Source organism: Dreissena polymorpha, chromosome 16, assembly GCF_020536995.1.
Source record: "Dreissena polymorpha isolate Duluth1 chromosome 16, UMN_Dpol_1.0, whole genome shotgun sequence".
In the NCBI taxonomy this organism is placed as follows: domain Eukaryota; kingdom Metazoa; phylum Mollusca; class Bivalvia; order Myida; family Dreissenidae; genus Dreissena; species Dreissena polymorpha.
This window is the reverse complement of record NC_068370.1, coordinates 44,595,165-44,667,253: the sequence shown is the minus strand read 5'-3', so window position 1 is coordinate 44,667,253 and position 72,089 is coordinate 44,595,165. Positions and strand designations below refer to the sequence as shown.

At 34.6% G+C, this 72,089-nt stretch overlaps 3 protein-coding genes and 1 pseudogene across 4 annotated transcripts in view; 1 reads left to right on the top strand and 3 right to left on the bottom strand.

The window, feature by feature from the left end:
- Positions 1-22,394: 22,394 nt before the first annotated feature.
- Positions 22,395-24,729, top strand: LOC127862643 (uncharacterized). Its single transcript, XM_052401848.1, has 2 exons — positions 22,395-22,547; positions 22,873-24,729. Exons 1-2 carry the CDS (start codon positions 22,533-22,535, stop codon positions 24,604-24,606), a joined length of 1,749 nt encoding a protein of 582 aa, XP_052257808.1. The 5' UTR covers positions 22,395-22,532; the 3' UTR covers positions 24,607-24,729.
- Positions 24,730-30,651: 5,922 nt separating this feature from the next.
- Positions 30,652-40,339, bottom strand: LOC127862642 (uncharacterized). The gene is made up of 6 exons (XM_052401847.1): positions 40,223-40,339; positions 38,319-39,004; positions 37,903-38,061; positions 36,780-37,038; positions 31,153-33,281; positions 30,652-30,794 (listed from the first exon to the last, which is right to left on the bottom strand). The coding sequence occupies exons 2-6, from the start codon at positions 38,847-38,849 to the stop codon at positions 30,750-30,752; spliced, it is 3,123 nt and encodes a 1,040-aa protein (XP_052257807.1). The 5' UTR covers positions 38,850-39,004; positions 40,223-40,339; the 3' UTR covers positions 30,652-30,749.
- An 11,298-nt stretch (positions 40,340-51,637) lies between these two features.
- Positions 51,638-72,089, bottom strand: part of LOC127862646 (probable dimethyladenosine transferase) — a 229,114-nt gene continuing 208,662 nt past the window's right edge. Inside the window, exon 12 of one of the 2 annotated variants that reach the window (XM_052401851.1) lies at positions 51,638-51,765. The gene's annotated coding sequence lies outside the window, so the exon portion shown is untranslated. Of the gene's footprint in view, positions 51,796-72,089 lie in introns of both variants that reach the window. The other variant, XM_052401852.1, reaches the window with a different exon arrangement.
- On the bottom strand, positions 51,715-58,916 carry LOC127861795 (probable dimethyladenosine transferase; annotated as a pseudogene).

Below are 72,089 nucleotides of genomic sequence, written 5' to 3'. Positions count from 1 at the left end.
GTAAAACTTTATATTGATTTTTTAAATTATTTAGAACAATTGCTTATCCTGTAATAACTACTTAATTTAGAAAAGAGTGTTATCATGAGGTTAGCCAATGTATCATAAATAATTACATTTGTTGACATTAAATACTTTCACAAATAACATTGGTGGATTCGGCAAAAATACAAACAGGGGAGTTATAAGACCCAAACTGGATGGCATTTACCTTAAAATTCTCAGGGACATACTTTTAGGGTGTCCAAATTACACCCGAACCTTTGATAAATGTGGCAGGTGAGACAGTACCAAGCACCATTGTCTATTGCCAAAACATGATTATGCAAAAACACAGACATTTAAAAGCAGATCAGGCGCCATTGAGTCTATCAACGTTACCCATTACTGCAAAACAGAAATTGCAGTATAGTTTATGGTGTTTAATGTTTGAATCAAATAATATGTAGACGAAACTTAGATGGCGTTTAATAAAAGCATCAAATAGAACAGGTCTGATTGGAATGCACGCAAAGTCAACAGACTATACTTAAGAAAATCATACAATATGACAGAAAATATCGTTGTGTGATGTATGGAAGCAAATTTAAAAAAAAAAACAGAAAAAAAAAACGAAATAAAAAAAAAACATGCTTGATAATGCTTCTACACACCCTTTGGTAAAAAAACAACAACAACGAAATATCAATATAAAAAAGACTGACCTTCGTGTAATGCAATATGTTGCATTTATTCGTTATATCAATATAATTTACATACCAGTAACCAATCGATAACAGACAGGTCTAACAGATCCTCGCTAGGAGGCTATACATAATCCAATTATGCATCCGAATTACGGATCCTGAACACATATCTGTGTGAACCGCTGTAGAAGACGTACTGCTCAAAGACCTGGAGAATATTAACCGTTTACACTGCCGCTGCAGAGCAAGAAAAACAAACACATCAACATCAGACACCAACATGAATGGCAAGAAGCTGGAAAAAGTGATCAGCATTTAGTACTTTAGCGCAACCCTGTCAAAGCTCAAGACCAACGAGTACGCCCGGAACATGACGGTAACACGTGTGGTCCAAAAAGGCCCCCATTCGATGATCGTCTTACGACGAAAGTTGGCTTGCTTTGGACACGTCATCATGCTCGACTCTCTGTGCAGACTGTTCTCCAGCGTTCGCTAGAGGGAGTTTGACGTCGAGGCCGTCAAAAGAAATACTAGATGGAAAATGTAAAAGAGTGAACATCCCTTTCCGCGGATGAATTACTCTCAGCAGCACACAACAGACCTGCCTGGAGGAGGAGTTCTGTATCGTCGTCCCTCAATCCCACCCACGGCCAATCCGACGATGATGATGCTGATGATGCTGATGATGATGATGATGATAATGATGATGATGATGATGGTGGTGGTGGTGGTGGTGGTGGTGGTGGTGGTGGTGGTGGTGGTGGTGGTGGTGGTGGTGGTGGTGGTGGTGGTGGTGGTGGTGGTGGTGGTGGTGGTGGTGGTGGTGGTGGTGGTGGTGGTGGTGGTGGTGGTGGTGGTGGTGGTGGTGGTGGAGATGATGATGATGATGATGATGATGATGATGATGATGATGATGATGATGATGATGATGATGATGATGATGATGATGATGATGATGGTGATGATGATGATGATCATGATCATGATCATGATGATGATCATGATCATGATCATGATCATGATCATGATGTTTAACAGTATGTTAAAACATGTGCATTATTTAAGTGATAAAAAAATTAGTAAGTATATTATTCAGTCATATTTCTGGATCTTCATTTATATTGTGTATTGGCTATTTAATTGCTTCATTAAAGCAAAAGTAATATATTAAAAACCATTACATGTTGCTTTTTACTATACTAGCTACATATAACGAGAAAGATTGAGACAATGTGTATAATTTAGATTTAAAATAATCAACAAGCTGTGGTAGATTTTATTGTTGCTACTTTTTATCACTATTGAATCCCAAAGTATGCGCAAACTACTTTTAGGATGATTCCATTGATTTGATATTTTTAAGCAATCTATCAGACCATACATAATGAATGGTCTTTTAAATCGTGAGATTCTTGACACATTAATTAAAACAAGCCATGCGCAATTCTTATTGTTTGCTGGTTATATGTCTATACCGTGAACGTAATAACAATGCGATATGTGTTGTGTTTTTTTAAATCCATGTAGACGGTATTTATCCAATATCCAATGTATATACGCATTTCGTTCTACTATTGTTAAAGTGTCTTGTTTACTAAGCAATTCTAAGCAGGGTCAACAAATTGTTAACAATAAACAGACGATTCCTTTTGTTTGAGAGACGTAATGCAATATTGATTTAAATTCAGGCAATATGGACACGCATAAAAATACCACGAACATAGATTCAAACGAGGAACACGTTGGTTGAGGTGATACAAGTATACGAATTTTCATAACGGTAATGAATGAATGCTGTGATAATTTGTTTACAATGTATGCTTTTTTAATTGTGTAAAGAACAATAGTTTCCTATTCAAGTCACATTTCAACAGCCTAATTAAATAAAGATTCTTAATACATTTTGGATAAGTTAAAGGATTTTAATAAGAGAGAAGATAATTCAGTAGGTGCAATAGGAAGTGTCATCAAAACGTTAACGCGCAATATTATAGCAAACAACAACTGACTGAGATTATTGTCATAAATTTATAGAAAAACACATTATTGACAACACCATGCATATTGTATAAGATATGTTAAGTTTTAACAATCAAATGTTAGTAGGATATTACCACTCCCGGAAAATGTCTGTAGGCGTTTATTATCGCGTTTAGACGATTGTTGTATATGTGTCTTCAATGAGTTTTTATATAAAGGACACCATTTGTAACCGATAGTTTACCGTTGATAGCTTGTCATTCATACTGTAAATTATTGTGATTTAATGACACACTTCCGATGAGCGGCCTATGACATTGTAAGACTTCATCAAATATAGTTCAAGTAAGAACATTCCAGTATCTTGACCTGACCTAAGATGAAGTAAATGCTGTAATTTTCTAATTACGCATTTAAATTTGTGTTGCTTCCCATCATTTTAAATTGGGGCCTACCAGAAGGGGCTAGCGCTGCGGCATGTATATGAAGGATCGAATTTATAACGGTCAAACAGTGCTTAACAGCCGAAGAGTGAAACCATTGAACAAATTGGAAATCTTTCAAATATAAATTTACCTATCGTATAACGTAAAACGATTATCGCAACAAGATGTGAGATAATATAATTATTAATTGGGAAACATGAATATATGAATATTGGCTATAATTACAGACACATATTGTATATATTCGTCAACAGAACCAAATCCCAGATTTTGCGTACAATAAAATTGCTATTTACGAACAATACAATTTCGAAGTAACCGAAGTACGTTTCCCCGTAGCAAAAGGCCCTTCTTTTAGCTTTGTGTATGTAATATTATTATTACAAAATGATTTAGAGCTCCTTTTCATTCCGTCAGTGACAAACATGTTAACATCTCCTGTTTGTGTTGATTGAGTTTCATTTCTCCATTATTGCATGGTTTCTAGCACATCACAGCCCCTTAAGTACACTTAAGCCACTTTCACTTGGTCTTTGACTACAATGAATTTGATAACATGACTAACTGTAAAGTGTTTTACTTGTCTGGTACGGCGACATTTAATGCTGATAAGCACTTCCCGGACATCTGTTTTTATGAAGAAAAACAAAGATCAAAATGTCGATTATTCAAGTACTTTCATGTGTGGCGATTTTATTTCTTGCACAAGTATTAACGGCCGATGTCTAAATTAATTACGACAGCGTTGTTTAACAATTCTTTCTAAAATTAAATACATGGAAACAATGTGCATGTTATGGTATTGCAAGTATAAACCCCGTGTTTCTAGAGCTACATAATATTGTACGTACTTTCGTCACAATGAAGGTGTGAAAACCTTTTTTTTTCGTTAACAGAAAGTGTCGTGTGTCGTTTTGTAAAGCATTTTGTTTGATGATCTCTCGCTAGTTTCATAACGAACGACTTGATAAAGCAATAAACATTTTCTTTAAGTTGTGTTCGCTAGTTTCTCCATGTATCAAGTATATTTTTTATGCGGACGTCTTTTATATCGGCTCTTCGAAGTTCACGCTGCTGTCACAAAGTGGTTTCTCCTTAAACTCGTGTGCCGTTTTCAGTCTTGAGCACCGTGATAACGAGGGCATAACCATTGCGCGTATGATTAGTGCATATATGTCTTAATGAAACATGAAATAAGATATTGATAAAAGCTGTTGCAAGACAACGCGCTCGTATAATCCCCACTTAAATAATATACGGTACATTTTATGAAAACGAAGTGACGTTATCGATACAAAAACATATTTACAAGATGTATGCTGAGTTAACATTTGAAAGTGCAAAGATGGCTCTATTCAATTTGCATAACGGTAACAGATCTGAGAATACACCAGTTAACTTATAGCATGACACGTTATATCTGTTTGAAATATTATTTTAACATTATTATAAGGTTCATGCCAACATTCACGTACTTCTATAAAATGGACATCCAGATACCGAGCGCAATGTAGTTTTGAGAACACCTTATATCAAAACATCAGCAGATTGTGATAACGTCATATTTATGCTTGATTGTTGTATTGGTTTATAATAATAAATATTATAATTAAAATTACACGTATTATGATCATTTTGATATATTATTATTATTATTATTATTTGATTTTATATTATAATTGTTTTTATTTATTTTATTTTATTTGTATTATTATTGTTATTTTTATTATTATCATCATCATCATAAAGGGCTTTGACGATCGCACTTAGTTATTTCAAACACAAAAATGAAGGAACAAATGTCTCCTACTATTTCGTCATGTGTGTTTGATGGTTTGTATTTGAAGTAACATGCATTTATCCTTTCTGACTGTCTGCCCGCCTTCATATCTGCATTTCCATACACAATCATTCAAGTGATTGTAATGTGCTTTGACTCCTCATACAAGTATGTGGCGTGTATTTTACAGTTAGTACGCTTAATGGGAATGGACTGCACTTACTTAATTAACCACGGTGGCACATATAGCTGTATCGTATGTTCATAAACTATATGATCAATAATAACTTACCCGTCAGTCATTATTTTTATGTATTTCATCGAGCTTCATGAGTTTGCATTTTGGTCGCTAAGACGACCTCAAGAAGCGTGTCTCCAAGTCTGTGTTTTAAACTATTTGGAGGGAAGTTCTATTTCACGAAGTTTTCCATTCCTATGACACTGTAGAGTTTCTAAAACGTGTCATGTTTGTTTCAGTAGTACTTTGTTTAAATTGTGTAAGAATAAACTGTTTCGATTTTACTATGTGTTGTTTAAGCTTTAGTCAGGCCCGGACTGTGATGAAATTTCGGGTGAAACAAAGATGTTTCATTTTGTATTATGTTTTAGTTCCGTACGTAACAGTGTATCTGCCAAACTATTAATATAATTATTGCGTGCTTGTATAGAACAAATATAAATATTTCACACACAGTGTCTATTTATTGTGTTTGGTATGTGTTTCCTTTAACTTGTTACTAACTTGACAAGACAATCTAAAAGTGTAACCAACAATCGATCCCTCGACAAAACCAGAATGAAGCAATATCGATTAACATCCTCATTATAAATAATTGTCCTAAAACTCTATCACGCAAAAAGTGTTCCCCATAGGAAGTTTATTTCAAAACAATGAAAATTTGTTTCCATAAGACTTAATATTACAAATATTGTGTCATAATTACATTATCAGCTTTATCGAGAGAACGTTTTTGCAATGCCTTACCATGACAAATGTTAGTTCGGTTACATTTCCTCTGTGTTACCTTCACGCTTCCTCCCGGCTCCACTGTGTTACATTCACGCTTCCTCCCGGCTCCTCTGTGTTATTTTCACGCTTACTCCCGGCGACAGGTCTTCAGAGACTGATAAGCCGTTATTGTTGCAACGAAATGCTCTCTCTCGATAGTCTCTCAATATTCAGTGTTTTTCATTCATGGTGTAACAATTAATACATACGCATGGGATGGTATCGCGATATTTTGAAGTCGTGGTCCTTACAGTTTACCTTTCTGCACCGCTGTAATCAAATTATTTCAACACATTGATAAATCCAGACGACAAAAAAGTTCAACTTGTTTTCTCAACTGTTATTAAACATGTATTTTATTCAAGCGCTTTATATTCACAAATCGTTATACAAATTTGTTTGTTCTCTGCAAATATGATCTTTTATCCATCAAATATTTGTATCTGGATCATTTACGCATAAAAATAGTATAGATGTTTTCTTTATCATTTGATATGAACTTATTTATCAAATATGTGTTCATATGAACAAAATCATGGTCATTTTAAAGTTCAACTTGATATTTCCCGGCCACTGTATAGATCAAAGAAAACTATAATACTATGTTCATTGATTACCAAGATTCACATTCGGGATTATTATTTCTGCCATCTTAAGCCACAGTTGCTGGTCAGATTTCCTTTAAACTGATTATTGCGACACTAAAGTATGTATGTATGTTGTTGTTCAACAGTTTTAGTTATCAGATACTGTACAATAAACACTAAAGTTTATACAACTAACATATTAAATGTAATATTAAATGTAATATAAACGTGTATTTAATAAAACAATAGTTTTTAAAAACTTAACTTTTGGAATTCACATTTTCGGCATTTTTTACGTTTCTTTTAGAGAATTATTCAATAGTGTCGTGATGCAGCAGAGGATTCTCACTGGAACAATGATTTAAACGTATAGTAACTAAAACAGTACTATGGTTTATAACAACTTAACTTGTTAAACTGTTATACACATTTCGACATTTGTGTTCCGTTTCTTTTACAGTATAATTGAATAGTGTCGCGATGCAGCAGAAAATTCTCACTGGAACAATGATCCAAAGAAAGTTAGTTCGTGTATATGAATCACAAAGTCAGCAATATTCATTTTCAAGACCGTCAATCCGTTTCATTGAAAGGTTTGTGTTTTACATATTGCTTACCGAGATCAAATTTATATCATTTGATATTGAAACATAATATGATAAGATTATAATAAGATAAGTGAACAGTTACATTAAGTTAAATAACTGCAGTAATTTATGCAATATGCGTGACAAACATGCATTAGCAGTTTGTACACATATTACGGTAAATGTTTAAATGTTATGCTTTTCTACAGGCATTAGGATATTGATTTTTTTTCTACACAAAAAGTCTGCAATGTCTCATCTGAACTGAAACAACCTTTAGTACTTAACAAACTTCTTGTGCAAGCATAAAAAATACGGTACGTACCTTCATACGTACAAAACTCGTGTATGTAAACTCATGTATCGCATAAACAGTTTGAGCGTGAGCTATTTTTATAAATAGTATGTATTTGCAATAATAGGTTTTCGCTTCATGGCGATGGATCAAAGACGCAACATGCTTATTGACGAATAAAAAGTTTTTAATGAAGTTATTTTTACAAAATGCTTTCGACACATCTAAAAAACAAATGAACACAGTGTTTTAAAAAGTAGCAAACTTTATCAACGATTTTTATAACTATGAACAAGAACGATAAACAAATCGGCATTGACCAATTGAACCATAATCGAATTAAAATTTGTATCGTATTGGTCACAGCGCCACCAACATACATGTAAGCTATAAAATAGTGTGTGTTTTTAAGACGATAAGGACGAATAACTGAATGTTAATACGCGATCATTCCGCCCACCTTTCAAATTTACATACAACAAAGATATTATTAAACAAAAACGTGAAATGATTGTATTTGAGCGTAATCATAGGGGTTTATAACGTGATGTTTTAAAGGAAGTCAAGATGACGACGTCCATGCCGAAATAGGTATTTTAGCCGTTGTAAAATTTTTATTAATTGTTTAAATTTCACTCACTGTCCAGCAATATCAATAAGAAATTGCTTAGCGTTTATGTTGAATAACAATTCGTGCTTTATGTCGACTTTGAATTTGACATGTATATACGTTATTGCAATTCTAAAAAATGTCTTATGTCATGAGGTCAATTTGAATTTACACTTAATTGTTTTATCAATAGATCTCAGCCAAGTGTGACGTTTGGAGCTCAAGAAAACCGGTTAAAACGCAAAATTGCATTTGCCGTTTCAATGTAGTGACCCTTGTTGTATAATTGTTTGTGTGTTTGTCGTTTATACTACATTTGGTGTGTTCCTTCCTCGTTGTTTGGCAACGGTAAATAAAAAACGGTTTGTATAATAAGGTTTATCTCCTGTTGATGCAGCTGAATGTACTTTTGTGTATATTTTATCCTATTCATCTTGCTTCTCTCTGAGTTCTATTTCACGGTCATTCACTTCAGAATAGATCATTGAAGAAGTACCTTCCACAAATATGTTGTGTGTGTTTTGTCTTTGTTTTGCATAAATTTGTATTAACTTTAATAATGCTTTTAGTAGATTTGTGTTTAATTCATTCAAAGATAGATAGTAATAATCAATAAATTAATGTATTACGAAATTTCGTATCTAAACCAAGCGCTGTATTAATCGTCAGATGTTTTAATTTCAATATAACAGTGAAGTCTTGCTGCGAAAGTTTAGTTTAAGCCGTTCCGTCGCAGTCTTATCGAGGCGTTGTAATTTTGCATTAAAATTGCAGGTATAGCAAAACAATATTATCGGACTATTTAGTCCTACAGTATTTTTAGATATAGCCGTGACATTGTTATGACATTAACAATATAATTTTACTGTTACAGTGCAGTTTTTTCGCAATATTAATATAAATTTTAAATTGTATTGTTACTGTGATTTAATAATACACGTACTTTACAATTGTCACCACACTGAAGCATATTCAACAGATCAACATATTGTTCTAACATTGGCTTGAAATTGGATGATGAAATATGTTTTGATAAGGAAAAGGTATCAGAGAATTTTAATATTTTTTATACATTAGTTGCATTTAAAGGGGCCTTTTCACAGATTTTGGCATTTTTTTAACTTATTCATTAAGTGCTTTATATTGATAAATGTAAACATTGGATCATAAAAGCTCCAGTAAAAAATCACGAAAAAAATTAAAAAAAGGAAAAGAACATTGCCCGGAGCAGATTTCGAACCAGTGACCCCTGGAGTCCTGCCAGAGTCCTGAAGTAAAAACGCTTTAACCTACTGAGCTATTCCGCCGAGTATACATTCTTGACGTATTTTATACTTTATATAAGCAATCTTCGTAGTTTCACAAAATTTAACGACAAAAACAGAACTCTCCAAATTATTCAATCGTTTCGCGTTGCAACGCTTTATAATTTTTAGGTTTTAAAATCGTCAAAAGATGCATATAATGGCTATATTAGAGCATGGTTAATGTTCAGTATTACTGTTTCCTCACAAATATCATAACTAAAACGAAAACTTACGAATCTGAAACAACTTTTTTCAATATTGTCAATTTACCAAAGCGTGAAAAGATCCCTTTAAACTGGTTGAGAAGTTGCCAAAGGCTATATATAGGCATGGAAGAAATTTTGTGTTTAGTTTTAACTCACAGAAAAGTATAAGTCACAACAATTTCTCTGTTTCAGTTATGTCTGAGAATCAAATGTTGACGTATTTAAATAATTTGAGTGTTAATAAATCTACTGAGTTGGACGGTATTCCCTGTAAGTTTGTTAGAGATAGTGCTACTATTATAACATGTCCACTTACTCATATCATTAATTTGTCTTTAATCCAAGGGGTAGTTCCTGATGACTTGAAATCAGCAAGCGTTGTCCCCTTTTTTAAGAAAAATGATAAATGTGACGTTGGCAATTATCGCCCTGTGTCCATACTAAGTATCATATCTAAGGTTTTTGAAAGGGTTGTTTATGACCAAATTGAATCCTATCTAAATGAAAAAGAAATATTATACAAGTTTCAGTCTGGTTTCAGAAAAAAGATTTTCAACTGACACTTGTCTCATTCACTTGTCTGATTATATTAAATTTGAAATGGATAAAGGTCACTTTATAGGAATGGTATTACTGGACCTACAGAAAGCGTTCGATACTGTTGATCATTCTACCCTTATTATGAAACTTGAAGCCTTAGGCCTCAGTCAAGGTATTCTGCGTTGGTTCAGGTCATATTTATATGATAGGCAACAACTTGTTGATGTGTCTGGTACCTTCTCACAGCCTTGCATGATTGCATGTAGTGTCCCACAGGGGTCCATACTCGGTCCCCTTTTGTTTTAAATTTATATCAATGACATGCCCGCAGTGGTAAAAATAAATTGTTACTATATGTGGATGATTCTGCTACTTTGGTTTCTGGGAAAAATAGGTCAACTATTGAACAAGAATTGACAGAAGATTTTGAAACTGTTAGCCATTGGTTAGTTGATAATAAATTGTCCCTGCATCTTGGTAAAACTGAATCTATCATATTTGGGTCTAAGCAAAAACTTAAGCAAAATAAGGATCTTAATATTACGTGTAATGGCCAGGTTATTAATTCAACTTTATCAGTAAAATATTTAGGTACCACCCTTGATCAACATTTAACAGGCGAGTCCATGCTTTCTTCAATCATCAAAAAGGCAAATGCCAGGGTAAAATTTGTGTACAGGAAACAAGCATTTCTTACAGACCACACTAAAAGACGTTTGGTTGCTTCACTAATCCAGTGCCACTTTGACTATGCGTGTTCCTTCTGGTTTCATGGTTTAAATAAATATTGGAAGGATAAGCTCCAGGTCACGCAAAACTAATTGGTCAGATATGTTCTCAATTTAGAACCAAGGTCTCATATCAGCAACCATCATTAGCCGGATTTTTTTCGAAAAAATCTCGGCTTATAGATTGATGTTGTCGGGCGGGCGGGCGGGCGGGGGGGCGGGCGGGCGGGCGGGGTGGCGGCGTGCTCGAAAATGTTAAAGTTCTTATTTCATGGTATAACTTTGGTATGCTTGGACCTAGAGTCTTCAAACTTGACATGAAGGTTGGCCAGGATTAACAGATGACCACTGGTCATTTCAAGGTCATTCATTTGAAGGTCAAGGTCACTGTGACCTTCAATATAAAAAATGTTAAAGTTGTTATAACTTTGGTATGCTTGGACCTAGAGTCTTGAAACTTGACATGAAGGTTGGCCATAACTAGTTAGTAACCACTGGTCATTTCAAGGTCATTCATTTGAAGGTCAAGGTCACTGTGACCTTGAATGTAAAAATGTTAAAGTTCTTATTTCATGGTATAACTTTGGTATGCTTGGACCTAGAGTCTTCAAACTTGACATGAAGGTTGGCCAGGATTAACAGATGACCACTGGTCATTTCAAGGTCATTCATTTGAAGGTGAAGGTCACTGTGACCTTCAATATAAAAATGTTAAAGTTGTTATAACTTTGGTATGCTTGGACCTAGAGTCTTGAAACTTGACATGAAGGTTGGCCAGAACTAGTAAGTAACCACTGGACATTTCAAGGTCATTCATTTGAAGGTCAAGGTCACTGTGACCTTGAATGTAAAAATGTTAAAGTTGTTATAACTTTGGTATGCTTGGACCTAGAGTCTTGAAACTTGACATGAAGGTTGGCCAGAACTAGTAAGTAACCACTGGACATTTCAAGGTCATTCATTTGAAGGTCAAGGTCACTGTGACCTTGAATGTAAAAATGTTAAAGTTCTTATTTCATGTTATAACTTTGGTATGCTTGTACCGAGAGTCTTCAAACTTGAAATAAAGATTGGCCAGTACTAGAAGATGACCACTGGTCATTTCAAGGTCATTCATTTGAAGGTCAAGGTCACTGTGACCTTGAATGTAAAAATGTTAAAGTTCTTATTTCATGGTATAACTTTGGTATGCTTGGACCTAGAGTCTTCAAACTTGACATGAAGGTTGGCCAGGATTAACAGATGACCACTGGTCATTTCAAGGTCATTCATTTGAAGGTGAAGGTCACTGTGACCTTCAATATAAAAATGTTAAAGTTGTTATAACTTTGGTATGCTTGGACCTAGAGTCTTGAAACTTGACATGAAGGTTGGCCAGAACTAGTAAGTAACCTTTGGACATTTCAAGGTCATTCATTTGAAGGTCAAGGTCACTGTGACCTTGAATGTAAAAATGTTAAAGTTGTTATAACTTTGGTATGCTTGGACCTAGAGTCTTGAAACTTGACATGAAGGTTGGCCAGAACTAGTAAGTAACCACTGGACATTTCAAGGTCATTCATTTGAAGGTCAAGGTCACTGTGACCTTGAATGTAAAAATGTTAAAGTTCTTATTTCATGTTATAACTTTGGTATGCTTGTACCGAGAGTCTTCAAACTTGAAATAAAGATTGGCCAGTACTAGAAGATGACCACTGGTCATTTCAAGGTCATTCATTTGAAGGTCAAGGTCACTGTGACCTTGAATGTAAAAATGTTAAAGTTCTTATTTCATGGTATAACTTTGGTATGCTTGGACCTAGAGTCTTCAAACTTGACATGAAGGTTGGCCAGGATTAACAGATGACCACTGGTCATTTCAAGGTCATTCATTTGAAGGTGAAGGTCACTGTGACCTTCAATATAAAAATGTTAAAGTTGTTATAACTTTGGTATGCTTGGACCTAGAGTCTTGAAACTTGACATGAAGGTTGGCCAGAACTAGTAAGTAACCTTTGGACATTTCAAGGTCATTCATTTGAAGGTCAAGGTCACTGTGACCTTGAATGTAAAAATGTTAAAGTTGTTATAACTTTGGTATGCTTGGACCTAGAGTCTTGAAACTTGACATGAAGGTTGGCCAGAACTAGTAAGTAACCACTGGACATTTCAAGGTCATTCATTTGAAGGTCAAGGTCACTGTGACCTTGAATGTAAAAATGTTAAAGTTCTTATTTCATGTTATAACTTTGGTATGCTTGTACCTAGAGTCTTCAAACTTGAAATAAAGATTGGCCAGTACTAGAAGATGACCACTGGTCATTTCAATGTCATTCATTTGAAGGTCAAGGTCACTGTGACCTTAAATGTTAAAATGTTAAAATTGTTATAACTTTGGTATGCTTGGACATAGAGTCTTCAAACTTGACATGAAGGTTTGCAAGCACACTTAGATGACCACTGGTCATTTCAAGGTCATTCATTCTAAGGTCAAGGTCACTGTGACCTTGAATGTAAAAATGTTAAAGTTCTTATAACTTTGGTAGGTAAAAATGTTAAAGTTCTTATTCCATGTTATAACTTTGGTATGCTTGTACCTAGAGTCTTCAAACTTGAAATAAAGGTTGGCCAGTACTAGAAGATCACCACTGCTCATTTCAATGTCATTCATTTGAAGGTCAAGGTCACTGTGACCTTCAATGTTAAAATGTTAAAATTGTTATAACTTTGGTATGCTTGGACCTAGAATCTCAAACTTGACGTAAAGGTTTGCAAGCACACTTAGATGACCACTGGTCATTTCAAGGTCATTCATTTCAATGTCATTCATTTGAAGGTCAAGGTCACTGTGAACTTAAATGTTAAAATGTTAAAATTGTTGTAACTTTGGTATGCTTGGACCTAGAATCTCAAACTTGACGTAAAGGTTTGCAAGCACACTTAGATGACCACTGGTCATTTCAAGGTCATTCATTTGAAGGTCGAGGTCACTGTGACCTTGGATGTAAATATGTTAAAGTTGTTAATACTTTGGTATGCTTAGACCTAGAGTCTTCAAACTTGATATGAAGGTTGGCCAGAACTAGTAGATGACCACTGGTCATTTTAAGGTCAAGGTCACCGTGACCTTGAATGTAAAAATGTTAAAATTCTTATTTCATGGTATAACTTTCTTATGCTTGGACTTACAGTCTTCAAACTGGACATGAAGGTTGGCCAGCACTAGTAGATGACAATTGGTCATTTTAAGGTCATTGAAGGTCAAGGTCACTGTGACCTTGAATGTTAAAAATTAAAAGTTGTTTTAACTTTCGTATGCTTGGACATGGACTTTGCCATGACTAACAGATGACCACTGGTCAAGAGAACAACTGGTCATTTTAAAGTCTTTCAATTGACAGTGACCTTAAATGTTATTGTTGTTCATGTATATGCATGCATTCAAAACATAACACAAGGTTTGCTCATGCCTTGAAAAGTACTTACATTTCATTTTGACCTTTGAACAATATTTCAGTAATTTAAGTATTGCATTGACAAAAACACGAAAGGTACTTTCCTGTCATTTAAATCAAAAATCCGGCTTCAATGCGGTCATCTCCGACCGCGGAACTCTTGTTTTGTTTCTTTAAACTGGTTACCGGTTTCCAAAAGAGTAGAACAAATTACACTATGTCATGTATTCAAAATTAAGCATGGCCTATCTCCAAGCTACATGAGTCAAAACATTGTTACTCAGGATTCTTATAGAACTAGGTCAAGTGAACATGGGTCATTTGTGCCTCCAAAGGTGAAAAGCTTTGGGATAAAGTCTTTTGCTTACCAAGGATGTAAGTTTTGGAACATGTTACCTCCACATATAAGGAGTATTCCCACTTTCGATACTTTTAAAGGAGCGGTAAAGAACCACTTTTTAGAATTGTGATTTTTGTCCTATTTATTTTTGTTTTGTTTTTAACTCCTCACTAGTCCCAAGAGTAATGTGATATTATTTTATATTTAACATTGTGCTTTTTGCCTGAGATAACTACATAGGTCAGTTACTATAAGGTCTTTCTGTTTTATCTTGTAACAGTGTCATAATCAATTAAGCAACTGCATAATTTCGTCATCTTTATAACTACCTTTGTTCTTTCATATTTTAATGATTATTTTTATTTTGTTTTTATCGTCAATGCCTCTCATTGTCAGACCACCATCAGTAGAAAGGACCACAATGGAAACAAGAGATTATCATCTCTTTTTTGTGTCATCCTTGATATTGATGCTTTCTGACATGGTTCATCACACAGCATTTCATAAATAACATATTTTAAATGTTGTTAAATTTTAATGTATGTATGTGTTGTTGTATTATGTTATATTGCTCATTATCGAAATAAATCTATCTATCTATCTATCTATCTATCTATCTATCTATCTATCTATCTATCTATCTATCTATCTATCTATCTATCTATCTATCTATCTATCTATCTATCTATCTATCTATCTATCTATCTATCTATCTATCTATCTATCTATCTATCTATCTATCTATTGTAATGCATCAGTAAAATTGTAGCATTACCTTGAATTCGTATTTTTACCGAGGCACTGAGACCTTAACTTGGCAGTGCAGTTTTACCGCGACAGTGTAGTCTTCAATGGCATTCACCTTCTTATTTCCGTGATTGACGTAGTTACATAACTTTAATACGGAAAAATTAACGTGTGTGTAATCGCATTTTGTTATGGTTATCAATTTATAAATGTATGCGTCAAATCCACTAAATGGTATCTCGTTAAGGTAAACGGGTAGTTCATCGCATTAATCGGTTTCTCCAGCAGATATTGAGAGTAATTACAGAACGTGATTATTTTCCCGTCATATTAATAGCAACGTATTTGTTCAAAGTATTTACTGACAGATGTTTGTGAATTGCTGTATTCGTTTAATTTTATAACCGTCTGATTAGACAGTATACAGAGCCTTAACAATTCAAATTAAAGATTGTTATCCTTTACATTAAGGCTAGTGTATTTAGAGTTTGTCTTGTCGTTTATTTGACACAAGCTAAATTTATTATACAGTTGAAACGAAAATTGAAGTTAAATTGTCTCTGACTTTGTGTAACGCTACTCGTATTTTGTGATGTCTTCAATGAACGTTTTCATATTTTTCATGACGTCATGCAAATACATTTGTTAATGTTTCGTGCCTTGAATATAATATTAATGGCACTTATAAGTCCTTAGTAAGAAATGATTAATGCAGCTCTTGTATTAACGCCTCTCAAAATAGTAAATCTGAACATATAGAACCATCTATCTATCTATCTATTGTAATGCATCAATAAAATTGTAGCATTACCTTGAATTCGTATTTTTACCGAGGCACTGAGACCTTAACTTGGCAGTACAGTTTTACAGCGACAGTGTAGTCTTCAATGGCATTCACCTTCTTATTTCCGTGATTGACGTAGTTACATAACTTTAATACGGAAAAATTAACGTGTGTGTAATCGCATTTTGTTATGGTTATCAATTTATAAATGTATGCGTCAAATCCACTAAATGGTATCTCGTTAAGGTAAACGGGTAGTTCATCGCATTAATCGGTTTCTCCATTAGATATTGAGAGTAATTACAGAACGTGTTCATTTTCCCGTCATATTAATAGCAACGTATTTGTTCAAAGTATTTACTGACAGATGTTTGTGAATTGCTGTATTCGTTTAATTTTATAACCGTCTGATTAGACAGTATACAGAGCCTTAACAATTCAAATTAAAGATTGTTATCCTTTACATTAAGGCTAGTGTATTTAGAGTTTGTCTTGTCGGACCTTATCATTTATTTGACACAAGCTAAATTTATTATACAGTTGAAACGAAAATTGAAGTTAAATTGTCTCTGACTTTGTGTAACGCTACTCGTATTCTGTGATGTCTTCAATGAACGTTTTCATATTTTTCATGACGTCATGCAAATACATTTGTTAATGTTTCGTGCCTTGAATATAATATTAATGGCACTTATAAGTCCTTAGTAAGAAATGATTAATGCAGCTCTTGTATTAACGCCTCTCAAAATAGTAAATCTGAACATATAGAACCATCGTCCTTATTAATAATCTTATTATTTGATATTAATGGAATGTCAGACTTATCAACATGATAGAGGGACGGTGACTTTTAATCCTTAGCATGACCCCAATATGTCCTGGTTGGTGGAGTTCTGTCTCGGGAATCAGCAAATAGTCGATGCCCCACCCGCTAGTATACACATCGGGCGAGGGTAAACTCGTTTGTTGCAATGTTGTTTTGCTGGAAGGGTGATTGTCAACTTGGTCCTAGCAATACTGGTTTCAAGACAGAGTGAGCGTCGACGTTTTCCTTTCAATGCTGGTTTTCTGGAAGGATGATCGCCGAATTGGTACTTGCAATGTTGGTTTGCTGGCAGGGTGATCGACGACTTGGTAGTGTTAATACTGCTCAAAGGCAGAGTGAGCGTTGATGTGGTCCTTTCAATGCTAATTTTCTGGAATGATCATCGCCAAATTGGTACTTGCAATTTTGGTTTGCCGGCAGGGTGATCGACAACCTGGTCCTGGTAATACCTCTTTTAAGGAAGAATGAGCGTCGACGTGGTCCTTTCAATGCTGGCTTGCTGGAAAGATGATCGCTGAATTGGTACTTGCAATGTTTGTTTGCTGGCAGGGTGATCGTCAACCTGGTCCTGGTAATACTGGTTTCAAGGCAGAGTGAGCGTTGACGTGGTCCTTTTAATGCTGGTTTGCTTGAAGGATGATCGCCGAATTTTTGGTACTTGTATTGTTGGTTTGATGGCAGGGTGATCGACAACTTGGTCCTGGTAATTCTGGTTTCAAGGCAGAGTGAGCGTCGACGTGGTCCTTTCAATACTGGTTTGCTGGAAGGATGATCGCCGGATTAGTAGTTGCAATGTTTGTTTGCTGGCAGGGATTGAAAACTTGGTTCTGGTAATACTGGTATCAAAACAGAGTGAGCTTCGACGTGGTCCTTTCAGTGCTGGTTTGCGGGAAGGATGATCGCCGAATTGGTACTTGCAATGTTGGTATGATGGCAGGGTGATCGACAACTTCGTCCTGGAAATACTGATTTCAAGGCAGAGTGAGCGTTGACGTGGTCTTTCAATGCTGGTTTTCTGGAAGGATGATCGCCAAATTGGTACTTGCAATGTTTGTTTGCCGGCAGGGTGATCGACAACTTGGTCCTGGTAATACTGGTTCCAAGGCAGAGTTAGCGTCGACGTGGTCCTTTCAATGCTGGTTTGCTTGAAGGATGATCACCGAATTGGTATTTGCAATGTTGGTTTGCTGTCAGGGTGATCGACAACCTGGCCTGGTAATACTGGTTTGCAGGCAGGTTGATCAACAACTTGGTCCTTACAATGCTGGTTTTTTTAAGAGTACGCGTCGACGTGGTCCTAGTGGCCATTACTTTTTGTAAGGGTGAGCATGAATTATTTTCCTTTCAATGCAGATTTCACCGCATGGTGAGCGTTCACGTGATCCTTAGATATTTCATAATGTTATGCAAACGTTAATAACGGCTTCGCAATCATATAAATATTCAAATCTTGTTTGGTTTGACTCATGTTAAATTGTCTCTTACTTTGTTGAACGCTACGCGTCTTCTGTGACGTCTTCAATGAACGTTTTAGTATTTTGTATGGCGTCATGCCAATCAATGTTTCTTGCCTTGAATATAATATTTGTAACGGACCTTATAAGTCCTTGGTAAAACATTATTAACTCAGCTCTTGTATTAACGCCTCTCAAAAACCGTAAATCTAAACACATAGAACCATCGTTCTTACTATTAATCTGATTATTTTATATAAATGGAATGACATACTTATCAACATGATAGAGGGATAGCCGCTATGAACGTTGGCATTACCCTCAATATGTCCTGGTTGGGATGCAGTAAATAGCACATGTCACTCGCGCTTGTATACACATCGGGCGAACCGATTCATTGCAATTCTGGTTTGCTGGCAAGATTATCGTTAACTTTGTTCTGTTAATATTGGTTTCAATACAGATTGAGCGTCGACGTGGTCTTTTCAATGCTTTTTGCTGGCAGGATGATAGTCAAATCTGTCAAATCTGTCCTTGCAATGGTGGTTTGCTGGCAGGGTAATCACAAACGTGACCCTTGCAATGCTGGTTTGCAGGCAGGGTCATCGACTACTTGGTCGTTGCAATGCTGGTTTGCTGGCAGTGAGATCACAAACTTGGTCCTCGTAATGCTGGTTTCCTGGCAGGTATTCGATAACTTGGTTCTTTCAATGCTGGTCTGCTGGCAGGGTGATCGACAATTTGGTTCTTGCAATGCTGTTTGGCTGGCAGGACGATAGCCAACCTGGCCCTTGCAATGCTGGTTTGCTTGCAGGGTGTTCGTCCATTTGGTCCATGCAATCCTAATTTGTTGGCAGGGTGATCGAAAACTTGGTCCTCACAATGCTGGTTTGGTTGCAGAGTGATGGTCAAGTTTGTCCTGCAATTGCTGGTTTCCTTGAAGGTTGAACGTCCACGTGGCCGTGGCAATGCCATTTCCTGGCAGGTTTTATCGCAAACGTAGTTCTGGCAACGCTGATTGCAAGGAAGGGTGACAATCAACCCTGTCCTGGCAATGCTGGTTTCGTGGCAGGATGATGGTCAATTTGGTACATGCAATTCTTATGTCCCGAGAGGGTTAGCGTATATGTGGTCCTGACAATCCTTGTTTTTGGTCAAGATAAGCGTCAATTGTGTCCTTTTAATGCAGGTTTCACCGCATGGTGAGCGTTCACATGACCCTGTGATATTTGATTATGTTAAGCAAAAGTTTATTACGGTTTTGCAATCATATTCATATTCAAATCCTGTTTTGTGAAAATTGATAATTAACGTATAGTATTTATGGAACTAATAAAATGTTAAGTTTATGTTTATAATATTGAATCATCGACTTTGTACCGGACTTAACTGTTGTGCGTCACAAGCTATGTTTAACGAAGTTATTCGCGTGTGCTAAATGCAATTTTACAACAATAAATTTGTTTCGTATATTTTTAGGCTATGAAAAGTAAATATATCATGTGTAATAATGCTCGGAACACATTTGTTTCAGTTTGTTTACACCGACTGGTTTTAGTTCACACTTGAAATGCCTTGATAGTTTAATAATTATGCTAAAAATATTCGTATTTACCACGCTTTTATAGGTGATGGATTTACTTACGTTGCTAACATTTCTTCACTACTAACTAACACGACTTTTGTAATTTACTTGAAACCATAACAATGAGAAGAAAAAAATGCGAACATTGTTTGAGTAAAAACACGTGCATACGGTTATAATCAGTGTACTGTGACAATTCAATCTCGAAAGAATTTTTAAGAATTGTTTTCTTTACAGTTTGATATTTACAACAGAACGTAAAGAATTACAAAGACTATTAAATATACGAGAAGGCTTTTTAATGTTCATGAAACATTTTAATTATTAAACTTTTTTAACAATCAGCTATCAATATAACACTCATATACCAAAACTCTTGCATAAACTGATTTTGCCAATGATATATCTCATAATATTTTCACGGGTACGTCCTCTTATTATGATTTAATTATTTGCCCAGACGTTTAAGGTAATTTGGAAAGTGTATCTAATAACAATAATATCAATTGAACAAACATTCACTTCATTCAGTGAACGAAATATGAATAATTATTATTGTATACATATTATATGCCCACTTAAATTATCAAATCAGCTGTCGTCATTTGCAACCGTTCAATCATTCACCGTATTTAACGAGTTAGTTTGCATCCAATATATTCCGTTTTGTATCAGTGAACTCGTTCAATGCATAATTGTATTTTGCATAACGCTATCAAATAACCAAATATTATAATTATAAATCCTCTTATTACAAGGATCTATAAATTTAGGTTGCTTTGTACATGTATAATTCGTATGGATTTATAAACTTCGCATACTTGTTAAAAAATACAATACGGTTCTTTATATATTGTGCATATAACAATACACAAGTGAAAATGCGATTTAGCTATTGCATAGTTTCTTTTCAAAACAAATTTTTTAGATCGTGTGTCATCGATATTTGATGTCAAAAGTGACTTTCGTACAGTTCAAATATTTGTTTTGGAAAATAACAGTTTATTTCACTCCTGTTTAAGAAATAAAAACATTTGGGTGCACTTAATTTGGTGAATACGGCACCATGAAACCATGAAAAACAAATAATTTACTTGCAAAAAAAATTGTACAGTTTGAGAATATAATTCATATTATTCTTATCATTATAAACCATATAGCAATTTAAGACTGTGTTGATACAAAGTTCTAGGTGACTTAAATGTATGCATCAAATTATGCCACTGTTGTAATATTGTATTAGCACAGTCACTTTTAGGAGGCTGATTAAGGTAATTGACATTTCGGTTCAAATCAATTAAGTAAGTTATGCGATGTTTTTATCAAATTACACGTGGCAATAATAGCTGAGTTAAACGACCTATAAGGCCAACAATCATATAAAAATTTGTTATCAGTAATGTATGTGTAACATTGAAAAATTGCCATTTGCAATGTCGAGTTATCTGAATAAGGTCAGAATCTAAGGCATAGTGATGTTGGACTATATATTTATGGCTTGTTCTGTAGAAAGGTGATTTTTGGTGCTGGACAGAGTGGTAAGATCTTTCATATCAGGTATATACAACGCAACTACTCTGTTTTCGTTAATTCAAAATGTGAGTGGGTGAATACATGCTCCAATTTTCAAGTCGGTTTTCAAGCGCTAGTTTATAATAAATGCATAAAGGCTGAGTCAAAAGAAGCACGCTTTCAGGCATAGCATACTTACAACAATTCAGATACCTGAATCATGTTTTATAACACATACTGTTCTGCAGTACGCCGTTCTCCGATTTTAAAATTAAGTGCCAATTAAGCTGTTCAATGGAAATGAAGCCCGCATACATATTTAATTCATGTTGAAGCAATAGAAAAAATCAACATTTATTTATTGCAATTCTCTTTCAACGGTATTTATATACTGTGCATGACGTTCCTTTGAATACAATGAAATCATTCCTCCTCCATAGCAAAACGACAGAATATATAGAGAATACATGGTTGGTGCCGAGATGGAGAAAGTTTATCCGGTGAGGCTTAGAAAAAGAAAATAGGGCGAGCTTTAGCGAGCCCTTTTTTTCTTTTTCGGGCCGAACCGGATAAACTTTCTCCATCTCGGCACCAACCATGTATTCGATTTATCCTGCTTCATGCCGTTGACACATTTTATCAAAGACAAATGATTAATTGACATAACAATATAATTATTCTTGTCGGGCCTCCTACATTCCTGACGACCGAATAACTACCGATTGTGTCACGCTAAAAATAGTTCCACATTAAACTGTTCCTTTTAATACTTTCCTATCGAAACTATTAAGAGAAGAAATAAAAAACGAATCGAGAATGTGATATTTTTCTTGCTAAAAAAATGAAGTCAAAATGCATCAGCAAAACAAAAACTAAATTTTATTTACCTTAATGACAACTTTAATCCATTGCTTATAACAATAAATGTACAACGATATCCTGTCACAACCCGAATTCGACCACTTCCTGTTTTCGACCGGCCCCGGTAAATTATTCATGCATAAGTAAAATAAGCGAATTTCCGGACGTCGCGCGCAAGTTTTGTTTACAAGTGTCGGTGAAATGTCATCCAGGTTTAAATGACGTAAAATGGAGATCCGACAGGTAAAATTGTTTCACTTTAATATGAAATGCTGCATTTTACGTAGTTTTTACTAATCCCTAATTATCTTTAGCTTCTAGAACGGTTTCACTCGCTTTAAACTTGACCGATAATTTCTCTCTCGTAACGAAGGTGTTTTACATATTTCTCCAGGGCCACCTAAATTGTCGTTTGGTAGAAGTAGTATACTGCGCATAAAAAATTAGGTGTTTTGATAACCACTGAACCTTATCAGAAAACCATTTTATAACAACTAATTTGATTGTAATTGCTATATATTCATTCTATTGCACATATTTAAATAGAACATAATTGGTATATTTTCAGAAAACTAATCCTGTCCGTGGCCCCTACAGGTCATCCTATGACATTGATGACTTACAAAGGGCCTTTATGGCTGTAAAAGACAATCAAATGTCAATTAGAAAATCAGCATTGTACTTTAATGTCCCCAAAACAACACTTATTGACAGGTTGCATGGGAGAATTAGTATTGGCACTGTGAAACCAGGCCCTGACCCACTGTTTACTCTTGATCAGGAGTCTCTACTGGCAAGTCACATCCAAACTATGGGTGAAGTAGGCTTTGGGTACACCAGGCAAGAGACTATAAACCTTGCAAGTGATTATGCCTTCACCTTAGGCCTGAGACCAAGAGAAAAACCTCTTACTGATCGTTGGTTGTACAAGTTTTTGGACCGGTGGCCAGAACTAATGGTGAAAAAAACAAGGAGCCTTGATATAGCCCGTGCAAGATGTGCGACAAGAGATGCTGTGGATCGATATTTCAACAAATTGCATGAAACTCTTGTCAAGTATGATCTATTATCAAAACCCCATCGGTTGTACAATATTGATGAGAAGGGGCTCAGTCTAGAACATAAACCACCAAAAATTGTCTCATCAAAGCATGGCACAACTCCTGCCGTGACAGGTAGCAGAGGAAAAAATGTAACTGTCATTGGTTGTGTAAATGGGGTAGGTCAGCAAGTGCCTCCTTACTTTGTTTTTCCAGGTCAGAGAATGCAGCCAAGTCTGTTAGATGGTGTGACACCTGGTACAAATGGAACAGTTTCCCCAACAGGATGGTCTAATTCAGAGGTGTTCTCTGGTTATTTGAAAGAGCACGTCTTACAATACTTACCCCTACGATCACAAAATGAACCAGTCCTGATACTTTATGATGGCCACAGTAGTCACATTTCACTGGACCTAATACAATGGGCTAAACAGGAAGATATTATCCTCTTTGTATTAACCCCTCATTGCAGCCACCTATTGCAACCCCTAGATGTCAGCTGCTTTGGACCCTTCGAGGTTGCTTGGAACGCAGCTCTACACAGCAACTTAAGAGCATCTGGGGGTCGTACACTATCACGATATGATGTTGCCAGTTTAGCTTGTAAAGTGTACAGCTCAACACTCACAGCTACCAACATTCAAGCTGCCTTCCGCAAGAGTGGTGTTTACCCATTCAACAAAAATGTGATATCTGATCACCAAGTGGCCCCATCAACCTGTTTCCACGTTACAGCTGCAGGTGATGCTTGTAGTAAAGGGTCTGAGCCGTTGGAGGATAATGAAAAGGCAGATCAGTTTTTACAGGAGCGTGGGGGCAAGATTTTGCAAAATGTGGACACAGCAAAAAAACTAAGAAACACACTTAGCAAAGTTGTAGGTGGACAAGCTGTTACTGAAACTGAAGTCCTTAACAAAATTCAGACATATAAACATAATCAAAGTAACAAACGTTCAAAAGATGCAAATAAAGAAAATATCAATCCAAGACCAAGTGTATCTGGTTGTGCCAAAAAACCTAAGGTTATAAGAACAGTGACTGAAAGTGATACATGTAGTTCTGAGGAAGATATAACAGACTCTGAAAAATGCATTGTGTGCAAAAAGTTTAGCCCTGACCTAAGTAAGAGGCCATACATTGTTATTGTGAAATGGGGACAGTGTGACAAGTGTTCTGGCTGGGTCCACCTGTCTTTCTGCACAACTATCAGAGTTATCAGAAGGGGAGACAACTTCTTGTGCCCCCAGTGCTCAACCAATTAACATGAATATAAAATTAAACAAGTACTGTAAATATGTTCAAAATATGTTCCAAAATAAAACAGTTTTTTGCAGTTTAAATTACTTTAGATTATATTTACTGTTGTTTAAAGCACTTTAAAATGATTTTATTTGTGTACTAACTTTTGTTGTGCAGTATAGTTGGAAAAACATGAAATATCTGAAAGTGGTCGAAAACAGGTTGGATGAAAATAAAAATGGCCGATTTGGGCATGATAAAAGAAGTGTGAAATTAAAAGATACAACAAACAGGTAAGTCTATAAAAAATATGTGTTCATACTTTGCTTTGCGTATCAAGTTTATTGTTATTCAAGTTAAACATGTATCTCTTCGTGGATGTAAGCGGTTTTCTAAATACGTCTTAAGCGGTCGAAAACAGGTTGTACCAGGATATACACATTCATTGTCTGTTCTTCCATCCCTTTGTCGGAATCCATTTTCTGTTTTTCCATCTCTATTATCGGAATGTATTTTAAACCACACTCTTTTTTGATAGCGTTTGTATCGAATGCTAACCATTCTGACCCAAAACCCGATTAACGAAACCGTAATCCTGTCGTAGCGAATTATTTTATTCCTATCGAAGTTTACACTTATGAATGACAAACACACACTCCGAAAATCGTTTATGATTCGTTCGATGCTTTAAAATATTAAAAAATACTGTTAAAACCACCACGTCAAAATTGTTGTCCCTAAAATCCTGAGAGAAACTAGATAGTATGTTTTGTCAGAGAAATGACGTCACACTAGATACGTCATAAATTGCGTAATCAAGTAAATGAACATGATAAATACGGAAGTCTGATTCGGTGATATATTTTTAAGAAGATAAAAATGATGATATACAATAGTACGATAACTTTCATGATGCGTCCCAATAAATTTCAAAGGTCTAATATTAGAACATGTTAATCGGCGCGTATGAATACATGAATACATACGGTTAGATCACGGTCACGTGATGTACTGCCGGATATCAACTAGTTTATCCGACCCTGCTTTATTTGGTCAATGTTTGCAACTGAGGCAGGATAAACTTAGTTGTTTACCAAAATCCAGAGTTCCCTTATAAAAAAGAACATTAACAATATTACACAGACAAAATCTGTTTAGCCTGTATTTATCCAGTATTCAATACAAATACGCATTTTGATCTACTATGGCAACAGAGTCTTGTATACTAAGCCATTCGAATCAGCGTTTAAAAAAATAACACCTAGGCTGACAATTTATAATACGGCAGATAATGACATATACCCGACATTGTGGTGTAAAGTAAATGTTAAAATGTATTTTGTTAGAAAAATGTTACTGATGAAGATTAAAGATGATTCAGATCAGAGGTTTATTTGGGGGTTTTGAAAAATCAAAGATGGCCGCCGTTTTCAGCATTTTAACATATACTTGTAGACTGTACATTGCATCTCTTATGTCATAATTGTATTATCAGTTTTTTAGATAATAAACGTTTATTTTGAAAGGTAATACAGTCAGGAATGTCAATTTGATTAGATTTTATCTGTGTTATCCTCACGAATCCAAACGGCAACAGGCCTTCAGAGAAAGGTTAACCGTGAATGCTTACCCGATTTTCTCGTTTGATATTGTTTCTTGAGTTTCATTATTACCATGCTTCTTACAACAATACTAAAATTTACAAGCAGAGTCCGATCAATTAAGTATTTCTGGGTATGCTTACCAACAAAAGCGGTTATAAAAGTATGCCATCACACTCACATATTGCCCGATATTTTTTAATGAGGACATCTTATATTCATGCTTGCGATTCAAGAGTGTTGCAGTATTTTAAAATTGAAACTTTATACATGTACAAATATATATTATAGCACTATTCGACAACATATTATAGTTTATATATTTTATGATTTTATTTATCATTCTGGCATGTTTTCGTTTTTGCTAGGGCGCGAACACGAAGACTTTATAATGGAATGAGACGGAAATACAGTGTGGGATCCCTGAAGTTCGGATACATGTCAAGCTTACATAGTATTTTGCCGATATAATGTAAGTGTTTAACCCATACACGATCATCTTTCACGCTTGTTCCAATTAATATCAAGTTTCTAGGCGCTTAGTTGGCTGTACAGAGTAATATGTGTGTTTGCTATTTAATTGGATCATCCCTTGGTCAGCTTACCCTCGATCATGTTTACCAGCCGAGCGTATCAGCCCGTAAAGATAATCTTGTTAAATGTTTTCTAACATTTTATTGAACCTTTAGCATGAATTGAAACTCTTTATTTGCATTAAATACGCAAGATAGGTATCCATTTATCAACGTGTACTTGTTTGGTTAAAATAAAAACATCTACAACCGTTCCATGAAGGGACAATACAGCAATATCCATGATTTTATTACAACCACTATCGCGTGTGAGATGTTACGAAGATGATTCTCATTGTATTTAGAATTTATGTTGCGTTTTTTTCATATAGCTTAAAACCAACGAAAATGTTTTATATTACAAAAGTGCTTATTATTTCGGGTTATATTCTAAATCTCGCCAAGTCGGTCGATAAGCTGTAGAGATTACAGCTACTGCCAATTAACGGTCAACACTTCTGTTTCAATCGATTATAAAATTAACATGTGTATCGCTGAGCGTCAAGTGGGTTTTTAAAGGCCATGTGTTTGATAAGAGCTTTGTTCGGTGCCATTTTAACGGCTTCGTCATCGATTGTGCACAAATTACTCTTATGACAAAAAGTCGTTCATTGAAGTCATGGCCTTTGTAATTTACCTTTATTTAACGCTGAAATATAATTATTACTAAAAATGTATTGCTATCTCCACAACCAAAATGTTTTCAATTCAAAGGAACAGATTAATTTATTAGCCAACGACGGGTTAAATACACAATGCTTGTTAAGACGTTCTAAATTTCAAACCATGCAAACGTTAAAAAAGTATTAAGAAAATTTAGTCTGTTTGGAAGTGTTTTTTTAGATACTATGATGCATTACTTAAAATTGATTTTGCATACTTTGAATCCATATATATAACACAAGCATAAAACTATATGCGTTTAATAAGCTATATATATATTACAAAGTAACAAACAAAATTGGAAAAAAATCCGAATACGACCATCAGAGATTCATGATAAATGCAGGGCCGTACCCAGGAAATGTTGACTGGGGGGGCCCAAACGGGGAGTGCGGGAGGGGTTGCCCCTCCCGAATAGATTTTTGTTAATTAGGCACTGTTCAAGGTGAATTTTAATGCATATAGAAACATATGTTGTGTTATAAATTTATGGATATATAACAGGTAAATCAGCACCTTTCTGAAGTCTAAATCATTAATGCTTTGAGATACCATAATGTTACTATTGAAGTTTAATAGTTTGAAAAACTTAGTTGTTTTTGCATATGTGTATGTAATGTATATAACAAAGATATCGGATTTATCTAAATTCATATGTGTGGAATATAATAATATGTCCATTGTAACCATTATTAACATTCAAAACCATTACTTTTTCCATTTAAATGGACCTTTTCAAGTTTTTATAAATTGACAAAATTGAAAATAAGGTTTCAGATTTGCAAGATTTCGTTGTAGTTATGTTTTTGCAAGGAAACAGTTATACTGAATATGTACCATGTTCTAAAATATCCATTATATGCATCTTCTGACAATTAAAACAACCTGCAACAATAGATTGTTTAATTAGGAAAGTTCTGTTTTTCTTGATATATTTTGTGACATTACGAGGACTGTTTAAATAATGTACTAATAAACTGCGTGTTATATCGTGTCATCACGGATGACCGATTGGTCTAAGCGGTAGACTTTCACTCCAAGGGTCAGTGGTTCGAGCCCAGGTGGGGATTACTTTTTTGTCTTTCTTCAGTTTTATTTGTGTTTTAAAGTGGAACTCGCATGTTCTGAGGTTTACAGTCATCAATTTAAAGCATTTAATGACAATCTTTAAAACATACCGAAATCTGATAAGAGGTTCATTTAAAGCCCTGTTGCAGATCCGACTTTTAAAACACATAGGCTCTAATACAGTATGTACCCGTATGTTAATGCTGTTGTTTTAAAATTAAAATAAGGTATATAAAGCTGACAATTAATTTAATTGTGAAATAGAACGATATGATTGCATGTATTAAAAAAGTTGAAAGGTAATTCAAATGTTGGACATTATTGTATGTTCCTTTGCGAATGTGTTTGTATAATGTCGTGATATAAAAGGAGTATCTCAACGATTTCATATTTGTCGTATTTAACATGTTGTTTATCAGTCGGATAACACTGCTTTCATTTGACGATAGCAGTTTAAACCAGTAATTGACGATATTCTTTTTTTGTATTTCTTTGAATGGAAATCGTCCTAATTCACCGTACAGGGCACTGAGATAAGTTTACTGATTTACGCATACTATCTTTCTTAAGAAAAATTGACGATATCAGTTTTAACCAGTACTTGACGACATTTATTTTTTTGTATTTCTTTGAATGGAATTCGTCCGTATTTACCGTACAGAGCGCTGAGATTACAGACTAATTTACGCATATTTTTCTTAAGAATTTCGTGTTCATCGCTTGTATATCGTTTGTTCTCGTCATCATCATCGTCATCGTCGTTATCATCATCATCATCATCATCATCATCATCATCATCATCATCATCATCATCATCAATTATCACCATCTACATAATCATCACCATGATCTTCGTCGTCATCATCATCATCATCATCGTCATCAACAACAACAACCATATCATCATCAGTATCATCATCATCACATCATAGTCTTCGTCGTCTTCATCCTCCTCATGTACTTCATCATCATCATATTCATCATTTAAATAATATTATAATCATCAGCATCATCAACATCATGTTCCACAGGCGCGAATGTTTTGTCCTTGTCGCAGTATACTTAAGTGTTGGCATCATATTAGCACTATAAACATCCCCGTCCTCTTAATTGTCATCATAATCATAACAAGTATCATCATAAAAATCATCATATCTTCTTCTTCATAAAAAAAGTATAATAATATCACAATTAAAGGATCGGTATAACCGTAAGATATAAAATCTAGTTATCATAGAGAACCGGGAATCAATTCAAACACAATGAGTATTTATAACATATTACAAACTACTTGTGTCATTAAAAATTATATGTACATGAAGTGTATGTTTTAAAGAATTAAAAACCATTCCCGAAGTATTTAATAAACAAAGAAATGTAAATATCATGTCTTGCAATCGTATGTATTACGTGACTAAGCTGGATCGTAAACACAGTTAATCTGAAGTCGCATTGATACCCGACTTTTTAAGTCATACCGATTTTTTTCAATTAAGAAATTTTCATAAAACGTATAATAATCCATAGCATCGCTATGATCACCATCATCATCAACACCGCAACGTGAGGACCATGCAGATGTAGTGCCATGATCAATTTCAACTGACCGGTCATATATTCGGAATCGTTTAACTTTAACATTCTCCCGCGTTTTCAATTCCTCTTTGATGAGAAAGTACTCCTCTGTAGGAAACTGATTATTTGAGTATTTATGTGGGCCACCCTCGTTTACAGTTTCATGAGACCAACCGAATTCTATTCTGCAATCAAGTGGTCCAGACAAAGCAGGCAGTTTGTTCACCAGGTCGCGTACTTGGGATGAAGACAGTTTAACGTAAAACAAAGTCAAATGTCTCAATGACTGAGGTAGCTGTAGGTCGATATATGTCTCCAAATGCATTGTTAGCGTTTCAAGTTGCGAGAAAGATCTAAGTGACTGTGAAAACGACGCCTCATGATTAATTGTTAATCTTCCTAAATGAGAATCCAAACTGAGACTCTTGATAGGCAAACCGTACACAGACTCCCAGAGACCTGGAAAGAAGTCATTATGAAGCAAAGGAATTTCGACAGTATTGTTTAAATCCGTCGTTATGACTGCGATTGTATAATCAAATGGTCTCCAGACTGCGCCTTCTTCACTCGATGTTATTTGACAGCTCTCCAGCACACACTTCACCTCATGATCGAGAGTCAGCAGCGTGCTCAACAGATTGCGTAGCCAGGTAGTGGAACATTTAACTCGGTGCAATTCAATTCTTTTTATCGAGGGCAGTACTGGAGTTGAGTCTGCACACTGTGCTGGGTCTGCATTGTTTAGTATACACCATGTATTATTGGCTATTTTGTCTGAACTTTTAAAATCAAAATCATACAAGCCAATTTTAGAAAGTTTTTGTTTGTTACGATGGAAAAGTCGTTTCGGTAAAACTTCCACTTTTTCGCTGATTTCTATCGATTCTAAGTTTTCAAGCAATGACAAATCAAGACCTTCATAAGTGCTAATTATTCTAATTTGTTTTAAATTCTTATAGTTTTGAGTAGAAAGTGGTAATAAAATTACTTCGCAGCCGGCAGCCATTGATTCTATGTGTTCATTATACGACAAGTCAAGTCTTTCACATGTACAATCTAACTCTAGACGTTTCAACTTCTTCATACCTACCAGTGCCCTTGGTTGCGCGATTATACTACCGGTCAGCCTCAGTCCTTCAAGGTTTACACACGAGAACAAGTCAAGACAAAGTGCTTCAATTTTGAAATAACATATATCGATGTATTTCAAATTTTTCAGACACACAAGTGCATTAGGTTGCAGGGTTACATTACAATTGAGGATCAGCCGTTCCAGCTTGTGAAACCGTGACAAGTCCAGTCCTTCACATTTAACCTCGTTTAACCTCAGACATTTCAAATTTTTCAGACCCACAAGTGCATTTGGTTGCACGGTGACCTTATCGTCGAGGTTCAGCTCTTCCAGGTGATGGCACAATGACAGGTTAAAAGAAGCGGGCGAATTGACTTCTTCCTGAGTTTCACGTGCAGAAGGAAACGGATTATCACGTGCACGTGTGAAAACAGATCTAAGTCCATTCCAAAGAGAAGACGACGCGTCTTGTGAACGTATTGTTACATGCTTGAGGAAATGTTCGTACGGATGTACGGATAATAATCGCGCACGCGAAGCGTTCATCGCCCAGATGTGATAAATATCTTCCGAATTATCACCAAAGATATAACAGTGACTCAGATGCAGGTGCACCGGAGTGTTTTTGTTGGCTTTAGCTTCCTTATAGCCTGAAACAACACAGCGCTGGAAAGGCCTTTCATCAAAGTATTTTAAAAAGTAGAAATAATCCTCACCAAATGATGTGAAGACTTTATGTCCGTGAGCAATATCCTGATCATTCATCAGTTTAGATAGTTTATTCGCTGCCGCGATGTTCATCCCACAGAGGAATACAAACACTTGAGATATATCTAAATAGGAGTTGTGATGGCGTTTAAGGTATCCAGAAATGATTCCATTTATAACGTCTACATTTCCGGAGATATGAAAAGCCGCAAGGAATTCCTGCACACTTTTGTGCACAAACGAACATGTATTATCGATACGATTTGTACGTTTTCTTACAGATAATAATCCAGATTTGAGTGCGAACTCCTGTGTATTGTCAGACAAATATTCCGATAATTTTATTTCATTAAATACTATTGACATCTCTCTCTCGTTTGAAAACAAAAATGAGAAAGCGGCTTTTGAAATGTCATTTATGTGTTGCATACTCGGTTTAATGTACTTCGATCGAAAAAAGCAGTTTACCGGCAACGGCTCCGATTGGTTAAAATGACTAATGAAAGGGTTTGCTTTTTTACATAGACTTTCAAGAAGGATTGTGTAAAGTTCACACAGTGACGATCCTGACAGACGCTCAGCTATCCCTTCTACCCAGGTACAGATAATAAGCGTGAGGAGCATAGGCGAAACTGATATTGACTGCAGGTTGTGACTCCAAAGAAAGTCTTCAAATTGCTTCACATTTTCTTTAAGATCAATTGATTCATGAAGTAGACAACGCAGTACCTTTTCCTTGAATGCTTTAGGATCAATTATGCCCTCAAGATCTAACAGAATGTCAATTTGAGAATTTCTGATACGTTCATCAGCGAGTTTCCATGGTCGAGAAGTTGTCAGTACAATGCAATGGTCCTGAGGAATTCCTGCCATATAAGGTAGAGCATCTTCATCAGACCACTCATCCAGACCGTCTTGAATGACGAGACATGTCGCATTAGTAATTATTGTTAAGACAAGATTGTACGCAGCCTCCGATTTGTGGTCCGCGTAGATTTTGTCGATAAGCTGTGTTTTTATCATCTGCGTTACACACGTCTGATTTCGACAATCGCGCAACGAGATGAAGAAAATAAACTTGAATTTCTGAAGGGTATCAACGTCAACGAACGCAGTTTGTCCCTTGGTAGAACCCATTGAGGGCGCATTCAAGTTACACCAATCGTTAACTAAATTAGCAACAAATGCCGTTTTGCCACTGCCCGGCTCGCCCTGTAAATATGAACGTCTAGATAATTGATGATCTCTGTAAAAGAAATCTTTGTACGTTAATACTTGTTCCTGTATCGTGCGTCTCCCATCATTCTCTATTTTTATCCGATGTATTTTTGGACTGGCATAGATGTCCTGTACTTTTTTATCGCGACTGAGATCCAATGTAGACAGAGGTACGAAGCTAACTGTGTCACGATAGTGGTCCTTTAATCGCCTGAGAAGATCTGGAAAAATAACACAACTTAATAGAACAATAGATGTGTTTGTCTGAAAAACAATGCCCCCTACTGCGCCGCTTTGAAGCCATATATTTGACCTTTGACTTTGAAGGATGACCTTGACCTTTCACCACTCAAAATGTGCAGCTTTATGAGATACACGTGCATCCTAAATATCAAGTTGCTATCTGCAATATTGCAAAAGCTATGGGCAATGTTAAAGTTTTAGGACAGACTGACTGACGGACGAACTTACGGGCACTTCAAAAACTTTATGCCGCCCTTCGTGGGCATACAAATTACCGGCGTATTTCTGTTCAGAAATCTACATTCAATTTCTAGAAAAAACATTTAAGTGTAGTGTCTTTGATAATATACTAAAATGAAAAGTAAGATTATTTCTAAAACTGTGCTCAAATCACAACATGTTTTTGCAGTTTTGTTATTATTATTCGAAACCATTTGACCAATACAAAATTATAAAAGATATACGATGTGCCGGACACACGGGCGATCTGGCAAATTGATCTAATATGAATCCAAGATATCCACGTCTAGTTCTAGGCAGAGGATTTAAAAACCAAGGTTTACAAGTTTAAATGCTACTATGTTTGTATATGTTTTGAAAGTTTCTTCGTTCTTGCATCAGTTTTAAGATCCACAAAAATCCGACGGACGAAATTACAAACTAGCAACGGAAAATGTTTGTGAACCCTTAAAAGTGTGATAGCGGGGTTTTTGTTTGGAGAGGGTATGCATTATATCTTTTAATCATAAAGTGTACCATTGTCCTTTTGATATACTCACATCGCGCGTTAGCGCAGCGGCACACAAATAATATTCTCTTGTATGCGACAAAGCGGTTTTACGTAACATTTCTCGTTATTCGAATGTTGAATTGTGTATTAAATGAATCGACCAGAACAGCGACTGATGCTGTTAACCCCTCGAGGAAAGTCCTTCTACAAGCAAAATTGGTATTTTCAGTATGTGATTGGAAATTGTTTTTTTGGGCCGTAGATGCAAATTTGATCCATAAAGCTCATGCAAGTGTTTGTTTTACATGGGATTCCAGAAGTGGCATCGATGATCTACTTTCGACCGTTTGGATGTTTTACAACACCAATCAAAGAGGTTAAACTAAAACGCTTCTCGAGACACTTTTTTAAAATTTAAAACAAGAAATGTGTTACAGACACTGATTCCCTCACAACACATGTTTTGATACAGACAACTCCCCTATATATTCTACAGTCGACCAAACGTCAAACGCAATATTTCAACAAAACCTTGTATCAGTTGAAATTTCTTAATGATCTGTGACACAGAGAGGTCATTACTTTGTGACAATTTGAGTGGGATTCACCCAAAAATAAAGGGGAATTTTATATTAAAAATAAATACATATTATATAGTGGGAAAAAACAGACAAAGAGCAATCATTCTGCCAAAACTCGTCTTAGCTCAAATTTCATTCTTCACGATTTTGTACACATTAATACCATTCAAAAGGAAACTTTTATCAAGATCCAATATGAAGTTCAAGATAAATAGAGAACACAAAATGTCGGGACTCTAGATTTTATATTGTAAAAAAGGACGAATGGCAATTATTCTGCCAAAGCTTGTTGCAGACAAAATTTCTTTCTTTTAGATCGTCTACACATTACCGTAATTCAACTGTGAGAGCTTGAGCGAGACCCAACTTTTAGATAAAGCGGAGTTGAAACACAAAAAGTGGTGACTTAATATTATATTGTGAACAAACAGACAAATTACCATAATTCTGCCAAAGCTCACGACATCCTAAATCCTTTTATTTAAGATCATACATACACAGTAAGGTAATTTAAAAGGGAAATATTGAGCAATATCCAAAAAGCAGTAAAAGAAGAGTGGTAAACACGAAAGGTTTTTACCATATGTTCTAAAATGGAAATATGAGAAAAAAAGTGCTAAAGTTCTGACGAAACTAGTCGCAGCCGAAATCCCTTTATTTCCGATAATCTTCACATTAAGGTCATTAAACTGTGAAAGTTTGAGATGGACCCACCCAGTTGTTAAAAAAAAATTCAAGACACATAAGTGAAAAAACAGAGAAAGAGACATAATTCTGCCATAACACATCACTGCCTAAATACCTTTCTTAACGATCATAAACATACCAACTAAGGTTATGCAACTGAACTCGTGTGAGCAAGATCTACCCAGTAACTAAAGAAGACTTAAAAAAACAGCTTCGGGACATACGTACGGCCTAGCTGAATGTCGTCCACTCCCTGTGGGTTTCAAAATAAGGTAAAGCAGGGAGTTTGAAAGTTTGATTACTCAAATTATATTTCATGCAGTTCTTGTTTAAAATATATTGCTGTCATTAATATAAATCAATAGTCTTCGTGGTTTATATTTTCACAATCACTGACGTAGCGGCTTGAAATATCATGTTTGCCTGTACAGCCTGCTTGCAGTTATTTGACTCGGTCGGTGTTTAGTTCTTATTATGTCCGTCATTTCAAACTACGCGCAGATGACCGATTCAAACAATGGTTTTATTAGGCATGGTCAAAATTGTATTTCTTTATATTACGTTTAGTTTGTTGAAAGCAAATCATACAAAACAATGTTTAAGTATGTAGAAAATCGCGTCAATTTTTATTAGAGCAAAAATTACAAACTTGAAATATTAAGATCGGGACGGCTTTATTTGTGATGGCATTAAACACCTATTGTAGAGGTAACTACGCAGGCCGGTTCAAGTTTCATTTATTTTCGTCCTTGCATGTGAAGTCGACAAATGACATTTAACACGGTGCAAAATACGACACTCAACACTCGCAATATGACATGCAATGTTGCATCCGCAGGTGAATGCCTTGTCCATTGCAATGTACGGTCGTTAAATTGCGCGTGTCATACCGCAAATAGTGCTTATATATATTCTATGTCAATATATTGGATGTGTCCTTAACGGAAGAACGTTGTAAGTGTCAGACACGACAATATAGTGAATATGTATGTGTCAATATATGTGTCCGACATGATAGTATAGAGTCCGTGCCAGTATAAGATATTCGCCCGACATATAACTGATGTGTTCGTTTGAAACGGCTGTATTGTTTCTGTTCCGGTATAACTGGATGTAATATATCCGTCACGTTTGTATAATGTATGCGCGAGTACTATAACGGATGTGTCAGAAACGTAAGTAAATTGACAGTGCGAGGAGACGGACATGTGCGAGATTTCATTATAAAATATGTGACGGACAGGGCGCTATGATGTATATGTCTTTTGCACTGATGCATCCGAAATGGCATCATAGTTTGTGTCTGTACAACGGATATGTTCGATTTGATACTAAGATTTTTGTAATAGTAAATCGGATGTCAACAACATAGCATCAAAATTTCTATATCAGTTTGATGGATTTATCTGATTTTTAATACAAAGGCAATCAGTTTATACCGAAGTGAAGATATGTGTAGAACGAATACGTGTACAAACCTGCTACGCCTCGTTCGTAATCGTCTTGTCCCTTTTCATTCGCTGCTTGTTTAATGCGCACTATGCTATCCATTGTCTCGCTTTGAATGCGCAGCACTCCAACCTGTATTGTAGCCTCTAAAGTATTCAGACCATCTGTCATGGTCTTTGCAGCCTCTTCAGATAATCGTTCTCCGACCTCTTTCGCGTGTGTTAGTGTCTGATTGGCTTCTTTCAACAGCTCGCCAAGTCCGGTAAGTGTAAGCTGATCATTCTGCAACTACGTCAAAATATTGGCATATTGGCATGTGTAGACTTGTATCGAGACTGATTCTTGTGTTTGTGAAATCCTAGATCATTACAAAATGTTAGTTTTTGTATAGTTAACAACATAATAAAAACCCTCCAAAGTTTGAGGACCAATAAAACATAACAAACATTGCCATATTGACATATTGTTGGTACAAACATGAGTATACTTTTAAATAGCGTCAAATAATATAATCGACTAATTATTTATTGTCGATTTGTAATGCGATTTCAATAACAGTGCCAAAGAGTTCACATTTTTTAAAGTTCCCCACGTGCTAGATTATTTGACATGTGACGACAGTATAAATGTGCGTTGTAGGAACATTTGATTGTCCCTAGTTTCATAAAAGATACCTATTTTATGTTCTATGATATTAGTCGAAACAGTCACTAGAGTTACATTTAAATGAGTTAAAATATATTTTTATTTGCCACAACCAAACGCATGTGTACAAATTAGAATTTTAAAATAATTACTTTCCAAAATAAGAACTGCAGAGTGTTTTACAATTTGGAAATTCGTCTGTTGTTGTGTTTTGTTGTTGTTGTTGTTGTTGTTGTTGGTGTTGTTGTTGTTCAAAACAAATTTGCCTCCAATTACGAAAGTTTTAGAGGAGTTTGACTGCAAACCGTTTTTCGTATGTTCCAGAATCAGGATCAAAATAAAATATTAGCACATGAAAAGGACTCATTTTCCGTTTTAATAAAATATCGTTGTCAAAAAGAATCCACCAGAAAGTTGCGTGATATCATTCTATACATTATATTTTGTATATATAGTCACAAAAAACACACTTGACTTATTTCTTAAACTAAAAATGCATCAATTTACATCACTGAGTTTTCTGTGTGCGTCTATTGCTGATGTATCATGTAATAAGCAGATTGGATCAGCCAGAAGGGTGGCCAGTGTCTTGAAATAGTCCTGCAGGTCAGCATCTGTCACCTTGCAGTCGGCAGTGTGACGTACATCTCGGCCTATTTGACGTATCTTTATCAAAATAAAGTTGTGTAGTTTATGACCAAGGAAGAACGCTTAAAGGTAAATAAACAGGCGCGTGGGCCGTCAGTGGGAAAGCGAGAAAATATTGACTACATTCAAATGCTTAGATAAAAAAGTGTGTGTTTGGTTGATATCATGGATAATACTGTTATTAACCGCGTCATAACACATGTGTGTTTTTACATTAGCGTGTTAGACAAATAAACATGTGTTTTTGCTATTTTATTAGTATATCTTGATATTACCTTTTCCAACGGGCATTGCTTATCAGGAGGTGGCGGCGATAGACATGCGGGGGAGAGACATGTCTGGAAATGTTTGCAGTTCAACAAAATGCTTATCACACCATTGAAATCAGATTCTTGGACAGAAGAAACTTCGCTATAGCCATCCGGTGGGAGGTAACATTTACCAATTTCCCATGGATCCGTTACCCATCTTTCCGCTTTAGAGTTTCGCCACGAAGGCCAGTTAAATCTATGCAGCGATTTGATATTTTGTTTCACTTTGTCACATGTTTGGCATGACTTGGGTAGTTGTGACGTATGAAAAGTGCATGTATATGGTTTCCTCTTTTTACACAGGCCCTGGGTAGGACACGGCATGAGGTTTGCAATTGAACATTGTCCGCAGCTTATGCCTATCGCTGAGTGGACATTTTTTAATTCGCTCACTACGAAGTTAGTCAGTCCTTCCTTCGTCACATTCAAGGCTATGTAAGCCTTGAACCAGTTATTGGTCTCTTTGTGGGTGAATATGTTGGTTGTGGCATCCATCTTGATGAGACCGCAAATCACCAGTGGCGGGTTCGTTTCCCGACGGCCAATGTTAGACGGTTTTATGACATGAAATCAATGTCTTTATCAGTAAGTATCCTTTGATCTTGTTCACTTCAAACATTAGGTTCATTAAGTTGCCCTTCATAAGTCATCTACAATGCAATAGTTATATTCTCACAACCACACGTAATCTGTATTAGCATGGAAACAAATAATTTTTGTGTTTGCATACTATAAATATTCACATAATATCATTATAACGCTTTTGTCAATAACTGTTGGTGTTGTTTTTTTCCTTACGTCTTTCACACAATTGGATTTATCAATATTTGAAGGTATTGTTGTTACAAAACAAAAGCGCATATTCCGGTAGATTTGAAAAGGTCTTTTTGTATCTGATTTCGTACTCGCTGCAAAGTACAAGTATATTAATTGAAATACAAGTATTAAAAATATACTAACTCCGGAATGTTCAAGGAATTTTGTAAAGACCCCTTATCTTGGATAATTAACCAGGCTGACCCATGTACATGCCTTTAACAATAACATACCATATCAACCCTGATTATTTGAAGAAACAACTTAATTGAATTAGTGAAACGTGTTGTTACTATTTACGATGATTATATGAGGTTTCCAAAGGTGAGGATATCCGAATTACAACTAGTATGCAACTTTTTGGTATGCATTAAAGTGTTTCGCTCACCAACAACTAAAGTTAGCACAAACATACGGGCACTGAGTGACACTACTACGATTTACAAGTCCGCCATGATGAAAGTCCATCCACACACTACAGAAGTATCTTTAAAATAGCCTAAGCCTAATGTATACAATTATGCATACATTTTGCTGAACTATCTGAATTATCAAACGCCTTAATAATCTTAATATCATAACATTAATATCTTAAAATAAATTCATTAGAGATCCCAAAATCTAGTCATAAAGTTAAGTTTTCATTAATCTATTTGTTTTGTTCTAATAATAGATCATGTTAAAACACTTGAGATTTCCAACTTAATTTCATATATTACACACAATAAACATTCTTCGTCTCAAATTAAATTTATTTGCATTGATGTATTCTTTATTTAACCAGTATATTTGAAGTCTATAGAAATGTTCAATACATAGATAACTGTAATAATGCTTAAACTTTATAATAAAAAAACAATGAAGATCATCCGATTCAGACATAATAAATCACATATAGCATGGGACGCGTAAAATATACGTTTACATATTTGCAATCATTTTCAATTATTACTATCTAGTTATACGAAATGTAAATGTAAAAAGTGTATTAAAATATCACCCTTACTGTTGGACAAGATTTTAAAAGTTTAACGTTTAAGTTGTGCATCTACTTTCGAATTAATCTATCCACCCCGACAGGTTGATTCCGGTTGTGGGTTGCTGGATATCTTATCTCCGGAAAGCCTTTTAACTACCATACCGCTTAGATTGAGCTTACATTGCACTAAAGTATAATCTCGTGAATGATTTTAGTTGAATTTACTGCGGAGCGACGCCCAATTAAAGTTATTGAATGGAATTTAATATGTTTTTTTTCGTTTTTGAAGCAACATTTTATAAGATGTTATTATATGATTATATATGCAAATATGATATGAAACTCCCTTGATTTGTCAAACATTGCATATATAATAATTACAATTTCCGAAAATTAATTGTTTAAAATATAACGAGAACCATTAAAATACAGCCGGTAAATATCCAACTTGAAATATGTGTTAGTACAATACTGTTGTCAACAATACGTTCTCACAAACTATTTAAGTAGATTTTCTTTAAAGCTTCTATTGAAACTGTTTTGCTAAGTTTAAAATAAGTATCGAGACTAAATTTAATTACTACGGAATACCGTTTATGCCATCCTGGTTACATATTTAAATCCAGAGGGCGACGATGCGAAAGTGCGATAGTACGATGGCGACAATGCGAGAATACGATGGCGACAATGCGATACATGTAGTACGATAGCGACAATGCGACAACGCGATAGTACGTTGGCGACAATGCGATAGTTTGATGGCGACAATGCGATAGTACGCATTGTCGCAATCGTACTATCGCACTGTCGCCATCGTATTGTCGACCTGTCGTGATCGTATTATCGCACTATCGCATTGTCGCCATCATACTTTCGCAATGTCGCCATCGTATTGTCGCACTGTCGTCATCGTATTATCGCATAGTCGCCATCGTGCTATCGCATTGTCGCCATCGTACTATCGCGTTGTCACATTGGCGCCATCGTACTATCGCATTGTCGCCATCGTCATATCGCATTGTCGTCATTGTACTATCGCAATGTCCTCATCGTACTTTCGCACTATCGCATTGTCGCCCTCTGGATTTTAATGTGAAACCACGATGGCATAGCGGTATTCCGTTATAAAATATGATGTAATGTAGCGCGATGCCGAATTTTTGTAATTAATACAAATACCCTTCCATAAGAACCCATTAACCAAATCATATACACGCGTATTTAGCAATTAGTTTTGATTGACAAACTGGTTATTGAGTAATCATCACCTTAAACATTTATCGAATGTATTCAGCAGATATAATAATCTTCAGACAGATACGACGCGGGTTAAACATGGTCGGTTATCGGTCTTTGCCATCACATGGTTCGCCGTTGACGCGATAACACCGACAAGTATCACAAGCGAATAAAACAAACATGACAACGTACCTGTTGGATTGTTGACTTTTGGAGACCAGAGTTATAAATTTGATAGTCGTTTAAATGTATAAAACAATCTTGGGCGTATTTCAGTTTTAACACATACGTTCATGTATTTGTGACAGAAAACATTCTGAAAGTATTTGAGTTTTCTTGTGATTAAGTAAATTCCTTAAATGCTTTTCCTAATTGTGTGTATTTCTTTTATTTTCTCAATACAATGACAAAAGTTTTTATGTTTATTTGGGGGTTATTAAATATCCATTGAACGTATGAATCTGTAATACGCGAGTCATGGCGTAATTTTCGTGCACAATGTCGGATGTATGTTGCTCAATATGACCGTAAAAAAGCCTTGAACATGTTACGCATTGGCAAGTAAATGGTGCAACAATTCGGTTATTCTGAATTTTGAGCTTGTTCAAATTACTACTATACTGTGGAATCGCATGAATAAGAGGGATACGAATTTCGAGCATTATCAATCGCGGACATATTATGTTTATTGTTTTTTTCTAGAATTGTCAACAAAAGAACAATTTTTTAATCGAAACATACGAATCGATTGATCCATAAAATGCCCGATCTCCAGGACGAAAATGCTCCATTATCACAGCTTGTTTATTTAAAAAAGCATCGTTTTGGTCGCTATTGGATTTGGCTCTTACTTGGCAAGGGTCGTTGTCTCCACTGCTGGATAATAGGGGTCGCATCATTAAGTATATACATATACTTTAGATGATGTGTATAACATTATGTCAAATACCACATTTCTGTTTATTCGCGTCCTAAATTTGCGCACCATTTCGGTCGCGCGAATTCTGTACGCAAAATGTAAACTTGTGAAAACAGTGAACAAGAGCACCGCCTTGCGGATGCAGACCGCTCATCTATTTTATTTTTAAAGGTGAAGGGACTCTGATTTTCAATCACAAAGGAGGGAGGGGTGGAGTGAAGAGGGGTGTATAGTGTGGGGGTGTGGATATTTATTACATTATCTTCCAAAAATGCGAAAAAAATGCAAAAAAAAAGATCTTAAAAAAAATTGGGGGATGGGGATTCGGGTGGGGGGAGGGGGGATTGGGGGGATTCTTGGGTGCGATGGTTGGACGGTATTTCAAACGTAAAATAATAAAAATAAATATTTGTGTTTTTTAACCGTTTCCAAAAAAAACTTAGGGGTGGGGTGGGGAGGTATAGTGTGAGGGTGTGGTGGTCATTTGTGAGATGATCTTAAAAAAAAAATAGGGGGAGATTCGGGGGGAGGGGGAGGAGGGCACGGGGGAGAGTTTGGGTTGAGTCTATTGTGGTATGTCAGGTAAGAGTAGTTTTGTTAAAGTATCAATCAAATCTAATCATAAATAAAGAAGTTATGGCAATTTTAGCAAAATTTAATAATTTTACCTTGAGAGTCAAGGTCATTTAAAGGTCAAGGTATAATTCAACTTGCCAGGTACAGTAATCTCATGATAGCATGAAAGTATTTGAATTTTGAAAGCAATAGCCTTGATACTTAAGAAGTAAAGTGGATCGAAACACAAAATTTAACCATATATTAAAAGTTACTAAGTCAAAAAAGGACCATAATTCCGTTAAAATGACAACCAGAGTTATGCAACTTGTCCTTTTACTGTACCCTTATGATAGTTTGCGAGTGTTCCAAGTATGAAAGCAATATCTATGATACTTTAGGGGTAAAGTGGACCAAAACACAAAACTTAACAGTCAGAATTACATAACTTTGCCTGCACAGTCCCCTTATGATAGTTAATAGGTGTTGCAAGTATGAAAGCAATAGCTTTGATACTGTAGGAATAAAGTGGACCTAAACACAAAACTTAACCAAATTTTCAATTTTCTAAGTATAAAAAGGGCACGTAATTCTGTCCAAATGCCAGTCAGAGTTACATTACTTTGCCTGCACAGTCCCCTTATGATAGTTAGTAAGTGTTGCAAGTATGAAAGCAATAGCTTTGATACTTACGGAATAAAATGGACCTAAACACAAAACTTAACCAAAATTTTCAATTTTCTAAGTATAAAAAGGGCACATAATTATGTCAAACTGCACGCCAGAGTTATCTAACTTTGCCTGCCCAGTCCACTCATGATAGTTAGTAAGTTTACCAAGTTTGAATGCAATAGCATTGATACTTTCTGAGAAAAATGGACCTAAACGGAAAACTTAACCAAAATTTTCAATTTTCTAAGTATAAAAAGGGCACATAATTCTGTCAAAATGCACGCCAGAGTTATTTAACTTTGCCTGCCCAGTCCTCTCATGATAGTAAGTAAGTGTACCAAGTTTGAATGCAATAGCATTGAAACTTTCTGAGAAAAGTGGACCTAAACGCAAAACTTAACCGGACGCCGACGCCAACGCCGACGCCGACGCCAAGGTGATGACAATAGCTCATATTTTTTTTTTTTAAATAGATGAGCTAAAAATGCGTTCATATGTTAAATGTGCCTAACATTATACAGTAAATATCAACATGTTATCGGAGCTCAAAAGCTTGTAAACAAGAGTGAAAAATGCATCGGTTGCTAGAAAAAATACGTGACGTTGTAAATGTGTCTTTTCTTCATTTGGACACGAATACTTGGATAGGCATTTCACATTTATAAATATCCATAAGAAGGCAATTTGAAATACAATAAAATGATTTGTTTAAGTGTTAAATCTTCAATACAACCTTTAGCATTAGGATATTACACGTTGCACTTAAAATCTGAAACTGTTATTAAACTGACAAATTGGTAAATATTCGCTTTAGTCATTAATTCACGCAACGACGGGAGCGCTAAAAGCGAAAAGATTAAACCTAAGCGAAAATAAGTGATTCCACAGTATTGTTTGTGTGCTACTATTAACAAGCGTCTAGTAGTACACATAATATAGAATCAAACAAAATAAATATTACAAAAGTACTTCCTACCTTGCGATTTCTTCAATGTCACGTATTGAAATATGATAATGTAAATTAAGCTATTCTAAAATATTTGTATAATCATCTAAATCCTATTCCTAGTCATATGCAACCTCAAGTGGGCGTGAGTGAAGCTGATTAAAGGTCCGTTAATCTGGATCCTATTGATCCGTTATCTAACCAATCAAAACCTGACCGTGAAGTGAGGTTAAAATCAACTCTGCAACATCACCTAGATCAATTATCCAATAAAGACATTTGAAAAAAAAGCGAAGATTAAATAATTGTGTTGTAAGCTAGTTTATCATACCAAGGGTTAATTATTGTATTTGCAACTCCAACAGCTTTCATTACACTAAATAACTGAGATATGCAAAGATATTTTCTCATCAAAACATCTTGATCTACTAGAAGACATGTTTTTAGTAAAGGGCACTTGTTATGTTAATCGTGTTATCAACTTGTGTGAAGCTAAAGCAATGCTGTTTGCTAAGAAATCACTGTTTTATTTTAAGATTGGAAGCAATTTTCGCAAAAGCGTATTAATATAAAACGTATCCGGAAAAAAAAACACAAAGAAAAACGGTAAATGTTGAAACGGGTCAATATATTTCAATATATGATAATATCACATGCAATACATTTCTTATTTCATAGATGCATTGAGCTTCGAATGCTCTTCAGCAAATGTATTGGTATGCGGTTCCTACGTGCAAAATGACTTATTTTGGCGATGCTGCTTCAGCGAAGCAGCTCGTCTACGTTATCATACCATGAACAAATTCTTCACAATGGCGACCTAAAAGACGGAGCCAGTCCGATTGAGTTAGCCAAATTTTCTCAATCGGCATACCTCGCTGATAATCATTGATAAAAGTAAAGGCAGCTTGGTTCCCGTCCTCTTTCAAAAAGACCCTTTTCACAATAGGCAAAATTGATAAGAGCGCTAAGTAACGTGACTCGCAGAACTCCAGAACGAGGCTGAACGTGTAGCCATTTCCAATAATCCCGCGCAACGCCGCATTTGATTTCAACCTTTTACTCCTTTTAACATTTGGCGATGTCACGATTTAGATAACACAATATGACATCGTCAGAATAAGTAATCAATATGGACTTGATTCAAGTACTGTTTTTTTATTTGTGAGCGTTTGCTCGCAAATAATGCAGACGCAAAATTTCAAATCGCTTCGGCTTATCTACGAGGAGCCTAACTACGCTTTACACATGCCGTTTCCGCGCGAGAAAAGGTTGTATAATTTAGAAAAATGTTTGAGTTCTCCAACCATATTCATTCACAAATGGAAACATTATACGAATATTGTGTTAAATGTAATAGTTTCGAACGGAGCTTATATAGAAATGAATCCATAAACAGTGATTGTATTATACCTGTTGCGGAAGAGATTGTTTATGAATGAATAAAACAGTATTTCTGCTACGTTTTCATGACGTAGTTTTTTTGCTCAGTTCATTCATAATTTGAGGCTATTAATAGATACGCCTGTCGATAAACAAAGGAGAGTCCAATTGCACGGGTGATAACAACGCATTAGGTTACGCTTGTTTATATTCACAGTTCTCAATTTATAAAACGTTGAACATGAGTTCAACAATTAGTACAGGGATACGATAGACAACATCAAAAATGCTTCATTATCGCTAAAACCGATTATAAAAAAGCAATCGAATATATAAGAATTATCTTTAAAAAAGGTAGTATTGCTGTTTTTTTAAATACAATTTGAAATTTTGTTTCTAAATAATTTAATTGAAAACAAAAGTTAAACTATTGTGTTGTTCTTTTACTTGTTAGTCGCATATTTACGGCATTACATGTGTGTTATAATAGGCAAACCATACATCTTCATTAGTATAAGTAGATACAAATTATGCTATGTCCTCCATCATCGCAATATATCGTATGTTAATATTTGATTAACACGCAGTTTTCTTTCCAAACATTTGATTCACACTTTAATAGCCGCGTCATGCGAAAATGAGTCTTATGGTATTTTGACCAGCGTAGCTCAAGTTTTAATGTGTTTTGCTTGAGAAATTAATACAATGCTGTTTAATACCAATACATTTTTATTTGTGAGCGAAGCTCACAAATAATGCAGACGCAATTTTGCAAATCAGTATGCCTTAGCTACTGAAGGGCCCGTAACCCATGACTGCCTGTGTGGACAACTCCAGTCAAATTTAGCAGACGACACAATTAATGCTTAAAGCGTTTCTGTTTATACTTAAATGGTACACTGCAGCTGATGACAGTCTGTAATTATGTAAACAATAGGTTAAAGATCTTGTGGGACGTATTGGCCAGTTTAGTGTTTAAAACAGCTTGTGCGATTACATTGATTTTATCATTGAAATCTGTATATAATGGCTGCTTTCAGGGAAAACGGGGCTTAATGCTGCATGTGGGCAGACTTGTTTCTCAATAATGTATACAAAATAGATAAAGTATTAGATACACATATCACAACATGTACATGATTATAGGCATGTTATTTTTTAGCAAGGTAAACACAATCCTGAAGATGGCTGCCCGTGCAGCAACAAGTTGTGAAAAAAAAACATATTGTTGTCATTTTGTCTAAGTTATCTCCATAACATAAATATGAAGAAAACAGTCACACACATCTCGATCTGTGCTTTAAGACACACTCTTTAAAGTCTGAATGGGTTCTGTCTCTAAGATTATGCAATAGCGAACAAATTCAGTGCTTCTTCAATTTGTGCTCACATTTGACACGCTTTGTTAGAGCTTTTTTTATCGCGCTGTATGAATAACGATCTATCTTGTTTATTGATACATCTGTGGTTTAATAGCACCTGTGTTCAGCACAAACCCATTACCGCGTGATGATCTGATACTGTGCAGAGTAATACTAAATACCAGCATTGTGTCATAAACCACACGTGTTAGATGCCTGATCATTGAACATCATTTATGATACCCCAATGTCTTATCGTGGTACTAGTAGTATTACGTTGTCATTTTTAAGACTAATGTAACGCTAAATACTACTTCACACAGGCGGACATTCGTTCCTATGTTTTTTGACAACATGAACATTGGTACCTTCGTTATTTTGACAATGCGAATAATGTTTCCTAAATCATTTTAACATCACGGACATTCATTCCTTCGTTATTTTTACAGCCCGGAGATTCGTTCCTGAATAATTGCTATCCCGGTAAAAATTATCACATTTTATCAAATTAATATGACACTCTGGGCGTTTTATTCAGTATTTTAATGTGTGGTTATTGAAATAATCTTTTTTCTCATTTTTTGTGTTACAATTTAAACTGTTGTAAGACTTTATCGTGATTATGAGAATCATAACGTTAACAATATTCGAATATATCGACTTACATCGAGATCGATACTTTTCAAAACCTTCGGGGCTTGAAAACTATGTAGGAGCGAGCGAATATCCGATCTGTCAAAATAATGTTTGAACGATTGTCCGGGATTTCAAAATAGCGTACGTGGGAATGAATGTCCGGGTAGTTAAAACAACGTATTAAAGAATGTCCGCCTTTGCAAAATTAGGACAGGAACGATTGTCCTTGTGAAAGTATGTTCGGATACATAATTAAGAGCTTAATACCTATACATTTGAAATATTAAAAAAAAATACTCTAAACACGAAACCTCTTAAGCGGATACCGCTAAAATAAAACTCCGTTATTACGTAGTCTAATAAAGAGTGTTCATTAGTGTATGGAAGAAGAGAAATCATTGTGCATGCATAGACAGTTCGGTTTGCTCCACGTTCGTTGTTTTTACCTGTATAAAAAATTCAACAATATTGACGTTCACTGTAAGATAATATTCACTCAAGTTAAAAGTTTACACGTTTGATCGTTCATTAAAAATATAACAGACCAACAAACATACCTTTGAGAATTTAAGTTATATAATAGCGTTTTGAAGTATACGACTTAGGTATATCTTTGTTTTATGTTAATTATTCAGACCACATTTGCTCTGATGATCAAGGGTATCTTTCTTTTTATAAAGATTAAATAAAATGTATATACACGTTCATACTTGTGGTACTAAATACTATGGCTTTGTAATATGACTTAGCAATAGGTGTTAGAATATGTTCATTGTATAACCCCTCATCAATTTATTGACTAAACAACACATACATGTATGCATATGTTTGCCGTAGTTGTAATCAGTTCTCATGAAAATCCCGAATGTAATCAATAAAAAAAAACTGATTTATAATCATCGATATTCTACGCCTAAGATCTATACACGTTCAGCCTCGCTTTGAAATTCGACGCGTCACGTCATATCTAAAAATAGCGGTAGTATTGTTAAACTGGTCTATTTATCGAGAGGCTCGTGACAGGAACCAGACATAAAACTGCCAGGTGGCACAAACGCTTTGACGCTGGGAAAACCCCAACAATCGTGAAACATCGGCTATCACAGAACTCATCCGTAAGATAGGCAATACATTGTATGCTGATGCAGAGAAAAACCCAAACTGTAGTTACTTTTTGATTTGTACGAGAATGTAAACCGCCTGACAGTTTCGCTGAATGGGCATTACTTCCCCGTGCCCCTAAAAAAAATTCGTACCCAAAATTGTTCGTACCCAATTTTTTTTCCTACACACGATCTTTTCTATGTTATGTTGAAGGTAGGGGTCCCAGATGATGTCCCCATAGTCTGTGAATGATCTTACCAGGGAAATGCAATCAAGTTTTCTAGAATATTTAGAACAATTTCTCAGGTTTCTTCTAAAACAAGTCATAGTTGCGTTTGTTTTCTTTGCAACTTTCGTTATATGTGAAGACCATTTCAAAGTTTCATGTACTGTTAATCCAAGGTAGGGGTTTTCTTCTACCTTTTTTCGGAATTTCTCCTCAAAGTGCATAAAAGTCCATACATTTATTATTAACGCTGCGAAGGTAACATTTGTGTTTGCATTTAAACGCATGCCCCAACTTTCTGCCCATTTTTCTATTTCATTCAAGTCATTTTGTAGGATTTGGTGATCATTTTCGTTTCTAACTGTGCGATCAAGTAAGAAATCGTCCCAAAATAATCTGACCTGTGAGTGTTTTGTTTCCGGTATGCCATTGATATGTCAGAGGAATAATAATGGTTCCATAACAGTACATTGAGGTACCCCAGATTTAACGGTCACTTTCTTTGAACAATCTTCATCAACAACTACCTGCATATATCTGGTTGTTAAAATGTTTCTGATCCTTATGTGAATGGGTCATTTGATACCAATGCTCTCTAGTTTTGTTAGAAGATCTTCATTAGGGACGTTGTCGAACGCTTTCGAAAAATCGAAAATCATAACATCCGTTTGGTATCCTTTATTATTGTTTTTTTAGCAAATCGTTGAGTGTCACAACAAGCCGGGTCTCACACGAATATCCTGATTTAAATCCATTGTTTACATTGGTTAAGGTAAATAGGGGTGAACTTGTCGGTCGGTCGGTCTGTCTGTTGGTCCGTATTAAGTGCCCGCTCTCTAATTCAAGAAGTTTTCATTCGATCTTCACAAAACTTGGTCAGAAGTTGTATCTACATGATGTCTAGGCTAAGTTCGAACATGGGCCTTGCCGGGTCAAAAAGTAGGTCACGGGGTCACTTAGTGCGTTTTAAACATCCAGCATGTTGTCCGCTCTCTAATTCAAGTAGTTTTCAGAAGTTTTATCTAGATGATCTGAAGGCCAGGTTCGAAAATGGGCCATGCCAGATCAAAAACTAGGTCATAGGGTCACTTAGTACGTTTTACACATTGAGCATGGTGTCCGCTCTCTATTTCAAGTAGTTTGAATCCGATCTTCACTACACTTGGTCAGAAGTTGTAACTAGATTATGTGTAGGTCAAGTTCGAACATGGGCCATGCCGGGTCCAAAACTAGGTCACAGGGTCACTTAGTGTGTGTAAAACCTTACTATGTTGCCCGCTCTCTAATTCAAGTAGTATTTATCCAATCTTCACCAAAATTGGTCAGAAGTTATATCATGATAATGTTGAGGAAAAGTTTGAATATGGGTCATGCCGAGTGAAAAACAAGGTCACGGGGTCAACTAGTACGTTTTAAACATCACAATGTTGTCCGCTCTCTAATTCAAGTAGTTTTCATCCAATCTTCACCAAACTTGGTCAGAAGTTGTATCTAAATGATGTCTAGGTTAAGATTGAATATGGGTCATTTCGGTAAAAAACTAGGTCATGGGGTATCTAAGTGCGTGTTAAACCTCAACATGTTGTCCGTTCTCTAATTCGAGTAGTTTTCATCCAATCCTCAATGATTACTAGGACAAGTTTGAACAAGGGCCATTCCGGCCCTAAAACTAGGTCACGGGGTCACTTAGTGCGTTTTTTAACATTCAGCATGGTGTCCGCTCTCTAATTCAAGTAGTTTAAATCCGATCTTCACCAAACTTGGTCAGAGGTTTTATGGAGATGATCTTAAGGCCAAGTTAGAACATGGGCCTTTCTGGGTCAAAAACTAGTTCAAGGGGTCACAAAATGCGTTTTAAAAATTGAGCATGGTGTCCGCTGTTTTTTGTGTAGACGACATGCAAAATATCATGTGTCAATGCGGCATGTGGGGGTATTCGTCACGTCTGTGACAAAGCTCTAATTAACAGATGGTGTACAATGCCATTTGGCGTGCATCATCCTTTTATCCATATATATACTCATACCAAGTTTCAATGTAATCCGTTAAATCACTTCCAAGATATTGCTCCGGACACAAAAGTGGCGGACGGACGGAAAGACGGACGGACGGATGGACGGACAACGCTAAAACAATATCCATCCGCATATGTCGGGGGTTAACTAATATATCCATATTAAAAAAGCTACAGTGCTGGCTTTACTTAAATAATGATGGTGAACTCGCCCTAAAAAAATGTAATTGACCCATTTAAATAACTGCCTAAACATTTTTACACATATATACTTTGTAGTACACAACATGCACCGAAAAGCACACAAATTATACGTATATTTTAATTTGATTAATGATTTATGTAGGATTCATGTGTGGATTCTTGATATCACAGCAATACCATTAAACTAGCATTTATTAAATGGCAAATAATATACTAATAGTATAACTTGAAAAACACCATCACTGTGCCGCATTGTCTTTGATACAATTTTCTTCTAGTCCTGTCTGGTTACAGTCTAGCCTGGTTTCACACAACTGTTTTGGTGACCAGTGATAGACAGGGTTTATGATGTTTTTTTCTTGAAGCTTTCTGCAATCTCATGGAGACCTTCTGCAGTGTCATGAGAAATAAAATCCTGCTGAGTTGAAACAGTTCAGCAACCTGAAACACAATAATGGCAAGTTTAAAACCAAGCGCAGAAAACATGACAGGGATACTGCACTTTCTGAGGTTGAAAATGGTTAAAATTCACGAATCTGTTATTTTACTGTATTCAGTATTTTTTAATATTTGGTAATTTATTTGTATTTTTGTTTGTTTGCCTTGTTATGTTTGGTGTGTTTTGTTGAGCCATCTACACATACTTTTTGCTAATGTTCCATAGCTACATTTGCATCATCTCGTAACAAAACACAAATTACAACAATAGCTCATGCAATGATTTTCTAAACATCTCCGATATTTAATGATTAAAACTTATTGTTTATAAATTATGTTTACATTTAAACATAGAAATTTAAGTCAATCACATCCTTAAAAAAAGAAAGAATTTAAAAATAAAGGCCAAAACAAATAGTTAAATGCTGCTCACGCAGCTTGTAAGTTAAAAGTTGTCAGCATTAACAAACAATACATTGACAAATACATCAAAGCACTGTAATATGTAAAGTTAGCACTGTCTCCATATGACATGTGGTGTTTATAAAGGGTTTAGTTTGTCGTGTTTTTGGTGAAAAGACGCAGAATATATATTTTTAAAATAAATATAAGCGATCCCTAAAACTGAAAACCATTTAAAGGATAACTATGCAAACTGATCAAATTCTCCATTTAACTTCATCAAAAGCAACATCTTGATCTATTATTTAAACGGACAAGGTAATACGAGTGCTTAACACAGTCCATCGCACCTAATAACTATATTGACAAAGTGTGTAAACAAAACACAGTGCAAAACTAACATTTACAATGTAAGCACATGATGTTCAACAAAACATACTTAAATAATGTCCACTTTTAACTTAAACCATTGGACACACTTTACCTATTTTAATACATTACATACAGCACTGCAAGTTGTGTGAGTATTTACAATATTGTTCACAGAGCAGTGAACTCTGTAATTCTTTTCCGGCATGTCTAATACTTTAGTAAATCTGAGAAGCATGCATCAGTACACGTGTATGATTGAGCTAAAACACAAACTGGAAAATAAGTTCAAATAAGTAAGAATTTTAGTTTATTGGTCTCTGGAAAATTTCAGAGACTTTTTGTTGCTTTGATTACACAAAACTAGTACGTGTACATATAATCTAAGTATGCAGTCCACACAGGCTAATCTGTGACGACATCTTTGGCTTTTATGGAATCTTCGTTTAAAGGCAGTCTCTTCTAAACAAAAATCCAGTTGAGATGGAAAGTGTCGGTTCCTGATTAGCCTGTGCTGATTTCGCAGGCTAATCTGGGATGACACTTTTCACACATGTAGGAAGCCCAGTTTTCCCAGGACAAGGTCTTATATGATGTGAATGTACTAGAGATGAATGATAAAAAGGCATTCATGCTTTTTAGTACACCAGAGACAAAATTACCGGAAGGAGGCACCTATGGTTTTATTCTTTTTGGAGAAACATATTCTTACAAGGCCATCCGATTCCTAGAAAAACAAATCAAATGCAGGCTTTTATTAACAATTAAAGCCCCAAACTTATTTAACACATTATTTTTTTGATTATGTTTCTCTTTGTTTTAAAAAGTCTTTTGTAATGGACAAATAGCTTCACTAAAATGATATAATATGCGGAAATGAACTGTCCTAAAAAAAAGAAAGTGATACATTAACCGATTACTCATGAATATTATTAAAAGAATTTAAATAAAATGGTCACTTTCATTGATACAGTATATGAGAACAAAGTTATAGTACTAAGTTTGCTTCCTTAATCTGTAAAAACAAAATACACACATAACTAACCTACGAGTTTTCCTCTAAAATAGTTGCCAATAAATAGTTTTAAACATTATGAAAATTTAAAATTGCTTTAAATGATTTTCAATACACATTATTCACATTGAGTCAAACAAATGGCATAAAAAACTTATAATAGGCTTAGTGTTTTTGATGATAAATGTAATATGTTTCCAAATCTTTGTCTAATATAAGTTAACCATTATTGACCAATTGCAGAAAGGTAAACAGCCGTGTAAATTGTGTCAATATAAAAGGCATAATACAGTAAGAAAAATTATGCTCAAAACAAAAACTTGTAGTTATGCCACAGACAATTCTGTATTATTTTAGTAATTGCACAAAAAATCTCGAAACACTGCATAGAATGCCACTGCTGATTTCACAAAAGAAACCCTATTCAAAAGCAATACTTAGAGTCATTGACTTTTTAAGGCATACACTCTTGCGAAAAGCAGGGATTATAACATTAATTCCTATGTGTACTCTTATAAATAAAGAGAACTTGCTTTTTATGGCAATGCCCTGAACAATTATTGGTAATGTTTTCTAGCGAATTTAAGCTGAGGGAAGATTGCATTATGAGACCTCATTTATCTTTGGCAGAACATGCAATAGTTGAACGAGAACTGTATTAATGTATGTGGCAAACCTATCCTTTATTCTGTTGAACGACACTGAGGCAACATGCACTGTATAATTAATGTCTTCTCAGTTCATGTTTTTATTTCTACTTGAAGTGTCCTGAATTGTGTTATTCTCCTGCACTTTTCTGATGACTACATTAAACAGAAATATAGATATTCATTTAATTGGGAATGCTATTATAAACAAGAGTGTTCCCAGCTGTTACAAGCATTACTACTTTGGAAATGGTACAGGACCAATTTAAATTGCACGAAAAATGTCTTGTACGTAAAACAAATGGGGACTGTTTTTTTATTTTATAAGCATAAATAAATATAAACAAATAAAACACGGCAATGCCACAAAACCATGTTTGACATACACTTTCTTAAATTTTAGAAATTGTGCAACATGCAATTACAATCAAGGTCTGCATGTAAGCTAAAAATGAACAGAATTTTAACAAAACAACAACATCCATTTTAGTGTACTGGAAAAGAAATCATAAACCTTACAAGGCACAACTGAAGGAGATTTATTAACTGCTCATATTGGTGTGACAAATTTGTACCTGTAGAGCTTTGAGAATAAGTGCTTTAAATATCCTGTAATGTCATTTCATATACAGAAGAAAAAAACATTTTAGACAACATGTATTGTTTGTTTAGAATTAGTTTTAAAAGTGTTTGCACACATTAAAAAATATATCATGCCTACTGCAAATTTTAGAAGAAGCACAATTACACCAGGGATTAATGAAACTTAGAGGTTATGAACTAGAACAAGCATACCCAGATCTCATGCGCTATTGACAGTTAGAATATTGATGTAATATCAATGGATGTGAATTATTTGATTAATTTGATAGTTATTACATTCGAACTTTTGATAATTATATTGTCCTAAAAATCTGGAGGACCAACGTAAACTTTGCTGAACCGAGGGAAAATGTAGTGGGCTCTGTCCATGGTCCACTGCTTAATGTTGAAAACTTAAGTTGTTAAAAGCTTACCTTCATTAAATGGTCCACTCGGGCCAGTAGCTGTTTGTTCACAAACAGTCGAAAGTACAACTTGTCCCCTGGTTAAGCCACCAGGCGCTGTGCAAACTCTTGTTGAAACATCAGAGCAGCACACCTGTGAGGTGTATACATTGTACATGTACATTACCCAAACATTTTTGAACGGGTATAATATATAGAAACAAAATTAATAATTAACGCAATTCTTATTCTTATTGTCACAAATATATTTGAGCCGCACTTTGGGAAACCAGGCCTTAATGCATGTGCATAAAGTATCGTCTAAGATTAGCCAGTTAAGTCTGCACAGGTTAATAGGGCATTTTCACAATTTTGGGCTACATATTAAAACTCACATACATCACACATCATAAAATATTACAGTCTAGTGTAGTGTCATAAACATTGTTGGGTTTACCTGAAAAAGTGTCTGTTGAGTAGCAGTTTGAAGAAAAAAGGTGAGGATATCTGAAAGTAAAAGATAATTGTTCATACAGCTACGAGTAACTAGTCCAACATAATACAATTAATACGGTCCAATATATACTTGAGCTTATCATGATAGTGATGAATACCCGTTGTTCTAAGAAAAAAATGAGGCGTTACTTTGGCAGTGTTTAACAAAGGATTTTAAAATGGCACACATTCAACTGTTCATCACAAGGTAAAATGTTGCTAGATTAAATTGTGTATATTGTGTAGGTTGAAGAGTGTATGAGTAATTTGTACAACATGTTTGTTTCTAAGGACTGAATGGCTGACAAACAGACACTAATTGAAAATCCACTATATTCCCATCTACTTGTTTGACGGGGAAGGGATACACAAAAAATATTTGTGTGTTTAACTTTCTCAAAAAATGAAGATGAAGACAGAAAGGCAAACTAAGGTAGAGAGTTCATAAAAGTACATTATTTATAACTCCCTTTCTATGACAGTTACCGCTAATGTCCATTTCAAATTGCCTTGGATTATGACAATGCTCCTACCTGGTAGGGCATGTTAGCCCCACAGACATCAAAGAAAGACAGGTCTGTTTTGATAACGTCTCTAACAATTACGTGCAACTTGGACTGATATGGCCTGAAAAAAGAAAAATGCAATAACAGTATTAAATTTACCAATAACAAACCGTATTTCCAGTAACGTAATCGTGTATTTAGGGCTTCCATTATTAACCAGCTTACATTTGTGTGTAGTACACATATCAACTTTTTAAAATCATAAACAGTCTTTTTATGTTTGAGATAAAACATGTTAAATGAAAATAAATTTATTTTAAATTTTAAGTCATCAACTCATAATTTTATCAGTTTCTTCAGCTTTAACCATTTTTAGCAACATCTGAAAGTGAAAGAGAAGTTGAATCAAACATTTGCTTTCCAAAAAATATATTTCATAGTGCAAGGCGGTTGAAGTCAAAATGGCAATTAAAGATCACCAAACATTTACATATTTTCAGCTGTGAAAGTTTGATGGAATTCTGCCCAACAGTAAAAGAACAATGGCAGCGGAAAATGTTTTAGTCTTACAATACTGCAGTCATATGGATATTTAAAGACAGAAGGACAATTTTTTTAAGAGGGGAATATCATTGAGACTATCATTCAAAATATAGTTCTAAGTAAACTTGCATATATTATGTATTCCAACTTACGTGCCCATGACTCGCTTCTGAAGTTCTGCAACAAGTCTGGGGTCTATTTCACAAGCGTTCACCTGAAACAGCATGTGGTATGGTACAAGTCTAGGGTGTATTTCATAAGCATTGATATGAAACAACATTTGAAATGTACAAGTCTGGTGTCTATTTCACAAGCATTCACCTGAAGCAACATTAGAAATTGTACAAGCGTAAGTGAGCAAAATGTTTTTTGTTCAAGCTTTTTGCAGCTGTTGTCATTTACCCTTTTTATTGAGCATTCCCCATACATTGATGGAAATGAAGCAAATTTAAATTCAGAAAAACTATTGTTGTAGTAGTTTTAATGAAAAGTAAATACAGAATACAAGTACATGGGACTGGCAGTTCTAATTATGCTCAATTCTAAATGTAAAGTCTTAAAGGTCACATGTGAATGCCCAATTTAAGGAATGTCTCGCAACTTCATGCCTTATTTCACTCCATATATTGGTCAACATTAAAATCTTACATATTCACTATCAGTTGACTAAAAAATGGTTGGGTGTACAGATTTAATTTCACCTGTTTATTGTGGACTGATCTCAGCTTAAAAGTGTAAATGTACTGTGATCACATCAGTCGGGTCATCATTATCAGTTGAAACATTTCAATATAAACCTTACTGATTTGGCAAGAAATCTAGCAAGCTCCTATGTTATACAACAAATACCAATTCCAGAAAATTTGACAGATTTTCTAATGATTTGAAATTATGAATTTGATTAGCAATCTATCACTTTTGATTACTCTGCAGTAAAGTGACAGTAACAAGGGTATTTGAAGTGAGCAAGAGGTCAAATAAGGGACTTAACAAGGCCTTACGAAGAATAAGAGTTTCCCATTATATAAGACAAACATATGCTTTTTCCAGCCTTGGAGGGAGGTCAAACAAAGAAGGACCACACTAGATCTTTTCAGTGACAGAAGTTTAACATCCGACTGCACCTACCGTCTTCACTTTCTCGAGCAGTTTCTCTGTCATGTTCACCTACCTTCTTTACTTTCTCCAGCAGTTTCACTGTCCTGTTCACCTACCTTCTTTACTTTCTCCAGCAGTTTCACAGTCATGTTTCCGGTACCTGGTCCGATCTCCAGCACAACATCCGTGGGTCTCAGAGCTTCCCTCTCCACCATGCTGTTCACAACTAGCGGGTTCTTCAGGATGTGCTGACCAAACTCCTTGTTGAAGTTGATTCCTAAATAAGTAGCAAGAAGTCTAAATAAGAGCTGTCAAAAGACAGCGCGCTCGACTTTTCGAGTGCTTGACAGTATAACGTTAGCCATCATGGGGAAATTGTTATATTCAATAAGGTCAAGGTAATATAGTCATATTCTAACTGGAAAAGGACCATAATTGAAACATATTGAACGTTTATGTTTTAACGAAGTGGTACAATTTAGACGATCCTGAGTTCAAGTATATTTTCCACAATATATTGAACGTTTGTAAAGATATAAAATAAACTAATAAGATTATATATCAAGTTTGATAGCAAAAGCTTGGGTTGGATGGTTGGACGGTCATTCAAAAATAAAATGATAAAAAAAAATATTTATGTTTATTTTCCATGTTTCAAAAAAAATATTTTTGTGTTTGCGGGGGTGGGGTGGAGTGGGGTAATATTGTGGGGTGTGGTCATTTATTTGATGATATTTCAAAAATAAGGAAAAAAAAGGAAAAACAAATATTGTTTTTTTTGGAGGGGGGATTCTGGGGTGGGGCGAGGGGGGTAGTTTGGGTGGAGTCCATTGTGGTATGTCAGGAAAGTGTTGTTTTGTCAAAGTATCAATCAAATCTGATCCGAAAAAAAGAAGTCATGGCAATTTAAGCAACATTTATTTTTTGACCTTGAGATTAAAGGCCTTTCAAAGGTCAAGTTCAAATTAAATTTGCCAGATACAGTACCCTCATGATAGTTAGAATGCATTTGAAGTTAAAAAGCAAAAGCCTTGATACTTTAGACGTAAAGTGCATCAAAACTCAAAATTTAACAAAATATTCAAAGTTACTATGTCAAAAAAAAGGGCCATTATTCCGTCAAAATGACAACCAGATTTATGCAACTTGTCCTGAACAGTCCCCTTATAATAGTTAGTAAGTTTTGCAACTATGAAAGCAATAGCTTTGATACTTTAGGAATATAGTGGACCTAAACACAAAAATTGACCCAAATTTTCAATTTTCTAAATGTAAAAATTGGCATAACTCTAAAAATAATGCTCACGGAATTATGCACCTTGACCTACACAATTATCTTGTTGCCATAAAGAAGTATTCCAAGTTTGAGTTAATTATCTTTGATAGTATTACAGTTATTTGACTTTATAAAAAAAAACTTTAAACAACGGCGACGCCGACGCCGGGGCGAGTAGTATAGCTCTCATTTTTCTTCGAAAAGTCGAGCTAAAAATGATGTAACTTCAATTTCATTATAATGCATATGTGACATGAAAAAAAATGATAGAATGGTATCAACAAATATATGGATAAGATATATACTAATAGCTGATATTTAAAACCGATATTTTTATTCAATAATTTCAATTCAGCAATTATTTGAAGCATAGAAGCAAAGCAGTGCAAACACCAATGTCGTAGTAGAGTTAAAGAAGACTTGCCATGAGTGCAGTGGGGATCATGTAACATTGCTGATAATAAATCTGGCTAACTTACAATATTTGGTGACTGATATCAGAGATCCCAGGATGCTTGAAATCTTCCAATGAGTGTAATTTTCAGTAACATCAACTAGTCATTATGATGAGTATGCAAAGTTTGCCAATGCATGTGTTTTTTTATCACTTTGAAGTTAGGCTATGTGATTTCGGGACTGTTATAGAGGAAATGTATCAAATCAATGCAGTTGGTAGAACAGCCGGCGTCCATAACAAACCCACATGCGGCCACATGCGCTAAAATATGCATCTTTGTTTTATTTCCCAATCAAGCCCCAAACATATACAAAGCCCTGTGTACTATTACACCCAACATGTAGACAAGGATGTGTAATATCACAAAACAATAACATATCAAAGTAGCTTAAACAGATACATATACAAGATGACCTCATGAAAAAGGCATGCTTTAAACGCTGAAAATATCGATATTTAATTTCCTTAAAAGCTACATAAATAAAAATGAGAACAAACCCAAAATACTTAGTCCACAAAATATTTATTATTTTGACCATAAAAATACATTACAAAAATGTTGATCTACAGAAATTGACATTAACATTTAAATTTACATTCAGTTTCTAATGGAATGTGTATTTCATTAAATCTCTGAAAAGTAGCAATGATAAAATGTATTTGATACTTGAGAACAATGGTTAACGTTTTTGTTAATGAATTTCTCTAGCTATTAAAAACGGAAGTTTTTTATTATACAGGATTATTGGGAAAGGGGCCAGCAAATTGTTTTCGCCCAATTGGGAAAAGTACCGTTACCAACCAATTTGTGGGAAAATTCATGTCCTGAAGTCTTCAAATTGGGAAATTGGTGTTTTTGATTGTTTGCTCCAAAATGCTTATAAATAGATAACTAAGTTTTGTCAGGTTGTCAATATTTACATAGGTTCAAACGATAGAGCTGCATAGAGAAACTAAATATTATTTATTAAAACAAAATTATTTTTTTGGAAACCTTCAGTTTTTTCTTTATTGGGAATGTGACGTTTTCCGGTACTTAATGAAGAAGGAAAAAGAATGGGTAGCGACGCAAAAAGTTGTATAAGAGTCTTGCTTATAGGGACATACTGGGAAATCAATGGAGTCGCGTTTATACCTATTTATGTGCGAAAGGGTTAAAACAAAGTAAGAAGTACCTGACATCAATCACTTTTTAGCTGTTAAAAATAAAAAAATAAATAACTCGTGTAGAATAATCTTCGTGTGCGTAATGTTTTACGCCATCTCGAGTCCCTAACACATTAGAACATAATCGTTTAACCAATCAATCAATTTAAAGCACCTCTATGGCCATTACAAAACAAGAATTATTCACGCTTATTTCAGCTTGTGTGAGCGTTATCGGTTATCAAATTTACACATTCATCTCACTTTCTCCACCCGCGGTAAAATACATATGCATACATGTATTTCTGCACAAGACTGCACCAGTAAGTTACAACAATGTAACAATAATAACATTGTAATGTGCTAATTACTTTGTATGTATTTGTTCTTTTTTTTCTGCTGCAGGTCGCGGAGAACATTCTGAGGAACTCTTCTTCATGCGCTGGTGAATCTCCTTTTCCGTACCAGCAGCAATAATGACAGCTTCGTTATACTCAGTTGATTTGGTGCTCCATTGCACGACCCCCAGGGACCCAATCTTTATCTGCAAAATAAAAAAATATATATATTGATAACATGCGCGAAATTTCCTATGTGTAACTCATTAAGTCGAATTATATAATACCTTTACTAACATTATTAATACCACTACAAAAATGCGCCCCGATCACATCTTATTCTAGCTTATTTAACACGAATATGAACACTTTAATAAAGCATGCTTTTACGTTTCATGATCTTGATATCGTTTACCACCTGTGGTGTAGGGTCTCTGTTGTATATGTAGTCACGGGCTAATTTAACACGACCACAATTAGAAAACATATCGGACCCATAGTTTATCTAAGATAATTATAATTTTGAAGTATAAAACTAACATCGCACCTCAATCTAGATTAAACAATGTATTATCAAACACAGCCATATTAACCAGACAAAGAACGATTGTAAATATGAATAAATAAATTAACGCAACGTTCACCGAAGCGTCTGTTTTGTATTGTGAAGGTAAGATGACCCTACCTGCACTGTTAAAAACGTAATTGTCAACTTGGCTTCGGCTCCATATATTGGGATTGCATACTTATAAAACAAAGCCTAAAGTGATTGTTTGTATCACTCGATTTTCATTTTCCATCATCAACCGACGCAATGTTGTGTTGTTAGTACTAATATAAATATCAAAGGATATTTAAACTAATATAACAACGGAAAAGTTATAATTGACACCAATTTAAATCGCAAAATTAAAATCAAAATACTCAAAAACATCTTTGTTCAAAAGCCTTTTTGTACGTATTTTATCGATTGTTAAAGGGGCCTTTTCACAGATTTTGGCATTTTTTAACTTATTCATTAAATGCTTTATATCGATAAATGTAAACATTGGATCGTAAAAGCTCCAGTAAAAAATCAAGAATAAAGTTAAAAAAAAGGAAAAGAACATTGCCCGGACCAGGTTTCGAACCAGTGACCCCTGGAGTCCTGCCAGAGTCCTGAAGTAAAAACGCTTTAGCCTACTGAGCTATTCCGCCGAATACACACACTTGATATATTTTATACCTTATATAAGCAATCTTCGTAGTTTCACAAAATTTAACGACAAAAACAGAACTCTCCAAATTATTCAATCGTTTCGCGTTGCAACGCTTTATAATTTTTAGGTTTTAAAATCGTCAAAAGATGAATATAATGGCTATATTAGACCATGGTAAATGTTCAGTATTACTGTTTCCTCACAAATATCATAACTAAAACGAAAATTTGCGAATCTGAAACAACTTTTTTCAATTTTGTCAATTTACCAAAGCGTGAAAAGATCCCTTTAAGCCTGTTTTTCACTTTATTTTCCATTATATTTATTTTCCATTTATCAGAAAGCTTAATTACATTGCGAGCTAGCTCATTATCCGGTTTGTACGAACATTTATCAGATATTGTTAGATACGGTATACTGGCGTCTGGTACTGACTGTGACTTGATATTAAAGGGATCTTTTCACGCTTTGGTAAATTGACAAAATTGAAAAAAGTTGTTTCAGATTCGCAAATTTTCGTTTTAGTTATATTTGTGAGGAAACAGTAATACTGAACATTTACCATGGTCTAATATAGCCATTATATTCATCTTTTGACGATTTTAAAACCTAAAAATTATAAAGCGTTGCAACGCGAAACGATTGAATAATTTGGAGAGTTCTGTTTTTGTCGTTAAATTTTGTGAAACTACGAAGATTGCTTATATAAGGTATAAAATATATCAAGTGTGTGTATTCGGCGGAATAGCTCAGTAGGCTAAAGCGTTTTTACTTCAGGACTCTGGCAGGACTCCAGGGGTCACTGGTTCGAAACCTGGTCCGGGCAATGTTCTTTTCCTTTTTTTTAACTTTATTCTTGATTTTTTACTGGAGCTTTTACGATCCAATGTTTACATTTATCGATATAAAGCATTTAATGAATAAGTTAAAAAATGCCAAAATCTGTGAAAAGGCCCCTTTAACACAGTCGAAGAGTATCCGTTTATAATCGTTGATGATCATTTAAAAAATTAGAACTGTAAACACACCGAATAGTTTACATCGAACGATCTTAGGAAACGTAAAATTCGTGTAAAATTGATACATGTCTACTATTCTAATGCATTGTACATGAAAATATTGTGAAAAAAACATCGGTCAATGTCACGTGAATGTGTCATTTCACATTTGGTTATTAATTCATTTAAAAACTCCCATTAATTCCAAGTAGAATAGCTTTAAACAGACACTTGCAGTCCAAAAATTTAAAATCTCTACATCACGTTAGTTAATATGCAAACTATAAATAAATCACTCTCCGAGAATAGTCTGCAGATAAAACAGTGAAAACACAAACAAAACGCACATTTCTGACCTAATATCAGGGTTTACACACAGGTCAGCGAAGCGCTTTAGATCACAATAAAATTACCAATCAAATCAACCGGGTTTTAAATAGAACCAAACGGAAAAACCATAACTATAGTCTGTTTAAATTAACCCAGGTAATCAAACAGATTATTCAGGCCAAAGGAAAAAATGTTTATTTTTCAGGTCAACATCAGCATTACCCCACTCAAATTAAATGTATGTCTCATATCCATTTCTCTTTCTCTCTTTTATTTCTATATGAAGTTTAACACCATGTCACAATTGTTAATAACTTTTTGTAAAAGATGGATTGTCACTGTTTACCCATGTGTCATTGTATTTGTGATTTAAGCTTAATAAAGGTAATGTTGTTTGTTGTTGTTGCTGTGTTTTTTTTTTCAACTATGGAAATAAAATTTAAAACTGTAAACACACCGAATAGTTTAGATCGAACGATCTTAGAAAACCGTACAATTCGTACAAATATGATACATGTCTACTATTCTAATGCACTGTACATGACAATAATATCAAAAACGCGTATTTTATCAAAATACACTTTACGAGCGTAAACGATTTGTTGTTTTTTCAACTATGCAAATAATGAGAAATCAGAAACTTTGCTACCATAGCAGAACGATATTCACTATCACAGAGAGTGATTTAAAGTCTCTATAACGCCCAAAATCAACGAAAATTTCGTTAAGTTTTTCGTAAAATAAAGTTAACACCTTTACAATCAGTGTTCCTTATAGCAATAGCCGAAATTTCAACGCTAGATGTAGTATGATTACATAGATTTGTGTAGATAAAATATGCTCGTTTTTATTTATTTGTGGCCACAATTAAATCCCGCGAATATAGCTATTCATACGACACACGAACACCATTTAAGTGTTCATGTGTCGTATGAATAGATATGCAAAACAATAATAAAAACGAGCATTTTGTTTCTACAAACATCTATTTTACCAGACCACATCTGACGTTGAAATTTCGGCAATTGCCATAAGGAACACTGATCTTTAATTGGTTAAGTTTATTTTTCGAAAAATTGTACGAAAATTTCGTTGATTTTGAATAGTAATGTTACTTTAAGAAGATCAGAAAAACAATGGTTGAACATTTGCACCATATAAATATTTTTATACTGTTTATTAAAGAACTAATACATATACCAATACCTATTGAAAAGAACGTAAGGCTGCTAGTATTATTGATCTTTTTTAATATCGTTCATACGACATAAATGAAAGCTACATATATATGTTTATCATTAATATCTGATTCTATATTCTTTATGTGTCCCATAATATACCGCAATTTCTAGCATAATGTCTTATTGAAATATTGAATAATATAGTATGTACATATGAGCACGTTTTTAAACTAATAACATCGGTTATCTTTCCTAATTTCACGTTACAATTATGGTTTGGTATTTTTAAGTTTCATTTCAAGTGCCGTTATTGTGCTGCCGGTAAGCGAAGCATTCGTGATAAAGAGATCTTTTTACAATGATAGCGTATACAATATTAACCACAATTTAATATAACATTTTATGCAAACCGAATGCAAAACTTGAATTGATATACTAGGTTTATAATTATAGTATTGAAATAGAACATAACTCGCGGAATGTCAGCAAAGTAGTAAGAATACTTGTGTGTTTGTGTACGTTTTTTCGACAATAAAAACAAAATTTAATTTGATGCTGATTATAGCAAGAAAATGTTGCTTTTGAAAAGATGATTTTATATTCTGACCATACTCAAATCCTTATATATATAAGGATTTGCGTATGATCAGTATATTTATATATATATATATATATATATATATATATATTGCTTGTTTATCCTTCGGTGAAATTCGGCGTTAAACCTTGTTTTCTTTTGGAATTCGTTGCACATCTAAAGTTCATAAATCGACCCACGATTTTAGTCATAAGCAAAACATAAAGCTGCCTAAATACGTGTAATATTTCTGGAAAAATATTACTAAGGTAAATGCAATTACATTAAATGTGAAGAGAAAATAAATCTATGTTACAAGCATTTCTGCGTACAAGATGAACTACTTCTAAAGTGTTTTTTTACCTGTTTATTCTAACGTTCATGTGCACCGACATGTGTAAATCAAACTGAGTTTTTGGTCGGGTCTTTCAAATTTACAGTATTGAAGCTTATATCGACATATTTATGATGACATAATAAGAATTGAATACTATTGTTATGCCTATCCTTTCTCTCATGAACTAGAATATTACTCGTTATTAATTTTAAAACATCAACGCCAATGCAATAAGTCATTATTAATAATAAAAAAGAATATTAACTTGGTATTCGTTTCAATATTAGTGAAATCGATAACAAAACATCACAATTCACTACTTATAGAAATATTATACGACTTTTAATGTATTAACTTGGGTTAAATTGTTTGCCATGCGTGTAAAACTTATAATAATTCGAAAACAAGTACAACACGACAACATAACATACTGTGGGAACACTTGAGTGAAGCAATATCGGTAAAGTATAGGTTAAGTATTTACATGTATTTGTCTCCACGAACATAATAGCATCCCATTCACGTGGTCATTCGGGAAAGTCTTATTGCATTTATTTATTTCAATGAGGATAATTTAAGGCAGTGCTAAACTCGCAAAAGTAAAGACATGCTATTTGGTATTGGATGCTGTCATGTCCTGAAACAAGACCATTGATATATAACTCTTATACTTATTTATTACTTTAACATATCAAATAAAACGCATTGCCAAACAACTACTCTATCACGTTTAGTCACCAACCAGAACCCTATTTGGTTTACAATGAATTTGCTTATTGAACCACGTTATATGTTATATAGATGTGCTACATGCCTCTGGCCTACATTTAATAGCGTCGCCCTTTACAATCAAGTTTTGTGGATATTGTGTTTGCTGTAGTTCCAAAGCGGTTAAACATCAACGTTAATTATATCAAAAGTAGCTCTAAAGTATCTTAAGATGTCGTTGTTTCATACCCGCGTAATGGTGTATGTCATGGCGAGCAAATAAAGGCAATGTTAGCTTTTGGAGAATTTATTTCCTGTATTCATTATTTCGTTAGTGGGCCTTATGCAAAAATTGACGTATTTTAATTTTTCTTTGTAAATGAACGCGCTTAATACCGCTTTGAATAGGCAATGAGTGTTTGCCTCTTACGTCGTAATGCTCCAATCCTTTCCTAAGTTCTATGTACATACTAGCAGCGGTAAAATACAATTTGTATTTATCATTTCAATTCTTTTAATGAGTTATTCGACGCAGTAATCTTTCAAGACGATGTTTTCACAATTTACAATTTCAAACATTTTTTTTCAAACTAAACCCAATTTTTTAAACACCTGCAGAAAACGCAAAGTTGTATTAAAGCACGCATATAGTATGTTTTGTATGTTGAAGTTTGGTATCTGAGTGGCAGTTAATTATGTTTATGTCATGTAATATAAATTTCTACAAACAGCAGCAGTTACCTCCATTAGCGGTTATTAGATAAAACTGTCGCCACTAATAAATTCCTGATCTAAAACCTTACGTTGAATCAATTTAATTACATTATAAGATATTGGTTTTAATCTTCAATCACTTTGAAAGAACTAGTGAGTCAATTTCCACATACTTATCTTGAAGGTATGAATACAAAAAGTCAATGTCTAAGGATACAAATATCGTTTCAACATCCGTTGTTCAAGTCCTAAAATAACCACTAAAATACAATTTGCCAATTACATAAGTGAATGCTTTGTGAAAGTCGTTGTTTTTAGCACATATAATCACGTGTATCCTCGGTTTAATTACTATAATTTGTAGCTGATGCTATATATAAGACTTTGTAGAATAGATGTTAATATATTGTTAACCTGTTTTACTGTGTATATTTCCTATTTTATACTACTACCAACGCACAAGAATTTCTTAATGTTAATTATCATTTGCCTTCAAAAACGTCCTACACAATAACGTTTCTTTACGCGGACTTCCTTTGTTGAATCGAGTACGCAGGGTCAAACGTGTTTGAGAGATTATGTTCCCCCATGTCCTCACAAATGACTTGTCGCATGGCTTGTCGGGCCTCTGGTGAGAGACCGTCAGAGAAACGCTTGACAAATCGCCTCATTAGTGCCGCTCGTAATTCAAACATGCTTTCTGTGGGTAGGTTGTAACCACTAAGGTGTAACTCCAACGGATCGGTTCTTTGGTGATCCGCCATTCGTTTATTATTTTTTCTTCATTCTGTGTATACAAAAATAACATTCAATAAAACTGTTTACAATTATCACTTTTGCAACTATAAAGTATAAATTTTGTTTTAGACAAAATATCATGAACAGTGCTGATGGAATTTCAATAGTGTTATGTTCATACATAGTATGGTACTTTGTTCCCCTTATTATCATTTTGTAAAAGTACTTACCGATGTACTTAATTATTATTCCACATTGTATTTTATTCCATGAACTGCTATATTTATTTTAAAGAATTTAAATAAAGTAGACTTATCGCGTATTTAAGAATTATTCGCGGCTGCATAGATTGTTAAACTCAAATATTATGTTACCCAAAATTGAAACACAATTGTGATTATCAGACCATGATAACGTTATATTGAAATAAAATCTGACATGCACTTCAGGTTTTCATATGCTTGTAAACACGCAGGTTAAGTTTCGATTTCGATCTCAACATGTTCGTTTACAGTTGGCTGTTTACTAATGGTAGGGTTATAAGGTACCTGGGATTATAACAATTAACCAAAATCTTATTTAAAGAAACTTCGTAATGTATACATAATATCAACTTGGTATTTTATGGTTTTACTATTGTTTAATCGAATATTTACATGTAAGTTGTGAATGTTTTATTAATATATAAAACGTAATACTTAATATCAAAAATCGTTAAAAAAGAATGAGTAAATTCGTTAAATGTAAAACATGCGTCTGGATTTTAGAAATATTTGACAAAATTTTGCAATATTATTGTCTGCAGAACGAGCAGGAAACACTTCTGTTGTCGTGATTACCTTTATTTCTGGCACATATCAAAACTGCTAAACACAGCACATCACAACTAATAAAAGCAACCGTGAATAAAACTTCACTGCTATAAATCGGCCAATGCAAAAAAATCAGGTTTTTAAACCTCTTTGAGCAAGACCACATCAGACTCTCAGCCCTTAAGTATTTTAAGAAAATGCTAAGACACTAACGGGCATTTTTTTAATGCTGACCCGATGTAAGAAATAATATTTCCGCGTGCGTAGTTAATTTTATGTAGAAAAACATGCATACTTCATGCCATTTTCACTTCATCATTTATTTCGTGAAATTTACAACAGTAATGTCCATATGTTGTTTTGACTTTTTTTAATTAACGAATGCTATTCATATCGTTCGTATAGCAGCTCAAATGATCAAACTTCTTCTTAACTATGAACGTATTAATATCTTATTGTAAGAAAATAAGTTAAGTTATATCGATAGGAAATATTTTGTTCATATGAAGAAACAGAGTAGGATGTGTGTATTTTATTTATTTAGTTTTTCATGATAATATTTTCAAGGGAGTTTTACCTTTGGAAATGCATTTAATGCAAAAGCTGTCTCTAATAGCGTGTAATACGGCGTGAAAAAGTTATGTCATAGAATTAGATAGTCCAGCCCATGACAATACATCAATAACATCCGAGTCTGTATTTATGTTTTCCAGGGAAAATGTATTACTACTTAGCGGGCTCTGTTCTAGAAAATATAAGGCCAGTGTCTTTCTGTATATAAATACATCGCACGAAATGAGGAAATATGTACACGACAAGGTTTGCAGATCCGTAAGATGTCGAAGGAAAATTCAGTTTTAAGTTAGACTGTTATACTTCCGTTAACAATTGAGCGATTGTGCGAGTCGATAGTTCTGTGGGGGTTCTAAATGGTATATCATTTAATTTTTTCGTTTGTCTCTGTTCCTGTTTAAATAAGACAATACTTACCTGATCCTATCTTTAGAGCGTCAGTCATTCTTTGATAATCGATTGATAATAATAAGTCAGTTTTAATTCAGTGTGATCCGACTTAATGTATCAATGTCACTGACAGTCGGTGCGCACATGTATTGTGAATACGCAACATATAACAAGAAAAATCTATAAAAATAAGCTTTCGTTTATTGAGTTCATAATATGTTTGACAAAAATCAAAGATAACGTCAAATTGTTAGAAAATTGAATTGCGTAGAAGAATGATATTTTAAATAGCATCACGAGTAGCAATTACATAGTTTAATATGAAGCATCGTTGAGCATTTTATCCTCTGTAAAGTTTTCATAATGGCGGATTACATAATGTTAAAGCGGGTATATACGATCTTGTCAAATATTTATTTATTAATATAAAATGTGTAAAAACTTATTATACATATATTTCAATATGAACTAAAATAAAAGTTAAGAAGAACATATGTCGAAAAATGCTAAATAAGCCAGATATTTAATTCTGAAATCGAAAAAGGCTGTACAGCCGAATTCGCCAGCATGTATATCATGCATGTACGATGTGAATCTAAATTTAGTTTAACGGTTCATTTGAAATTCCTGCAGCGATATCGATTCATACGACACACACACACTTACTAAAAAGACGAATGCATCGGTTATTGTAGGAAAATAATTACGAATTATCTTCGTCACAATCGGCTCAGGGCCCTAATTTGTATTTGCTGTATTTTATGAAATTCGTCTTAAATGTATCATTTTTCTTGCATATTGTGTGTTATTATAACATATTTGTATCAATATTTTACAATTCAGCACATATAAAAATCGTATATACCCGCTTTAAACACCCGAATGCCATTTAAGGTGACACACGCTGCGAAGACACAGCCCCATTTCCTCGTGGCAAGCCCTACTCTCGCAATTTTGCGGCATATGTATTGGCGACTTTCGACAAGGACTAATACACGTATGAAAGGTCTCCATGCACTGCTGTCTACAGGCCATTCTGTTAGACCCACGCAACGGCGAGGCTGAGGTTACGGCGAGCAGCACAACCACTATCAAGATAGCCGCTTTGGTGTCCATTGTATATGCTTTGGGATTCTGGAGTTTCAAATTATGATTGTCACCAGACAGCAATCAGTCTGAAATGGTAACGACAATGGTGAGTATTTGCAAACTCCGAAAATTGAATATGTTAACATATTCCTGTTTTGTTGTTTGTATACAATAAAACGTTACATTATAATAACCTCAATGGTGCGCAAATTATAAAGTGTTCACATTAAATACAGTTAAGAATACACAGTCATGAAAAGAAAATCAAACAATCCTTAAAAGAAACCTAACATTACCGAATGCAACATGTAACTATTAAGACACTTTACATTAAAACCCCAACATAGTTAGTCGTAGCAAAAAATGTTCAATTCGTTTGCAATTGAATTTGATATTTTATTGTTTAAACCGGATGACCTTTTAAACATAATGAATAGATAAGCAGAAAAACATTAAATCTTCTTGGATTGCAATTTTCTCAAAAAACGTGTGTAGCAGTATATATCGGAAAGTAGACGTATAGTAGTTAGAATGTCATATTTATGAATATGACAGAAACATATCAATTAATAAAGCTAAGCAGATTTATGTTAACTAATCAATTATGTGTGAAGTTGATAAATTTAAGTTTTTGTTCACCCGTCCACATATGGTAAAAACGTTGGCCAAAGCTTGTTCTAACATACTGAAAAAAAGAAATAGTACACTATACAGTATATAATTTAACTGAATCACATATTGTAATTTATTTAATGCATGAACTTAGTTTTTATAATAATGATAAGTTTGATGATACATCTGAAAATTCTTGCTAATCTTTAATTTTCATATCTGATTAGGGAGGATAAAAAATTATGAATTTTATTTACTGGCATTTACCGAAAAATAGTTTGTAAAGCTACCTAAAACATCAACTCTTAATGTCATGTTTTAATACAATTTAAGACAATACCTCAATGCCTTAATAAGCAGAAATTTATCAAGTTTTTAATATGTAACTACATAAGTACATTCTACATTGAATATAATAATTATTTAATTTGAATAGTTCCATTTTAGTTGGATAAGTGTAATAATGTATGATATGTTGTATTTTATGTCAGTTTTTATGAGAAACTGTGATATATGGTCTTTTATATTTCGCTAAGAATGGCCACATTCATACATGCTATGCATCTTTGATTGTCATAATTGCTATGGTGAATTGTGGATTAGACTAAAATAAACTAATAAACTATAAAGGTTGAATATTTTACATATTTTATCAACAAAACTTATGTTGTAAAAGATGTTACGGGAGTCTCAAGACATTGTTCTGT

Bases quoted from the DNA above. Each gene is read 5' to 3' on its own strand.
- LOC127862642 (XM_052401847.1), bottom strand. From the start codon at position 38,849: ATGGATGCCACAACCAACATATTCACCCACAAAGAGACCAATAACTGG. The intron at 37,039-37,902 runs GTAAATTGATGC...ATTTTGACGTAG, and splicing joins CACACAGAAAACTCAGTGAT to TTGCAGAATGATCAGCTTAC. The intron at 33,282-36,779 runs GTTTGTACACGT...TTATTTTTCCAG, and splicing joins TTACGAACGAGGCGTAGCAG to ATCTTCTCAGGCGATTAAAG.